General features: G+C 45.1%; 3 protein-coding genes and 1 pseudogene across 3 annotated transcripts; 1 reads left to right on the top strand and 3 right to left on the bottom strand.

Annotated features, from left to right (window-relative positions):
* Nucleotides 1-10349: 10349 nt before the first annotated feature.
* On the top strand, nt 10350-18751 carry LOC124680006 (annotated as a pseudogene).
* Nucleotides 18752-24398: 5647 nt separating this feature from the next.
* Nucleotides 24399-25046, bottom strand: LOC124680023. Its single transcript, XM_047215294.1, has one exon. It carries the CDS (start codon nt 25044-25046, stop codon nt 24399-24401), a length of 648 nt encoding a protein of 215 aa, XP_047071250.1.
* Nucleotides 25047-36985: 11939 nt separating this feature from the next.
* LOC124680039 lies at nt 36986-37696 on the bottom strand. The gene has a single exon (XM_047215295.1). It carries the CDS (start codon nt 37694-37696, stop codon nt 36986-36988), a length of 711 nt encoding a protein of 236 aa, XP_047071251.1.
* Nucleotides 37697-59582: 21886 nt separating this feature from the next.
* LOC124680055 lies at nt 59583-60275 on the bottom strand. Its single transcript, XM_047215296.1, has one exon. It carries the CDS (start codon nt 60273-60275, stop codon nt 59583-59585), a length of 693 nt encoding a protein of 230 aa, XP_047071252.1.
* Between the last annotated feature and the right edge of the window lie 11814 nt (nt 60276-72089).

Raw genomic sequence — 72089 nt, forward strand, 5'->3', positions numbered from 1 at the left:
GCTGTAGAGCTCCGTTTAAAAATCTATTCCTACCCGTGTATTGCCCCTTGTATCAGCGCCATGGCCCACTTGTCATTCGATATACCGAAGCCCCACTCGTGCGTGTTTTGGTCGTGGATACAGCGATGCTTACGGTCAAACAAAGATGGATGGTCTCGACGTGTCTTTGCGGGCTCTACGTGGCCCCACTAGTCAGAAGATAACGGTCAACCGTCGGGCAACCGGCCGTTATAGCATCTGTGATGGTTTCAGACAAGATCTTGGGGAAAACTGAGGAAAAACTAAGAAGCTGGGAAAAACTGAGCACAACTAAGAAACCGAGGGCACGAAAATAGAAATCCCAATTATCTATATACTACCTCTACCTCTGTTTTGATGAATAATGCGTTTACTTTAAAAATAATTTTGACCGAAAAAATTGAGCAACAAAATCTTGATTATATTTTATTCCCTCCGTTAGGGATTATAAGACTGTAACTTTCTAAAATCGTCAGACATTATAAGGCCTCCCTCATGGAGGAGGTGCTTTGGCACATATGTACGTACATATGAATCTATTATGAAAAAATAACAAAAAGGAAATTTCAAGATAAATTTGATATGTACATTCAGACATTCTAGGATCGCACAGAAGTTTTCGAAGAAAACAAACATTTTATGCGCCGTATGTAGAAAAGGCATAGGACACACAAAATATTTTTTTCCGAAAACTTGTGTACGAATATTAAATGTCTAGACGTACATGCACAATTTTATTTTAGAATTTTTTATATTTTGAAATATGTTTTCACACAACGGTTTATATTCACCCGTGAGCCGAAATGAATATCCGCTCTGTTACTCCCCACGCACCCTTCACCCCCCTAGTGGATCGCCTTTTTTAACACTGTAAAATAGAAAAGAAAATGATAGAAAATTCAAAAAATAAAATGTTTTCAGATTCTTGTATGTTATGCAACCTACTATTAGGGAAAATTAACAAATTTGGATTTTCACTTTTTTTGTAAAAAATGTTTGAAAAATGGTAAAACCGCATTAACTTTTGCATACGATGTCGGAAAAAAACGTATAATATATCAAAATCATCGTGGGAAAAAGTTACATCCGAATTCACTGGCCGCTGCTGCTGCGGTGGCGTGGGCGTGGCGGATTCGCGGTGGTGTGCTGAGATGGGGTAGGGTGCGCGGCGGCGTGTGGCTAGATGATGTAGGATGGGAGAAGAAGAGATCAACGAGACGAAGAGAAGGTGTGTTGCGAATCGCGTTGGTGTGCAGTGTAGCCGGGTCGGATTAAATACACGCAGACACTGCAGCGCATTGCACGCTAGAAGAGAGGGACGAGAAACGGCCGTGTCAGAACTTGTTAGCACGGTGTGCGTAGACGGAGAGGGAGAGATTAGTTAGGAGAAGAATAGTTTAGAGAGAGAATTACCACAAAATTAATTTGGTCAGCGTGGCGACAAAACTAATTTCGCGAAGGTATAAGGGTCCACGATAATGGTGCAAATGTAGAACAGTGTAGCGCATTGCACGGTAAAGGAGATGGAGCGAGAAACGACCGTGTCACAGTTTGAATAAAGTTAATTTTCAGTTGACTTAAAATCAGTCACTCCCCTATTTAAATATTTGAGACCCTTACACGCGTGCTTTTTAGAGCAACTATAACAGATCCCACAAAAAGACAAACCCTTATATTAACCACCTTTTATGGTTTCCTCCTCAAATAAAAACTCGCATCCGTTGCCCCCTAAGAACCCTTGGCGCGCTGAACATTCAGCTCTGCCGATCCCCATTCCGCCGCCGTCTCCCCCGATGATTTTGGACGCCCCCTTCTTTTCCTCGCCGCCTTCCGCTCCCATTCTGCCGCCCGCTACGTCGATTTCGCCGCAGGCGTCGCAGATCCATGGTTAGGAGGATCCAAGCAAAGTAGTGGCCGCCATGGAAGTCACACGAAGCTCCATGTCAAGGGCTCCGGAGCGGTAGGAGCTCCGAATCAGTTGTGTCAATAGAGAAGTCGCCGCCCCTCCCTTGATTTATCATCACTCGGAATCGCATGCAACGGCCATCTATTCCCTATGACCGGAAGGTATATTTCTTGCTTTCTTTATTTTTAGTCGATTAGTTCGGATTTATTATAGTATTTGATCAGGTATTTTGGAGATGAATTCGTTCGTTAAGCCTGAGCACGCAATGTTTTTTTCCCGAAGACTTGGATATTGAAGATTTGCTCTTCGATGATGATGTCGAGCAAATAATTAGTGTGCCGTGTATTGTTTAAAACATTTATATATTTAGTTTATATTGCTCTCATATTTATTACTAAATGACTCTTCCACATGTACTCTACCTGCCAATGGCAGCGCACGGGCGCATGCAGTGATTATAGAAGGTAGGAGTATACCAGATGTTGTTTAATTAAGTACATACTCATTGTGCGTCGTTGAAGGGTAAAAAGAGCAGAGACCACTTACCCCAGCGCCGCCGTGTACACCTCAGGCTGTGTACGTACACTGCACAATGCACAGCTGAATCCTATTCCTATCGGATCAATCCACGTGGTCCTTCTTCTTATGTTCTTTCCAGGAGAAAGAGATTAAATGTCGTAACAACTAGTTCATCTGTTTTATATTCATTGACCCAAATTATATATATACTACCTCTGTTTTGATGAATAATGCGTTTACTTTAAAAATAATTTTGACCGAAAAAATTGAGCAACAAAATCTTGATTATATTTTATTCTCTCAGTTAGGGATTATAAAACTGTAACTTTCTAAAATCGTCAGACATTATAAGGCCTCCCTCATGGAGGAGGTGCTTTGGCACATATGTATATATGAATCTATTATGAAAAAATAACAAAAAGGAAATTCCAAAATAAAATTTGATGTGTACATTCAGACATTCTAGGATCGCACAGAAGTTTTCGAGGAAAACAAATATTTTATGCGTCGTATGTAGAAAAGGTATAGGACACAAAAAATATTTTTTCCCGAAAACTTGTGTACGAATATTAAATGTCTCGACGTACATGCACAATTTTATTTTAGATTTTTTTATAATTTGAAATATGTTTTCACACAGCGGTTTATATTCACCCGTGAGCCGAAATGAATATCCGCTCTCTTACTCCCCACGCACCCTTCACCCCCCACCCCCGTGGATCGCCTTTTTTAACACTGTAAAATTGAAAAGATAATGATAGAAAATTCAAAAAATAAAATGTTTTCAGATTCTTGTATGTTATGCAAACTACTATTAGGGAAAATTAACAAATTTGAATTTTCACTTTTTTTGCAAAAAATGTTCGAAAAATGGTAAAACCGCATTAACTTTTGCGTATGATGTCGAAAAAACGTATAATATATCAAAATCATCGTGGGAAAAAGGTACATCCGAATTCACCGGCCGCTGCTGCTGCGGCGGCAGCGTGGGCGTGGCAGATTCGCGGCGGTGTGCTGAGATGGGGTAGGGTGCGCGGCGGTGTGTGGCTAGATGGTGTAGGATGGGAGAAGAAGAGATCAACGAGACGAAGAGAAGGTGTGTTGCGAATCGCGTTCCTGTGCAGTGTAGCCGGGTCGGATTAAATACACGTAGACACTGCAGCGCATTGCACGCTAAAAGAGAGGGACGAGAAACAGCCGTGTCAGTGGTTGTTAGCACGGTGTGCGTAGAGGGAGAGGGAGAGATTAGTTAGGAGAAGAATAGTTTAGAAAGAGAATTACCACAGAATTAATTTGGTCAGCGTGACGACAAAACTAATTTCGCGAAGGTATAAGGGTCCACGATAATGGTGCAAATGTAGAACAGTGTAGCACATTGCATGGTAAAGGAGATGCAACCTACTATTAGGGGAAATTAACAAATTTGAATTTTCACTTTTTTTGCAAAAAAGGTTTGAAAAATGGTAAAACCCCATTAAGTTTTGCATACGATGTCGAAAAGAACGTATAATATATCAACATCGTGGGAAAAACTTACATCCGAATTCACCGGCCGCTGCTGCTGCTGCGGCGGCGGCGTGGGCGTGGTGGATTCGCGGCGGTGTGCTGAGATGGGTTAGGGTGCACGGCGGCGTGTGGCTAGATGGTGTAGGATGGGAGAAGAAAAAATCAACGAGACGAAGAGAAGGTGTGTTGCGAATCGAGTTGCTGTGCAGTGTAGCCGGGTCGGATTAAATACACGCAGACACTGCAGCGCATTGCTCGCTAAAAGAGAGGGACGAGAAACGGCCGTGTCAGAGGTTGTTAGCACGGTGTGCGTAGAGGGAGAGGGAGAGATTAGTTAGGAGAAGAATAGTTTAGAGAGAGAATTACCACATAATTAATTTGGTCACTGTGGCGAGAAAACTAATTTCGCAAAGGTATAAGGGTCCACGATAATGGTGCAAATGTAGAACAGTGTAGCGCATTGCACGGTAAATGACATGGAGCAAAAAACAGCCGTGTCAGAGTTTGTTAGCATGGTGTGCATAGAGAGGGAGAGATAGATTAGTTACTAGAATTAATTTGGTCTGTGTCTAGCGACAAACGGCTTTCGCGAGGATATAAGGGTCCACGATAATGGTGCAAATGTAGAACAATGTAACTAATATTTGAAGCGGTCTTGCTAGTTCCTTGTTCAGCCGAGAATTAAGACTTAATCCTTAGTTCGACTTTCAGACCATCGGATTATATATATGCGCTGTGATTTGTGCTAACCATGAATTGCAATTTAGCTACATTGTAAGTTCCTCACTTACATATAGAATTATAATTAAAAAAAATACCCAGCTGTGAATCATGTTGCAATATTTTACAACATGTTGAAATATTTTACAACATGGGATATAACTGAGATTCATTTACCTCTTCCGTCTAAAAACCGCTGGAATTCGCTTGCAACATAGATTCTGTTGCAACTGAGATTCGATGAAATACTATGAATTAAGTTAATTTTCAGTTGACTTAAAATCAGTCACTCCCCTATTTAAATATTTGAGACCCTTACACGCGTGCTTTTTAGAGCAACTATAACAGATCCCAAAAAAAGACAAACCCTTATAATAACCACCTTTTATGGTTTCCTCCTCAAATAAAAACTCGCATCCGTTGCCCCATTCTGCCGCCGTCTCCCCCGATGATTTTGGATGCCCCCTTCTTTTTCGCGCCGCCTTCCGCTCCCATTCTGCCGCCCGTCACGGTGATTTCGCCGCAGGCGTCGCAGATCCGTGGTTAGGCGGATCCAAGCAAAATAGTGGCCGCCATGGAAGTCACACGAAGCTCCATGTCAAGGGCTCCGGAGTTGTAAGAGCTTCGAATCAGTTGTGTCAATAGAGAAGTCGCCGCCCCTCCCTTGATTCATCATCACTCGGAATCGCGTGCAACGGCCGTCTATTCCCTACGACGGGAGGTATATTTCTTGCTTTCTTTGTTTTTAGTCGATTAGTTCGGATTTGGCATAGGATTTGATCAGGTATTTTGGAGATGAATTCGTTCGTTGAGCCTGAGCACGCAATGTTTTTTTCCCGAAGACTTGGATATTGAAGATTTGCTCTTCGATGATGATGTCGAGCAAATAATTAGTGTGCCGTGTATTGTTTAAAACATTTATATATTTAGTTTATGTTGCTCTCATATTTATTACTAAATGACTCTTCCACATATACTCTACCTGCCAATGGCAGCGCACGGGCACAAGCAGTAATTATAGAAGGTAGGAGTATACCAGATGTTGTTTAATTAAGTACATACTCATTGTGCGTCGTTGAAGGGTAAAAAGAGCAGAGGCCACTTATCCCAGTGCCGCCATGTACACCTCAGGCTGTGTACGTAGACTGCACAGTGCACAGCTGAATCCTATTCCTATCAGATCAATCCACGTGGTCCTTCTTCTTATGTTCCTTCCACGAGAAAGAGATTAAATGTCGTAACAACTAGTTCATCTGTTTTATATTCACTGACCCAAATTATCTATATAATACCTCTTTTTTGATGAATAATGCGTTTACTTTAAAACTAATTTTCACCGAAAAAATTGAGCAACAAAATCTTAATTATATTTTATTCCCTCCGTTAGGGATTATAAGACTGTAACTTTCTAAAATCGTCATACATTATAAGGCCTCCCTCATGGAGGAGGTGCTTTGGCACATATGTACATATGAATCTATTTTGAAAAAATAACAAAAAGGAAATTCCAAGATAAAATTTGATGTGTACATTCAGACATTCTAGGATCGCACAGAAGTTTTCGAGGAAAACAAACATTTTATGCGCCGTATGTAGAAAACGCATAGGACACAAAAAAAAAATTTCCTGAAAACTTGTGTACGAATATTAAATGTCTAGACGTACATGCACAATTTTATTTTAGATTTTTTTATATTTTGAAATATGTTTTCACACAACGGTTTATATTCACCCGTGAGCCGAAATGAATATCCGCTCTCTTACTCCCCACGCACCCTTCCCCCCTCGTGGATCGCCTTTTTTAACACTGTAAAATAGAAATGAAAATGATAGAAAATTCAAAAAATAAAATGTTTTCAGATTCTTGTATGTTATGCAACCTACTATTAGGGAAAATTAACAAATTTGAATTTAAAACCGCATTAACTTTTGCATACGATGTCGAAAAAAACGTATAATATATCAAAATCATCGTGGGAAAAAGTTACATCCGAATTCATCGGCCGCTGCTACTGCTGCGGTGGCGTGGGCGTGGTGGATTCGCGGCGGTGTGCTGAGATGGGGTAGGGTGCGCGGCGGCGTGTGGCTAGATGATGTAGGATGGGAGAAGAAGAGATCAACGAGACGAAGAGAAGGTGCGTTGGGAATCGTGTTGCTGTGCAGTGTAGCCAGGTCGGATTAAATACACGCAGACACTGCAGCGCATTGCACGCTAAAAGAGAGAGACGAGAAACGGCCGTGTTAGAGATTGTTAGCACGGTGTGCGTAGAGGGAGAGGGAGAGATTAGTTAGGAGAAGAATAGTTTAGAGAGAGAATTACCACAGAATTAATTTGGTCAGCGTGGCGACAAAACTAATTTCGCGAAGGTATAAGGGTCCACGATAATGGTGCAAATGTAGAACAGTGTAGCGCGTTGCACGGTAAAGGAGATGCAACCTACTATTAGGGAAAATTAACAAATTTAAATTTTCACTTTTTTTGCAAAAAAGGTTTGAAAAATGGTAAAACCGCATTAACTTTTGCATACGATGTCGAAAAAAGACGTATAATATATCAAAATCATCGTGGGAAAAAGTTACATCCGAATTCACCGGCCGCTGCTGCTGCTGCTGCGGCGGCGGCGTGGGCATGGCGGATTTGCGGTGGTGTGCTGAGATGGGGTAGGGTGCGCGGCGGCTTGTGGCTAGATGGTGTAGGATGGGAGAAGAAGAGATCAACGAGATGAAGAGAAGGTGTGTTGCGAATCGCGCTGCTGTGCAGTGTAGCCGGGTCAGATTAAATACACGCAAACACTGCAGCGCATTGCACGCTAAAAGAGAGGGACGAGAAACGGCCGTGTCAGAGGTTGTTAGCACGGTGTGCGTAGAGGGAGTGGGAGAGATTAGTTAGGAGAAGAATAGTTTAGAGAGATAATTACCACAGAATTAATTTGGTCAGCGTGGCGACAAAACTAATTTCACGAAGGTATAAGGGTCCACGATAATGGTGCAAATGTAGAATAGTGTAGCGCATTGCACGGTAAAGGAGATGGAGCGAGAAATGATTCGCGTCAGAGTTTGTTAGCATGGTGTGCATAGAGAGGGAGAGATAGATAAGTTAGTAGAATTAATTTGGTCTGTGTCTAGCGACAAACTTCTTTCGCGAGGTTATAAGGGTCCACGATAATGGTGCAAATGTAGAACAGTGTAGCTAATATTTGAAGCGGTTTTGCTAGTTCCTTGTTCAACCGAGAATTAAGACTTAATCCTTAGTTCGACTTTCAGACCATCGGATTATATATATGCGCTGTTCGTGCTAACCATGAATTGCAATTTAGCTACATTGTAAGTTCCTCACTTACATATAGAATTACAATTAAAAAAATTTACCCAGCTGTGAATCATGTTGCAATATTTTACAACATGTTGCAATATTTTACAACATGGGATATAACTGAGATCCGTTTACCTCTTCTGTCTAAAAACCGCTGAAATTCGCTTGCAACATAGATTCTGTTGCAACTGAGATTCGATGACATACTATGAATTAAGTTAATTTTCAGTTGACTTAAAATCAGTCATTCCCCTATTTAAATATTTGAGACCCTTACACGCATGCTTTTTAGAGCAACTATAACAGATCCCACACAAAAAAAACCCTTATAATAACCACCTTTTATGGTTTCCTCCTCAAATAAAAACTCGCATCCTTCACCAGGGTTTACCCGGTTAGCCAAATTTTAGATTCTCAAAATTCCAAATAAAAATACGAAAGCATGAAGATTTTAGTTTTTGTTATAAATTGCGGATTATATATTTTTTTAAAAAAAATTAAAATTAATAATTGCATCCTGCTTAAAGATTACTATTAATTTTACCCAATTTTTAGATTTGCAAATGTTTAGGTTTTAGGTTTGGCAAAAAACAAATTTAAAAATTAAGAATAATACAAATTAAAAAGTTAATGTTTATTTATTTATTCAAGATTATTATTACATCATTACTTTTGTTTATTAAAATAATTATTTGAAATTCAAACAATAAAGAAATGTGACATCGACCAACATATGTTAATAGGATTGATACATGCGCGCGAAGCACTTAGATGCAGGACGGGATGGAACTCGGAAGTTAAACGTGCTAGTGCTAGAGTAGTGAGAGGATGAGTGACCGAGCGGAAAGTTTGACCACGAGTAAGTAATTTGACTAGAGATTAGTGTAGTTAGAGATAGAGACTAAACTATGCAAATAACTGAAATAACAGAAATTCTGAAAAAAATAGAAAAAAAAAATGGAGTCGAAAAGAATTCGAAAAATTTACCTAGGGAGACATTTTCGCCCCGACGGACGGAACGAACGCGGATGGACCTTTAGTCCCGGTTCGTAGGCAACCGGGACTAAAGAGTGGGCCTTTAGTCTCGACCCTTTAGTCTCGGTTGCACAACCGAGACTAAAGCCCGTTATGAACCGGGACAAAAGACCTTTTTTTGTACTAGTGCACACGTGACACGATCCAAGCTAGAGCGCGCACACACGGATGCATCATGCATGTAAGCATGTTAGCCATGGAAATGGAACGCTGAATTTTTACGAACGCCGATTGTCTGTAAATTAAATGATCAAGACTCCTCTTCCTCTATCCCCTCGTATTTACAAAGCAAGTTCAAGCGAGCTAGGAAGATCAAGTTGGATGGCATTCACAGTGATACGTTTTGAGCGTTTTCGGGAGCAACGAAAATGATAAGCCTTTTTTGCATTTCAAAAAAAAAAAAGCCTTTTTTGGATAAAGGGACAAGGGCATTACCTATCCATGTCAAAATATCGTAGTCCGGATGGAAGAGGAGTGCCGGATCAGCTGTCTCGCTGCTATCCGACCCCCCTAAAATTTAAGATCAAGGTTGTTCGCCCATTATGTCATACCATCACTCACGCAACATCCTTGTTATGTTTACAACATCTATTTTTGTTGGTGTGTCAAAACCATGCAAAATTCATGACGTTACTTTTATGACACCAGTATCATCATAAAATTATGTTGGTTGCAACAAATTCTCAAGAAAGAGCACCACACGCTTCATCATGGACACCAATTCTTGCATCATGAACACAACATTTGCAGCATACAATTAGATTCATCGGAACATGAGGCTTGTGTATTTGCAACAAGTATCGCTGGCCATCCTTCAGGCCAGGATTGACGTGCCTAACAAAGCACGTTGCAAAAAAGCCATTCCCATGTCCGGGTCATGCCCAAGCCTGACCCATCAAAGGAAAAGCCCGCCGGGCCAGCCTCTTCCCCATTTCACATATTTGTGAGGCCAAGGCTAGGCCCGGCCTAGGCCCCTAGCTATCGGGCCTAAAAATCATGTCCAGGCCCAACCTGGGCATATGGTCTGGTTGACCCAAGCCCAGGTCAGGCCAACTGGGACACGGACTTCCCATGCCCAGGTATAGCAACAAGACAAATGAACCTGCAACATGTCAAAATATTATATGCAACATAAAGAATCCCAAATTAACTATCTTCGCTTGGAGCACACTGAACGCCTGATCTAGCTCGCAGAATTCCTGTCGGGTTTGGCTTTAGCGATGCCCGACCCGTTTCCCTCAGCCACACTCTCTTTGTTCTTGGACTAAAATTTTGTTCCATATTACTCTATATTTTAGAACTCCGCCTATGTTGTCTCAACATAGCCGGTCCCAAGCCCGGGTAAAGGAGGAGGGTTGTGATAGGCGGGGCGAGCCAACGTAAAAAACCCAGCCACTCTTATGGAGATGAAACCCAAAGGAACCTCGTTGGGGCGTAACCCTCTTAGCGACGCGCCACATCGGAACCCGGGTGTGGTGTCAAATGGGCAAGGGCCGGGCCGTCACCCCCTTGGTGGCGCGCCGTATCTTGATCTCGGATACGGTGATAAGTGAGCAAGGGTCGGGTCGCCGCATCCTTAGTGGCGCGCTGCACCGACGCCCCGGTGTAGTGAAAAATGAGCAAGGGTCTCCACATTTGACTCGACGAGTGCGGAGGGTAAGGAAGTTAGCCGAGCCTAGGAGGATACGCTTAGGTAGTTGGAACGTAGGGTCCCTGACGGGTAAGTTACATGAGTTACTTGATACGGCATTGAGGAGGCGTGTTGATGTCCTATGTGTCCAAGAGACCAAGTGGAAGGGACAAAAGGCGGAGGAGGTGGAGGATACCGGTTTCAAGTTGTGGTACACGGGGACAACTTCAAACAAAAATGTAGTAGGCATCTTGGTCAATAAAAGCCTCAGGGATGGAGTTGTGGACGTCAAGAGGCAAGGGGACCGGATGATCCTTGTCAAGCTGGTTGTTGGGGACTTAGTCCTCAATGTCATCAGCGCGTATGCCCCACAAGTAGGCCACAATGAGAGCACCAAGAGGGAGTTCTGGGAAGGCCTGGAAGACTTGGTTAGGAGGGTACCTATTGGTGAGAAGCTCTTCATAGGAGGAGACCTCAATGGCCATGTGGGTCATCTAACACAGGTTTTGAAAGGGTGCATGGGGGCTTTGGCTATGGCATTAGGAACCAAGAAGGAGAAGACGCCCTGAGCTTTGCTCTAGCCTATGACATGGTCGTAGCTAACACCCTCTTTAAGAAGAGAGAATCCCATCTAGTGACGTTCAGTAGTGGTCTACACTCTAGCCAGATTGATTTTGTCCTCTCTAGACGAGAAGACAGACGCGCCTGCATTGATTGTAAGGTGATACCTGGAGAGAGTGTTGTCCCTCAACATAAGTTGGTGGTTGCTGACTATCGCTTTAGGATCTGTGTCCAGTGGGGTAAGCGCGCCAAAGTCGCTAGAACAAAGTGGTGGAAGCTCAAGGGTAAGGCATCCCAGGCTTTCAGGGAGAGGGTTATTAAGGAGGGCCCTTGGGAGGAAGGAGGCGATGCAAACATGATGTGGACGAGTATGGCGACCTGCTTGCGGAAGGTTGATGTCTACGGGAGCTTCTATTCTTGTAGACAGTGTTGGGCCTCCAAGAGCAGAGGTTTGTAGAACAGCAGCAAGTTTCCCTTAAGTGGATCACCCAAGGTTTATCGATCTCAGGGAGGAAGAGGTCAAAGATATCCCTCTCATGCAACCCTGCAACCACAAAGCAAGAAGTCTCTTGTGTCCCCAACACACCTAATAGGTGCACTAGTTCGACGAAGAGATAGTGAAATACAGGTGGTATGAATAAGTAGTAGCAACGGCACCAGAAAAGTGCTTTGCCCAGGACGAGTAACAAGCGGTAGTAACGCAGCGAGTAGTAACGCAGTAAAACGAGTAAACAAGCAGCGATAGCGATATTTAGGAACAAGGCCTAGGGATTAGACTTTCACTAGTGGACACTCTCAACTTTGATCACATAACAGAATAGATAAATGCATACTCTACACTCTTGTTGGATGATGAACACATTGCGTAGGATTACACGAACCCTCAATGCCGGAGTTAACAAGCTCCACAATTCAATGTTCATATTTAAATAACCTTAGAGTGCAAGAAAGATCAATACGACTAAACCAAGTACTAACATAGCATGCACACTGTCACCTTCACGCCACGTAGGAGGAATAGATCACATCAATACTATCATAGTGACAATTAACTCCATAATCTACAAGAGATCATGATCATAGCATATGCCAAGTACTAACACGGATGCACACACTGTCACCATTACACCGTGCAGGAGGAATAAACTACTTTAATAACATCACTAGAGTAGCACACAGATAAATTGTGATACAAAACACATTGCAATCATAAAGAGATATAAATAAGCACTTCACTATGCCATTCATAACAGTGAATAAGTATTCTGTGAAATATAGCCTAAGAGACCCACACGGTGCACACAATGTCACCTTTACACACGTGGGACAAGGAGTCTCCGGAGATCACATAAGTAAAACCCACTTGACTAGCATAATGACATCTAGATTACAAGCATCATCATATGAATCTCAATCATGTAAGGCAGCTCATGAGATTATTGTATTGAAGTACATAGGAGAGAGATGAACCACATAGCTACCGGTACAGCCCCGAGCCTCGATGAAGAAATACTCCCTCCTCATGGGAGACAGCAGCGTTGATGAAGATGGCGGTGGAGATGGCAGCGGTGTCGATGGAGAAGCCTTCCGGGGGCACTTCCCCGCTCCGGCAGGGTGCCGGAACAGAGACTCCTGTCCCCCAGATCTTGGCTTCGCGATGGCGGCGGCTCTGGAAGGTTTTCCGTATCGTGGTTCTTCGCAATAGGGTTTTTGCGACGGAGGCTTTAAATAGGTGGAAGGGCAGCCTCGGAGGGGGCCTGGGGCCACCACACCATAGGGCGGCGCGCCCCCCCCTCTGGCCACGCCAGGGTGTGGTGTGGGGCCCCCAGGGCTTCCCTCTGGCGGCTCTCGGGTGTTCTGGATGGTTCCGGGAAAAATAGGAACCTGGGCGTTGATTTCGTCCGATTTCGAGAATATTTCGTTACTAGGATTTCTGAAACCAAAAACAGCAGAAAACAGGAACTGGCACTTCGGCATCTTGTTAATAGGTTAGTTCCAGAAAATGCACGAATATGACATAAAGTGTGCATAAAACATGTAGATATCATCAATAATATGGCATGGAACATAAGAAATTATCGATACGTCGGAGACGTATCAAGCATCCCCAAGCTTAGTTCTGCTCGTCCCGAGCAGGTAAAACGATAACAAAGATAATTTCTGAAGTGACATGCCATCATAACCTTGATCATACTATTTGTAAACATATGTAGTGAATGCAGCGATCAAAACAATGGTAATGTCATGAGTAAACAAGTGAATCATAAAGCAAAGACTTTTCATGAATAGTACTTCAAGACAAGCATCAATAAGTCTTGCATAAGAGTTAACTCATAAAGCAATAAATCAAAGTAAAGGTATTGAAGCAACACAAAGGAAGATTAAGTTTCAGCGGTTGCTTTCAACTTGTAACATGTATATCTCATGGATAATTGTCAACATAGAGTAATATAACAAGTGCAATATGCAAGTATGTAGGAATCAATGCACAGTTCACACAAGTGTTTGCTTCTTGAGGTGGAGAGAAATAGGTGAACTGACTCAACATAAAAGTAAAGAGAATGGTCCTTCAAAGAGGAAAGCATCGATTGCTATATTTTTGCTAGAGCTTTTATTTTGAAAACATGAAACAATTTTGTCAACGGTACTAATAAAGCATATGAGTTATGTAAATTATATCTTACAAGTTGCAAGCCTCATGCATAGTATACTAATAGTGCCCGCACCTTGTCCTAATTAGCTTGGACTACCGGATCATTGCAATACACATGTTTTAACCAAGTGTCACAATGGGGTACCTCCATGCCGCCCGTACAAAGGTCTAAGGAGAAAGCTCGCATTTTGGATTTCTCGCTTTTGATTATTCTCAACTTAGACATCCATACCGGGACAACATGGACAACAGATAATGGACTCCTCTTTAATGCATAAGCATGTGGCAACAATTATTATTCTCATATGAGATTGAGGATATATGTCCAAAACTGAAACTTCCACCATGATTCATGGCTTTAGTTAGCGGCCCAATGTTCTTCTCTAACAATATGCATGCTCCAACCATTAAGGTGGTAGATCTCTCTTACTTCAGACAAGACGGACATGCATAGCAACTCACATGATATTCAACAAAGAATAGTTGATGGCGTCCCCAGAAACATGGTTATCGCACAACAAGCAACTTTTTGACACAAAGCAACTTAATAAGAGATAAAGTGCATAAGTACATATTCAATACCACAATAGTTTTTAAGCTATTTGTCCCATGAGCTATATATTGTAAAGGCGAATGATGGAATTTTAAAGGTAGCACTCAAGCAATTTACTTTGGAATGGCGGAGAAATACCATGTAGTAGGTAGGTATGGTGGACACAAATGGCATAGTGGTTGGCTCAAGGATTTTGGATGCATGAGAAGTATTCCCTCTCGATACAAGGTTTAGGCTAGCAAGGTTATTTGAAACAAACACAAGGATGAACCGGTGCAGCAAAACTCACATAAAAGACATATTGTAAACATTATAAGACTCCATACCGTCTTCCTTGTTGTTCAAAACTCAATACTAGATGTTATCTAGACTCTAGAGAAACCAAATATGCAAACCAAATTAGCAAGCTCTAAGTATTTCTTCATTAATGGGTGCAAAGTATATGATGCAAGAGCTTAAACATGAGCACAACAATTGCCAAGTATCAAATTATCCAAGACATTTTAGAATTACTACATGCAGCATTTTCCAATTCCAACCATATAACAATTTAACGAAGAAGAAACTTCGCCATGAATACTATGAGTAAAGCCTAAGGACATACTTGTCCATATGCTACAGCGGAGCGTGTCTCTCTCCCATAAAGTGAATGCTAGGATCAATTTTATTCAAACAAAACAAAAACAAAAACAAACCGACGCTCCAAGCAAAGTACATAAGATGTAACAGAATAAAAATATAGTTTCAGGGGAGGAACCTGATAATGTTGTCGATGAAGAAGGGGATGCCTTGGGCATCCCCAAGATTAGACGCTTGAGTCTTCTTAGAATATGCAGGGGTGAACCACCGGGGCATCCCCAAGCTTAGAGCTTTCACTCTCCTTGATCATATTGCATCATACTCCTCTCTTGATCCTTGAAAACTTCCTCCACACCAAACTCGAAACAACTCATTAGAGGGTTAGTGCACAATAAAAATTCACATGTTCAGAGGTGACACAATCATTCTTAACACTTCTGGACATTGCATAAAGCTACTGGACATTAATGGATCAAAGAAATTCATCCAACATAGCAAAAGAGGCAATGCGAAATAAAAGGCAGAATCTGTCAAAACAGAACAGTCCGTAAAGATGGATTTTATTAGGCCACCAGACTTGCTCAAATGAAAATGCCCAAATTGAATGAAAGTTGCGTGCATATCTGAGGATCATGCACGTAAATTGGCTTAATTTTCTGAGCTACCTACAGGGAGGTAGACCCAGATTCGTGACAGCAAAGAAATCTGGAACTGCGCAGTAATCCAAATCTAGTATCAACCTTTCTATCAAAGACTTTACTTGGCACAACAAAACACAAAACTAAGATAAGAAGAGGTTGCTACAGTAGTAAACAATTTCCAAGACACAAATATAAAACAAAGTACTGTAGCAAAATAACACATGGGTTATCTCCCAAGAAGTTCTTTCTTTTTAGCCATTAAGATGGGCTCAGCAGTTTTAATGATGCACTCGCAAGAAATAGTAGTTGAAGCAAAAGAGAGCATCAAGAGGCAAATTCAAAACAAATTTAAGCCTAACATGCTTCCTATGCATAGGAATCTTGTAAATAAACAAGTTCATGAAGAGCAAAGTAACAAGCATAGGAAGATAGAATAAGTGTAGCTTCAAAAATTTCAGCACATAGAGAGGCATTTTAGTAACATGAAAATTTCTACAACCATATTTTCCTCTCTCATAATAACTTTCAGTAGCATCATGAGCAAACTCAACAATATAACTATCACATAAAGCATTCTTATCATGAGTCTCATGCATAAAATTATTACTCTCCACATAGGCATAATCAATTTTATTAGTTGTAGTGGGAGCAAATTCAACAAAGTAGCTATCATTATTATTCTCATCAAGTGTAGGAGGCATAGTATAATCACAATAAAATTTACTCTCCATAATAGGTTGTACCAAAAGACCACTATTATAATCATCATAAATAGGAGGCAAAGTATCATCAAATAAAATTTTCTCCTCAATGCTTGGGGGACTAAAAAGATCATGAAAACCAGCTTCCCCAAGCTTAGAACTTTCTATATCATTATCAACAATGGTGTTCAAAGCGTTCATACTAATATTACTACCAGCATGCAAATAAGATTCCATAGGTTTTTTAATTTTCGCATCAAACAATCCATGTTTTAAATCAGGAAATAGAATAAGAAGCTCATTGTTGTCCATTATGCCAAACTAGTGTAAACAAGAAACAAAAAGATGCAATTGCAGAGTCTAAAGGAAATAGCTTCGAGCACAATCACAATGGCGCCAGAAAAGTACTATTACCTGGAACCGGAGTATGAGTGCCTTTTTACCTTTCCTCCCCGGCAACGGCGCCACAAAAGTTCTTGATGTCTACGGGAGCTTCTATTCTTGTAGACAGTGTTGGGCCTCCAAGAGCAGAGGTTTGTAGAATAGCAGCAAGTTTCCCTTAAGTGGATCACCCAAGGTTTATCGATCTCAGGGAGGAAGAGGTCAAAGATATCCCTCTCATGCAACCCTGCAACCACAAAGCAAGAAGTCTCTTGTGTCCCCAACACACCTAATAGGTGCACTAGTTCGACGAAGAGATAGTGAAATACAGGTGGTATGAATAAGTAGTAGCAACGGCACCGAAAAGTGCTCTGCCCGGGACAAGTAACAAGCAGTAGTAACGCAGCAGTAGTAACGCAATAGAAACAAGTAAACAAGCAGCGATAGCGATATTTAGGAACAAGGCCTAGGGATTAGACTTTCACTAGTGGACACTCTCAACTTTGATCACATAACGAATAGATAAATGCATACTCTACACTCTTGTTGGATGATGAACACATTGCGTAGGATTACACGAACCCTCAATGCCGGAGTTAACAAGCTCCACAATTCAATGTTCATATTTAAATAACCTTAGAGTGCAAGAAAGATCAATACGACTAAACCAAGTACTAACATAGCATGCACACTGTCACCTTCACGCCACGTAGGAGGAATAGATCACATCAATACTATCATAGTGACAATTAACTCCATAATCTACAAGAGATCATGATCATAGCATATGCCAAGTACTAACACGGATGCACACACCGTCACCATTACACCGTGCGGGAGGAATAAACTACTTTAATAACATCACTAGAGTAGCACACGGATAAATTGTGATACAAAACACATTGCAATCATAAAGAGATATAAATAAGCACTTCACTATGCCATTCATAACGGTGAATAAGTATTCTGTGAAATATAGCCTAAGAGACCCACACGGTGCACACACCGTCACCTTTACACACGTGGGACAAGGAGTCTCCGGAGATCACATAAGTAAAACCCACTTGACTAGCATAATGACATCTAGATTACAAGCATCATCATATGAATCTCAATCATGTAAGGCAGCTCATGAGATTATTGTATTGAAGTACATAGGAGAGAGATGAACCACATAGCTACCGGTACAGCCCCGAGCCTCGATGAAGAACTACTCCCTCCTCATGGGAGACATCAGCGTTGATGAAGATGGCGGTGGAGATGGCAGCGGTGTCGATGGAGAAGCCTTCCGGGGGCACTTCCCCGCTCCGGCAGGGTGCCGGAACAGAGACTCCTGTCCCCCAGATCTTGGCTTCGCGATGGCGGCGGCTCTGGAAGGTTTTCCGTATCGTGGTTCTTCGCAATAGGGTTTTTGCGACGGAGGCTTTAAATAGGCGGAAGGGCAGCCTCGGAGGGGGCCTGGGGCCACCACACCATAGGGCGGCGCGGCCCCCCCTCTGGCCGCGCCAGGGTGTGGTGTGGGGCCCCCAGGACTTCCCTCTGGCGGCTCTCGGGTGTTCTGGATGGTTCCGGGAAAAATAGGAACCTGGGCGTTGATTTCGTCCGATTCCGAGAATATTTCGTTACTAGGATTTCTGAAACCAAAAACAGCAGAAAACGAGAACCGGCACTTTGGCATCTTGTTAATAGGTTAGTTCCAGAAAATGCACGAATATGACATAAAGTGTGCATAAAACATGTAGATATCATCAATAATATGGCATGGAACATAAGAAATTATCGATACGTCGGAGACGTATCAAAGGTCGCTGTAGAGGAGTTTGGAGTGACTAAGGGAAGTAGAAGGGAAGCTAGGGATACCTGGTGGTGGAACGATGAGGTCCAGAAGGTTATTAGGGAGAAGAAGGACTGTTTCAAGTGCCTATATCTTGACAGGAGTGCAGCTAACATGGAGAAGTACAAGGTGGCGAAGAAGGCTGCAAAGCGGGCGGTGAGTGAAACAAGGGGTCGGGTGTATGAGGACCTCTACCAACGTTTAAACACGAAGGAAGGTGAAAGGGACATCTATAAGATGGCCAAGTTTAGGGAGAGGAATACGAGGGATGTCAACGAAGTCAAATGCATCAAGGACGGAGAGGATCAGCTTCTTGTGAAGGATGAGGCGATCAAACGAAGATGGCGGGAGTACTTTGACAATCTTTACAATGGAGAGGTTGAGAGCTCTACCATTGAGCTAGACGACTCCTTTGATGATACCAGCATGTGCTTTGTGCGACGTATCCAGGAGTCTGAGGTTAAGGAGGCGTTAAGGAGGATGAAATGAGGCAAGGCGATGGGTCCTGATGGTATCCCCATCAAGGCGTGGAGAGGCCTTGGAGACATAGCGATAGTATGGCTAACTAAGTTTTTCAACCTCATTTTTCGGTCAAACAAGATGCCTGAAGAATAGAGGCGGAGTATTTTAGTACCAATCTTCAAGAACAAGGGGGATGTTCAAAGTTGTACTAATTACCGTGGAATCAAGCTGATGAGCCATACTATGAAGCTATGGGAGAGAGTCATTGAGCACCGCTTAAGAAGGTTGACAAGCGTGACCAAAAACCAATTTGGTTTCATGCCCGGGAGGTCTACCATGGAAGCCATCTTCTTGGTACGACAGCTGATGGAGAGATACAGGGAGCAAAAGAAGGACCTTCATATGGTGTTCATTGATTTGGAGAAGGCCTATGATAAGATACCTTGGAATGTCATGTGGTGGGCCTTGGAGAAACACAAAGTCCCAATAAGGTACATTACTCTCATCAAGGATATGTATGATAATGTTGTGACAAGTGTTCGAACAAGTGATGGCGACACTGATGACTTTCCAATTAGAATAGGGCTACACCAAGGGCCAGCTTTGAGCCCTTATCTTTTTTGATTTGGTGATGGATGAGGTCACAAGGGATATACAAGGAGATATCCCATGGTGTATGCTCTTTGCGGATGATGTGGTGCTAGTCGATGATAGCCGGACGAGGGTTAATAGAAAGTTAGAGTTGTGGAGGCGAACTCTAGAATCGAAACGTTTTAGGCTTAGTAGAACTAAAACTGAATACATGAGGTGCAGTTTCAGTTCTACTAGGCACGAGGAGGGAGAGGTTAGCCTTGATGGGCAGGTGGTACCGGAGAGAGACACTTTTCCATATATGGGGTCCATGTTGCAGAAGGATGGCGATATCGATGAAGATGTGGGCCACCGAATCAAGGCTGGTTGGATAAAGTGGCGCCAAACTTGTGGCATACTCTGTGACAAGAGAGTGCCGCAAAAGCTAAAAGACAGGTTTTATAGGACAGCTATCCGACCTGCGATGTTGTATGGCGCGGAGTGTTGGCCAACGAAGAGACGACATATCCAACAGTTAAGTGTAGCAGAGATGCGCATGTTGAGATGGATATGTGGCCACACAAGAAAGGATCGGGTACGGAATGACGATATACGGGAGAGAGTTGAGGTAGCACCGATTGAAGAGAAGCTGGTCCAACATCGTCTCAAATGGTTTGGGCATATCCAACGGAGACCTCCGGAAGCGCCAGTGCATAGCGGACGGATAAAGCGTGCTGAGAATGTTAAGAGGGGTCGTGGTAGACCAAACTTGACATGGGAGGAGTATGTTAAGAGAGACCTGAAGGTTTGGAATATCGACAAATATTTAGCCATGGACAGGGGTGCGTGGAAGTTGTACGAAGTAGTGCTACCCTCTCTATTGGATGCTAGTAATTTTAGTATATCTTGGATTGGTTAGGACATGTATAATGGTTATATCTTAGCATTGTCACCTAGGATAATTGATGATGTGGAGTAGCGAGAAATAGGAAGAAGAGGCTAGTCTTCTCTTAGCTAAGAGATCATATCGTAGCAAGAATCTGTCTCACCACATATTTAGGGATGTCTCATTACTAGAGATAAGACTAAAAAATAACCCATTGTACATCATGTTTTCTTGTTATATCTATATTATGTGGCGAAAATAAGATAAAACAGTCTTATCAACCATTATTTACAAGTCAAAGCAGTAAATATTAAATGACTTGCTAATTAGTTAATTTTACTGAAATGTAGACTTAGACCCGAATGCAGATTTACCAAGTTCGGGTTTAGTTTTAACTGCAAAAGTAGGGGATATTTTATAATATATCACACTTTTTTTTGATTCTCTATTATTTGCCATGTGACCATCACATGTCAGTGACAATGACAGGTGGTGGTCATGTGGTAAATAATAGAGAATACAAAAAAAGTGTGGTATATTATAAAATTCCCCCAAAAGTAGGTGGTTTAGCTTTAACCGTAGAGGTTAGGCAAAACGGCTGCCGGGCAGGACCCACCAAACAACAGCCAATGCCACGGATTAATTATCCCACACGAGCCACCGCCGCCGCCTTCTTCTCCCACACATGCCGCCGTCGCGTTCTTCTTCCACGCCGCCGGCCGTTCAGCCTTATGGCGATTGGCGGGCGAAATCCGGAGGCCGCGCGGCGCGGCGCAGCGTTCAGAATACGGACTTGGGAACGTCCAGGGCGATGCGCGCGCGGGCAGCGGCATGAATCGGCGAGCGAGCGCGGGTGGATTACCTGACCCCGGGCGAACTCGATCGGCGCCTGGAGCAAACAAGGATCCTTGCCTGCCGAATCGAGGTAATTAAGGAGCCCCGTGAGCCGCTCTTCTCCCTCCTCCTCCTAGCTCCAGATCCCCTCATTGTTTCTGCCTGTCTGCGCCTCCTCCCAGTTTGCGCTGCTTATTCTGCTCCCCATACCGTCTTGTGTCCCTGCCAGGCGAAGACGGCGTACACTCGGGATTGAATAGGAGCCACCTCGTCCAGATCACTACGAGTCTTCTTATTCTCTCTCTATTGATTTCGTTCTTCCTTCTGCTCTAGATAGTCATTAATTTGGTGGCTTAGGTCCCATGGTTGCTACTCCAGTCGCGTGGCGTTAATTGTCCGGTGATCATTTGCGTGGTTAAGGGGAACATGATAGGAGGAGATTTACGTACAATGGTAGGATTGTTTTAGTTGGACAGTGCGCTGCTGCCTTATCCGTAAGATGTTTCGTTGGGTGGATAGTGAAATTCTTTTGACAGTAAGTGGTTAGTTCCAAGATTAAATTATCTCTTACCTGAATTCTTAATTGTCTATTGACTCGTCACTGGTTTGTAATGTATGTCTTTGATTGGTTGCATCTGGAAACGAGTAGATACCAATTCTTGTTCTTTACAGTTGATGACTCCCACTACATATCTATGTGGCAACTGTACGCACCTTGCTTGTATCAGTCTTCTGGAAATTAGTTTAGTTGTTGTATGTCTATTCAGTTGCTTTTCGGATACGACAACCACGCGAATGGTTTTCTTGATCTTAATAGTGAGATCAGGTAGAATTTTATCTTGTTCTTTTGACACTAGTGCAAATTATATGCAGGTACATTGGGTCTGGATTCAATACCCACAGTCTGCACTCTGCAGACCAGATGTGACGTCTATTCTTGAGAGCTCAGTTGAAAGTTTAGCATCTTATCTGACCCTTGTTCATAATCTAATTGTTAGTTTGTTCTTTACGTTCAAACATGTATCTGAGGAATGTCAGGATGTTAATGTTATTAGTCTGAAGACCAATGCGTGGAGAACTGACGTAGACCAGATGTGGTGTCCATTTTTGAGAGCTCAGTTGAAAGTTTAGCATCTTATCTGATCCTTGTTCATAGTATGATTGTTAGTTTGTTCTTTACGTTCACACATATATCTGAGGAATGTCAGGGCTGTTAATGTTATTAGTCTAAAGACCAATGCCTGGAGAACTGACGTAGATTGGAAATTTAGAACCTCCAAACTTAGCCCAATAATAAATGATTGATGGAGACTGTAGACGAGTGTTCTAAGTTAAGCATCTTATGGCTTGATTTCTGGGAACTATTTTGTAGGAGTATTAGTTTGTGAGTGAGAGGCTGGCACTTGGGCTTAATTTCCTGGTGCTAGTAGGCCTTAGGCTGGAAGAGTGCGATTCATTTGTTTAACCTTATCTATAGGATTCGTAAAGAGCACAACTAGTTTTCTCTTTTTCTTAAATAACTAGTTTAAATAAAAAAGGGGTTTGTCCTGACTAGCAGAGGGGCTAACTGGACCAGTAGACTAGCTTGACTGGACAGACCGAGTCAGTATGACTTGGGGCCTGAGTCATGTAAGTACGACTCTAGCACTGAGACCAACTGGTATGTATTCATCATGCAACCTTTGCAGGTGCACTACTAATAGGCAATTGCTGATACCTTCCATGAACAAGCATATTCCTTAATTTTCTGACAATTGAACTCTCTGTTTTGTTCTTAGTTTTTCGTCTTGCTTTCCTGCATGCAAAGGTCCCCATTATGCCTCACGCCTCATACTGATAGTCAACCCATGCATCCCTGCAAAATTATTTGCTTAGCAGTTAGCACGGTAAATTGATGAATAGCGATTATTGTATGGAACTAATAATCCCAGTTATTTTCCAGCTTGTGGCTGAGGGAGTTGATCCAAAACATCGAACATTTTCCTACTCGTACACTATTTCCCTATCAATTTTCTTGATGGATCAGCTCATCTTATCTCATTGATTTCCTAACTGTGTTTTCTCAGCTCAAGGTTTAAGAAGCATAGAAGGTCGGAAACCATAACCAAGAAAACAAGCCATGCACATCCCGTGTCATGGAGTCAGGTTCACCTGAAAAAATGCCCAGACAGGGTTTGAAGACGACTTGGTGCAGAGGAAGTATTCGAGGGAAATATAAACATGGCAGCAATAAATTCATTTGGTCCAGCAGGAGCAGCAGCTTCAGCCTTCGCAAACATGGCAGCAACAGCTGCCTAATGCCTGGTGGCTGACGGCTTTGTTGTTCCAGTACCCCAGTATGGTCTAAGGTGCCATTTTCTGGAGTCTGAGATAGAGATAAACTTGTAAAATTCTCTTGATTTTTCTGTACATGCCAACGTATCCTGTAGGGTTAGTTTCTTTTCCTCTTTTAGCTTACATGCTCATGTAAGTATGTAATCATATGATCTTTCTGAACAATTGCTTTCCTGCCATCATTCTGTTCGTCGGTGCTGTGGAAAATTAACAATAGTGTTGGGACGGAAAAATAATTCTAGAAACATTGTTCTTAACGCTGCCATGTAAGTCCCTGTTAATTTTAGAATGACTGTATTGGTTGATTCCGAGGCTGGGGTTTCTCCCCTTTACGAAAAAGAATGTAAACCCTGTTGCTCAGTTCCGTGGACAGGATGATGGTGCAATTCTTGATCTTCTAGGCGACTGAAAAGTTTTAAAATTCTCCTGTTTTCATTAGGATATGTTTTTTCCCTTTCTGAGAAAGAATACTACTCTCTGGCCCCATTTAATTGATGCGGAGGTAAACTGGACATGGCACATTTGAATGTATGGGTTGCAACAATTAATTCGAGCCGGAGGTACTATGCAAGTTACGTTTGCAAGGAAGAAACCATGTAGTTTCAACTAGTATATGTTATTTCACATTTGAAGATGTATACATATCATGTACTGTACAAAACTTTGTGGTGATTGACAGGTCCTACAAAAATGGGGTGCCCCGGTAGAGCTCTATGAGCTAAGAATGTTCAGAAGCGAAATTCTGTTTTGGATCAATCTCCTCTACAGAAGTTCCACTCCAGACTCAAGATCACTGACACTGCACTCCAGTGCCCTCATTTGCTCCTCTTTGCACACGAACTTGCTCTTGTGGAATGTCTTGGAGACAAGAGAACACTTGGGCATCTCAAATTGCTTCGACAGGAGCCTGCATGTGGATTCGAGTAGTGAGATGGTAATCTCTCTCGCCTCAGCCATTAGCATCAGCATCTTGCAGTCGTTGTCAGAAACGGTGTTCTTGCTGATCTTCTTGAACTGCTTTTGCGCCTTCTTGGCTAGCCGGATGTATGCCTTGACTTGGGCATATGCATCTTCTCCTCTGCTGAGAGCCAACAGAAGCTCCTGAACACTCATCTTCAGCTCCATGAAGCTCTCGTGCATGGCGTTGGAGAGGTCAAGCAAGATGAGTGACCTTCCGAGCTCCGCCTCCACCACCTTCCTTTGCAGGCTGACTTGGCTGCTGGGCGTGCACATCATCTCCTCGATGGAGCTGTAGATACCTTCAAGACTCCTCAAACCATCGCATGATGTATCGATGGTCGCCGATGGTGAAGAGATTGTTGTGCTCAGGCTCTGGAGCTGTTGCTCGACTTTGGGCTTGTTTGATCGTGGGCTCGAAGGCGCGCTTGAAGATCTTTGATGGTAAGCCATGCTTGGAGATTGAAGCTTTGATGCTTTTCTTCTTCTGTATGTAGTTGGAGGAGAATGGTTGTCAAGACTCAAGACGAGCTGCAGTTTGTTGATGCTCAACCTTTGGGGTTTTCCCTATATTTATATGGAGACTAGAAGCTGAAGCAATGGCATGATGCACAGAGCAGTTGACTGCGAGAATATCATCGCTAACCTCCATCTGATCTGGATTATCGTGTTAAGTGATTTGTTGGAGTAGAGCCAGCCAAGGTCCTTTCAGGCAAACGCTGTTGCTTATGTGTTTTTGGTTAGGGCAGTAGGTGTTAATCAGTGAGCTTATTTGCCTGGCATGTCCCAGCTATTGGTGGCACAGCACACTGCACGAGTGTATAGTTTAATTTTGGGTCACTAGTTTGGTTCTCTGCTGGTTCTTCGACATTAGGATATGTTCTAGTGCTTATGTAGCAGCATCAGCGTTGGAAATAAAATACAAGAGGAATTGCTTCGATGAAAACTTCACTATGAAAAACGAAGGGGGCAACGGATATTATGAACTTGTTCTTTGGTGGTGTAGGTTCTCGGACTCTACATACTACTTATAATCACTAGGTTGATATTTGAGAAGGTAGCCTGTAGTTAGTTATATGGACAAGAAGGCAGCAGGGATCTCCATCTGCCCTGATGATTGCATTGCCACTGCATGCACAGACAAATTCAGTAACACATTGCTAACCAACATAGCTGGGTTGTCATGCTGGTTGCGTGGCCAGCAGAGAAAGGTGCACGCTCAAGTGCATGTTGATGCATTGTTGGGTTCTGATGAACGTGGCCAGAACAAACAAAATAGCAAGTGCATGGAAATTTCGTCAGTGTTGAGCCATGTTTCAGAGATTCGAAGCAAGATCTGCTATTTGTACCCAACTGCTAAAAACCGAGGTTTCAGAAATATCTGTTCAAATGACCCAATTTGTTGGGTGGCACGTCTAAGGTTGCTTCCTCCGTTCCTCTTCGTTGTTGCGGTAAATTAAAACACATAAGTGTCCGTATAACTAAGTCTTGTATTTTTCTGCAGACTAGGATTCATCATGGGGAAGGGGATTGTGAGAAGCTGCAGGTTCCAATTTCCCAAGATCAGGGAACTATAGTGTCACTAGAGGAATGGCGACGTACGCCGACGGCCAAATGTCGGGGCCATCGGCGTATGGCCCGGCACGGCCAGCCAGCCGTCTGACCCTCGGCGTAGCAAAGTCTACGCCGAGGGCAGCCCTCGGCATATATTTGGCCCTAGGCGTAGGCCACCCTCGGCGTAGACTATTTTTCAAATTTGTCTAATTTTGTAAAAATCATAACTAACTCATATGATGTCACAAAAATGCGTATAAGGTATCAAAATGTTCAGAAAGACATCTTTATGTCAAAATCATGCATATTTAAATCATGTACAGTACCATGTTAACATAGTAACAATTTAAACACTTTTTTATATGTCCTCGGGTTCCTGTTTTGGCCAAATGACAATTTAAACGAAGTCAGAAAATCCCGCGGAGCCGCATGGTATCATTTTATGTGTCCTAGTAACCACTCCAAAAGACGGAATTGGGATACGGCAGTTATTTTGGAAAACCCATCACAAACAGGGCTATCAAGTCCGGAGTTCTATGGCTTTTAGGGGAAATGAGTAGAAAACGGCCCCTGACACCGCATAGTTTGTCGGAACGAGGCCATATTTGGCACGTGCGTGGCCCCTGGGATGGGAAGCAAGGCCCCGGAAGCGGATTTCCAATCCGACCCATGGGCGATGGTTTTTTCATTTTCGGGGTACCAAAACGGTTTTTTTTTGTGAAGCAGCTACATGGGGCGTATTTTTTTATTGCGCGAGACCTCCGCGTAGTAGTAGGACACCGCCTGCACACCACATATCACATGCCATATGTGCGCGCTAGCTATCTGGGAATCCCTACGGCTTCCTGCGGTGTCCCGCCGAATCCGCTGGAAACTGCCGGATTTGAACTAGGGGTACACTTTCCGTCGCTCAATAAATTCCGCGAAAAATGTTTTTAGGTCTACGACACATCACTTTATATTCTAAATTTTTTCCGTTTAGCGTGATGGTGAACGGGTGCACCAGCGCGCCCGGTACGGCCATACCGCATCACCGTGGGGCCGTTTTGGCCGGATGGCAATTTAAACTAAGTTAGAAAATCCCCTGGAGCCACATGGCGTCATTTAATCCGTCCTAGTAACCACTCCAAAAATTATAATTAGGATACAATAGTTATTTTGGAAAAACCCTCACAAACAGTGCTATCACGTCCGGAGTTATATGGCTTTTTTGGGCAAATAAGTAGGAAACGACCTGTGACACCGCATAGTTTGTCGGATCGAGGCCATATTTGGCACGTGTGTGGTACCTAGGATGGGAAGAAAGACCCCGGGAGCGGATTTCCAATCCGACCCATGTGAGATAGTTTTTTCATTTTCGGGGCGCCAAAACGGGTTTTTTTTTGTGAAGCAGCTACATGGGGCGCATTTTAGTATTGCGCGAGACCTCCGCGTAGTGGTAGGACACCGCCTTCACACCACATATCACATGCCATATGTTTTTATGTCTATGATATATCATTTTATGTGCTAAATGTTTTCCGTTTAACGTGATGGTGAACAGGTGCACCAGCGCGCCTGGTACGGCCATATCGCATCTCCATGGGGGCCCATTTTTCGATTTAAAGATATTAATTATTCAATATTAAATAAAAAAACCAAAAATAAAATCATTTTATTGTTATTTGAATTCAATATTATTAATCATTGTTACTTATATATTCATTATTGTTTACTTAAGTAATTGTTGGAATTCATAAATAATGAGTTGTGACATCACGGTCCAAGGGCTAATAGGGTTGATAGGCTATTATTATCAGCAAGGTGTCAATTTTTTAAGGGAAGCTCATTCGAATGGAACCAAGAAGTTAAGCGTGCTGAGGGTGGAGTAGTGTGAGGATGGGTGACCGACTGGGAAGTTTAACCATGATTGTAATTTGACCTAAGATTAAGTGTACTTAGAGTTAAAAGTGTATGAGTGAAAGATAAACAAGTAAAAAAAGAAAAAAATAAAAAAAATTGTTAAAAAAATAAAAATTTTAAGAATTTTAAAACTCTATGCCGAGGGCTTTGCCGTCGGCATACTAAAAAATTTATTTTTTTTTCGAATTTCTTTTTTGAATTTTTCTTCGGAAAAAAGAAAATTTAAATTTGTAAAATTTGTGTACCGATGGTTACACCGAAGACCGGGCTACGCCGACGGTAATATTGTCTATGCCGAGGGACCTAAACGCCGACGCCATACGCCGAGGACCAGGCGTGGCTACACCAAGAGCAGCTGGCCGTCGGCGTATGCGTCCATTCCTGTAGTGTGTACAGAGGATCTATATGTGTGCATGCTTATATCACAGAATCACAGAAATGTCCCGTAATGTACACTATAACCTCTGTTACTAAATATAAGGTATTTTGGGAGTTTGATTTAAACTTTTTAAAAATATTATATTTAGCGGGTGTGCTATTTCTTAGTCGACTTGACTTAGAATTTGTTATATCTCAGTCACCCCCAAAAAGTTCAACCACGGTGAAGAAAAAGTGCAACTTGTTTCAGTTGCATGCATTTTTCTATGGTGCAACTATAACTAATTGCAATTGTCTCAGATGAATGGGACTTAAGAAAATCTCAATCGAACTAAGATATAGGCAAATTAAGAAATAGCGCCTTAGATTTCTAAAACTTTTGTTTGAGAAACAGCTAAGGCTCCCGAAACCCTAGCCGCCTCCCGCCGCCGCCACCGGTGGCGCCGCCGGGCAAAGACCACGGGGCGTGGCGGCGGCCTTTCCTCATGGCGCACAACGGACGACGGCCGGGATCTTCCCTCGACGCTGAGGCGGCGGCCCCTGACTCCCGTGTGGATGACTCAGCGGCGGCGGTCGGACGCGGATGGCGGGGCGCCAGCAGCCAGACTTGATCTATGCTATGGCTCCCCCACCTTCCGTCGGCGCCATCCCCTCCGCCTATCGCCGGTGCGTGGTGATGATCTCGGGATTCTCCCGCGGCACGAGGTCGCCCGGGGCAGCAGCCTTGGGTTCGATGGTGGAGGCGGCTCTCTTCTTCGCCGGAGATGGCCGATCTGCGGATGGTGGTGCCGGGTCTTTTCGATCTGTCACCGCATACCGGCGGTGAGGTGGAGAGGCATGGAAGCCGACGACAGATTTCGCCGGTCGACGGCTGGCGTTCGGCTGTGGCTGTGACCATGGCGTGTGCGGTGTCTCCGGACAACGCGGTCTGCGCTTGGTGTCTCCGGCGGCAGATGTGGCCAGCCTGGGATGGTCGCCGGCGCGAGGGCCCGACCTGAATAAAGGCGGCGGTCCTAGGGTCTCTCTTAGGCGAAGATGAAGACTGACCTGAGGTTTGCTCTTCTCGATCTGGATCGAGTGTTGAGTTCCGGAAGGCTCCGCCGACGAATGTAACAATGCTTTTTTCCTGGAGTTTGCTGGATCGGTGGTATTCGGTCGTGCGCACCCATGCTTTTATTTCGTCCGTTTGGTTCTGGAGGGAGCGGCGCGAAGCTCTTTTTCTGTGTTGACATCAAGTGACTATGGATCCATGATGAAAGTCGGAAGAAGAAAATTCCATGAAGGCCGGATGGGAGGACTAGCTAAGGGAGGTTCAAGTCTCCGCGCTGATGAGGGACTTGCTTGGTGTTCCGGGCTTCACAGCAGCGGTATGAAAGTGGGGGTGACAACACAAGTGAAGTTCAGAGTCCTACCTTTCAGGATGAAAACCCAAGGTCTGGCATTAACTGGTTGTGTCTCGCAATGACCTTGTTGAAGGCATTGTTTTAAGAGCGGAGACTATCTTCAGGATGAAAATCTAAGATCTTTGATCGAACGGCGACGGTGTTAGAGCACTGTTTCCTTCTTGAATGCGACGTTTTTGGAGAGTCTGTATTTCAGGTATTGTCTTGGTGGTGGATGTATTGCTGTTGTTAGGTCCGAGATACTGTAGCGGGACCTTTATTTCTTAGTTTTTTTTTTCTTTTTTTTGGCTGTGTGCATCCGTACTGTCATTAGGGTGATGCGTTGTTGCAGAGTCTGGATGTAATTGGTATCTTTTGATATTAATATATTTCCTTTGTCGAGAAAAATAGGCAAATTAACCCTATTATCTAGAATAACGGATAGCATTCCAATCAGCCATGCATGCCAGAAATAATAACGACACAAGTACAATACCGCAGTTCGATTCACGCAGTGACACGTATCTCCCGAAACAGTTGCTAGGAAGCAGAGAAAGGCAGAACACAGTAAGCAAAATGTCCAATAATTTAGCATCCTCACTGGATTGAGCGCACATCGGATCAGGTCTGCAACAAGAACGTACTGTATTTGATAAAATAGTTTGTTTAGAAATCATGCACGATCGAGAAAGGAAGCTCATAGAAATCATGCCATATCTGCGCACACGCATGGCAGCTAAGCCTAGCATGGCGCGCCAGGACTCCCAGGAGGGATCCATGTGTCCAGCTGCAGCGCAACCATTCGCTGTAGATCGTCGTTGTTGCGCGCGGGCGCTCGTGTACATGCCGTGGCCACTAGAACTATGGGCCTGGTTGATTGATTGTATCTTTTCTGTTACTCCCGGGGGCATATGTTTAGGGTATCGTCAGCGGCCCGATTTATTACGGACATGAAAAATGATCGGTTGTATCTATGTGGATCAGACTATCGCGGCATACATCCTTCTGACCTCTATGATGTGTTTGGTGAGGTTGATGAAGGTGACGGTAGTGACCTTCTTCTCATGGCACCGCTTCTCGTCCCTCTTGGTCAGAGCCTCTTGTGTCTCGGTCATCATCGTATTCAAGGTCTCGCTCCATGAAAGGGCTGAAGCATCGTGCTTTAGATCGGTCTTGGTGGACTTGAGGGCCCTTGGCTCAGATGGAAGGGCATTTTGGCATGGGGCTTCGTCTTCGCCATCAACGGCCACCGCCAAGCTCCGCCATTCTGGACGCTGATCTTGTAGGCTAAATAGCATTTACGGAGGTGCCTACACGGTTGGAGGAAATGACCAAGGAGTTTATTACCGAACATTGGTGACTGCATAACCGCAGCATTTTGCCTCCTATGGTGTAGTTTGCCTACACTTATAGATTACGATCTTGTGTATTTTCTTTTCGGTGCGTTTTGGATCTTGGACGATTGTGTGCATTTTTTTTTTCGATAAAGGACGCTTTCATTACTTTTAAAAGTATTACACCCGGCCTCTGCGCATAACAAGATGCACACAGCCGCACACTCACAAAGTGTCAAAGTAGCACACACACAAGGTACAAAAACCAAACTCTGAAGGACTATAACATGGAAGGACAACTAAGGCTCAGAGGACTCTATCCGTAGATTACGCCGCCATCCATGTTGGGAAAAAATATCCTTCGCCACCTCCTCCAATCGTGTAGAGGCCTCCATAAAGAGGTCTTGGCTCTCTGGCTTCTGAAGCAAGGACCACGAACGGAGCAAAGCTGTGAATCGGTAGATAACCTGCAAACAAGAAGAATTAGTATCATGGAAAATCTTGTCATTTCTACATAGCCAAAGCGACCAAATAATGGCAATCGCCCCCACCCTAATAAAAGTTTTATACCTACGATCCACCCCATTGAGCCAAGCACCAAAAATATTGGCAACACTCTGAGGAGGATACAAGGTCGAACCTATTTGGGTTATTGACCATATAGATCTCGCAAATTAACAGTTGAAAAAAAGATGGTTAATTGTCTCATCATGATGATAAAAGACACACTTTTTACTACTTTGCCAATTACGCTTTACAAGATTATCCTTTGTAAGAATTATCCCCTACGAAGAGACCAAGCAAATATCTTTGTTTTTAGTGGTATCTTCATAGACCAGATTTTTTTATTAGTAAATACTGGCGTATCTGATTGGATTAACGCTTTATACATTGAATCTATCGAGAATTTTCCACTCTCATTAAGATTCCATCTAACCACATCGGATCCCTGCGTCAACTGAACCCTTTCGAGACGTTGCAGCAGAGTATTCCAGGAATCTAGCCTGGGGCCTAGAAGATCCCTTCTGAATGCCATATTAACCGGAGAATCTCGCATCACCGTTGCAATGGTATCAGATTTGTGGCGAACAATACTGTATAAAGCTGGATACTGTTCCCGAAGGGTGGTATTACCCAACCACTTATCCTCACAAAACCGTATCTGAGATCCATCCTTGATCGAGAAAGATGTGTATGGGAAAAAGAATTTCTTTATCGCCATTAGACCAGCCCAAAAGTGTGAGTCTCCAGGTCTCCAAACCACCTGGGACAAAGCCTTTGAGCCTACATACTTTCTCTTTAGAATCGTTTGCCATATACCTTCTTCTGAAAGAAGTTTAAATAACCATTTTCCAAGTAGGGCTCGATTTTTGATCTCAAGATCATGGATACCGAGCCCCCCTGGTCTTTTGGTCGACAAACTACATTCCATTTAGCCAGACGATATTTCTTGTTTTCACCATCTCCTTGCCAAAAGAATCTAGATCGGAAATAATCCAATTGGTGCAAGACCCCTTTAGGCAATTGGAAGAAGGAAATTATATACAGTACCATATTGCTTAGCACTGAATTAATGAGAACCAACCTTCCGCCAAGAGACAGGAGTTTCCCTTTCCAACTTGATAGGCGTTTCTGAAGTCTTTCCTCGTATCGTTTCCACTCAGCTATAGTAAGTCTCCGATAATGAATCGGAATACCCAAGTAGTTAATTGGAAACTGGCCAATCCCGCATCCGAATAGATCGGCATACGAGGAAGCCTCGTCGTGAGCTTCACCGAAGCAGAACAATTCACTTTTATGAAAATTGATTTTAAGACCAGAAAGCTTCTCAAAAGCTGATAGTATCAACTTAAGATTCGTCGCTTTCTCAAGGTCATGTTCCATAAATAAAATTGTATCATCGGCATATTGAAGTATGGAGAGGCCACCATCAACGATATGTGGAACTACTCATTCAATAAGACCATCTGCTTTAGCGCGTTCAATAATAATTGCAAGCATATCCGCCACTATGTTAAACAACATGGGTGACAATGGATCTCTGATGACGCGTGAAACACACGTTCGTTGGGAACCCCAAGAGGAAGGTATGATGCGTACAGCAGCAAGTTTTCCCTCAGTAAGAAACCAAGGTTATCGAACCAGTAGGAGATGAAGGTCACGTGAAGGTTGTTGGTGAAGGAGTGTAGTGCGACGCAACACCAGGGATTCCGGCGCCAACGTGGAACCTGCACAACACAATCAAAATACTTTGCCCCAACTTAACAGTGAGGTTGTCAATCTCACCGGCTTGCTGTAAACAAAGGATTAAACGTATGGTGTGGAGAATGATATTTGCTTGCAAAGAACAACAGAGAACAATGATTGCAGTGGGTTGTATTTCAGATGTAAAAGAATGGACCGGGGTCCACAGTTCACTAGTGGTGTCTCTCCAATAAGATAAATAGCATGTTGGGTGAACAAATTACAGTTGGGCAATTGACAAATAGAGAGGGCATAACAATGCACATACATATCATGATGACTATTATGAGATTTACTTATGGCATTACGACAAAGAACATAGACCGCTATCCAGCATGCATTTATGACTAAAAAGTCCACCTTCGGGTTAGCATCCGCACCCCTTCCATTATTAAGTTGTAAACAACAGACAATTGCATTAAGTACTGTGCGTAATGTAAACAATACAAATATCCTTAGACAAAACATTGATGTTTTATCCCTAGTGGCAACAGCACATCCACAACCTTAGAACTTTCTGTCACTGCCCCAGATTCAATGGAGGCATGAACCCACTATCGAGCATAAATACTCCCTCTTGGAGTCACAAGTATCAACTTAGCTAGAGCCTCTACTAGCAACGGAGAGCATGCAAGATCATAAACAACACATATGATAGATCGATAATCAACTTGACATAGTATTCCATATTCATCGGATCCCAACAAACACAACATGTAGCATTACAAATAGATGATCTTGATCATGATAGGCAGCTCACAAGATCTAAACATGATATCACAAGAGGAGAAGACAACCATCTAGCTACTGCTATGGACCCATAGTCCAAGGATGAACTACTCACGCATCAGTCCGGAGGCGAGCATGGTGATGTAGAGCCCTCCGGTGATGATTCCCCTCTCCGGCAGGGTGCCGGAGGCGATCTTCAGAACCCCCCGAGATGACCGTGGGCTTTTATTTCGTCCAATTCCGAGAATATTTCCTGTGTAGGATTTCTGAAACCAAAAACAGCAGAAAACAAGAACTGACGCTTCGGCATCTTGTTAATAGGTTAGTACAGGAAAATGCATCAAAATGATGTAAAGTGTATATAAAACATGTGAGTATTGTCATATAACTAGCATGGAACATAAGAAATTATAGATACGTTTGAGACGTATCAATCTCCTTGCCGCAATCCCTTTTTTGTCTGAAAGTAATTGCCGACATCATCATTGACTTTAACGGCAACACTTCCACCAAAAATGAAATTGTGAATTAAGGAACGCCACTCTTGTGAAAAACCTTTCATCCGGAGAGTTTGTTGTAAAAATGACCATTTTACCTTATCATATGATTTTTCAAAGTCAATCTTTAATATAACTCCATTCAAGTTTTTCCTATGAAGCTCATGCACTGTTTCATGCAAAGTGACCACCCCATCGAGGATGTTCCTTCCGTGCATAAAAGCCGTCTGAGACGGGCGCACTACATGATCAGCAACCGAGTTAAGTCTTAAAGTTGCGGTTTTTGTAAAAATATTGAAGCTAACATTTAGGAGACCGATAGGCCGATATTGTTGAATCCTCTCGGCCTCCAAAACCTTAGGTAATAAGATTATCTCACCGAAATTTAGACGAAACAACTCTAGTTGATCTTCGTGCAATGCAGAAAATAAAGCTAAAAGGTCGGACTTAATAATCTCCCAGAAGTTTTGATAGAACTCTGCTGGGAAACCATCATGACCTGGTGCTTTATTATGCTCCATTTGGAAAACCGCCTTCTTGACCTCCTCCTCAGAATAAGGGGCTGTCAGAAAGGCATTTTCTTCTGAGGATACTTGGGGAATATCCTGGATCATGGATTCATCCATAGTGAAAGTTCCTTCATCCGGATCCCCAAATAGGTCCTTATAACAATTAGTGATGTAAATTTTGAGTTGTTCATGCCCCACAATCGTCCCCTCATCCTGAACCAGAGAGTGAATAAGTTTCTTCCTATGTCTGCCATTAGCGACAGAATGGAAGTACCTTGTATTCGAATCTCCTTCTAAGATAAATTGGACTTTAGATCGTTGATATCATTTAAGCTCCTCCTCTCTCAACATAGAAGCCATCTGCGCATTATATTGATTCTTAAGATCAATTTCTTGCGGTGAAAGCAACCGTGTCTCGGCAAGGGCTTCGAGATCATCGATCAAGTATGTAAGGCGAAGTTTCTCAGCTTTAAGAATGCCTGCTACATGTCTTGCCCATCCTCCAAGGTGTTTCCGCATGGCGCGGAGTTTATTATTCCACCTTTGGATAGGACTAGAACCAGCAACAGGTCGCTCCCATACTCGCTTAACCATATCCGAAAAGCCATCACGTTGCAACCAGCCTAATTCAAATTTGAATTTGCGTTTACATTGTGTTCTATGCTTGCCAGTTGATAAAAGTATGGGTGCATGATCCGACAAACCTTCAATACGAGGAAGAGCCCGTACAGTGACCATAGGATATTTTGATTCCCAATTATGGTCCATAAGTACGCGATCTAATTTCTCATATGTAGGTTCAGGAAGATTATTCGCCCAAGTGAACTGTCTCCCAACCATTTCTATCTCTTTCAAATCCAAACTGTCGATGACAACATTGAATAGAAAAGGCCAATGGTTATCGAAACGGCCCCTACTTTTCTCATGAGAAAACCTTAGCAAATTGAAATCCCCCCTATGATGATAGGATATGGGCGCCAGGTTAACCTATTCACGAAGAAAAGCAGCCTTGTGCTCGACCTGGGCAGCACCATAAACAGTGACAAGACTCCAAATGAAATTGTCGCATTTAATTTATGCAGAGACCAGGTGTAATGCTTAATTAAGTTTTAAGTAATAAAGCATCCTTTATCAAAAAAATCTTCAATATGTTAACGATACTATTCTTTATATAGAGAACTTGGAGAAAGCCATGAACACGGATTTTTTATGTATCTTTGAACAATTATCCGGACTTAATCATGTAAAAAAAAATTGGAAGTCAAAAGAGGAAGAGGATCAGTACAAATAAATTTTGGTTGTGAAACTGGTTCCTTCCTTTCTAATACCTATGTGTCCCAATCTGTTTTAGAAAATTAGTTAATAAATACTGGGATCCACTTTGATTGAAAGTTGGGTTGTTACTCTCATATGAAGAATGACTTGTGCTTATTAGTTATATTCTTATCAATCTTCCGATGTTTATGGTACCTTTTCTAGAGATACCTACTAAATGTTAGATTTTTATAAGTCAAGTTTCTTTTGGCAAAGTGATCAACTTGGAACAAAATATCAGTTTCTGAATGGAATATCATTCTCCAACCAAATGAACAAGCTAGAGAGCCTAGGGGTTCAGGTTCCAGAAATGAAAAATAAGTTGTATACTTGTATGTCATCTTTGCTCGGTTTGGCAAAGGCTGTGTTCAGTGAAGTTGTATATCACCAGCAAGAAAGAAACCCCGTAGTTTCAATTAGTATATGTTTTCACACATTTGAAGCTGTATACATATCATCTACAGTACAAAAATTAGTGGTGATTGACCTGTCCTATAAAAGTCGGATGTCAATCGCAGTGAACCGGTAGAGCATAGGTGCTCGGCGTATCTACAAGCTAAGAATATTCAGAAGCGAAACTCTGTTGTGAATCAATCTCCTGTACAGAAATTCCACTCCGGTCTGAAGATCACCGATGCTGCTCTCCAGTGCCCGCAATTTCTCCTCTTGGCAAACGAATTTTGTCTTCTGGAATGTCTTGGAGACAAGGGAGCACTTTGGCATCTCAATTTGCTTCGACAGAGTCCCGCAAGTGGATTCGAGTAGTGAGATGGTGACCTCTCTCGCTTCAGCCATTTGCATCATCACCCTGCAGTCCTCGTCGTCAGAAACAGTCTTCTTGCTGATCTTCTTGAACTGTTTTTGTGCCTTCTTCATTAGACGGATGTACGACTTGACTTGAGCACATGCATCTTCTCCTCTCCTGAGAGCTAAGAGGAGCTCCTGAACACTCATCTTCAGCTCCATGAAGCTCTCCTGCATGGCGTTGCAGATATCAAGCACGACGAGTGACCGTCCAAGCTCTGCCTCCACAGCATTCCTTTGCTGGGTTTGGCAGAGGATGACTTGGTTGCCGGGAGTGCGTATCATCTTGTCGATGCAGCTGTAGATGACTTCAAGCTTCTTCAAACTATTGCATGTTGTATCGATGTCAACGGTTGCTGAGATTGTTGCGCTCAGACTCTGGAGCTGCTGCTCAACTTCCGAATTGTTCGAGCGAGGGCTCGAAGGCGCGCTTGCAGATCTTTGATGGCAAGCCATGCTTGGAGATTGAAGCTTTGATGCTATTTTCTTCTGTATGTTAATGGAAGAGGATGGTTGGAAAGACGAGCTTGGTTTGTTGGTGCCTCGGGTCTGGGGCTCTCCCTGTATTTATATCGCAGAGGCTGAAGCAATGCGTGATGAACAGAGCTGTCGACAGGAAGAATCTCATCCGCTAATCTCCATTTGATCTGGATTATTGTGCTAAGTGATCCGTTCGAACAGGAGCCACCCGGAGTTATTGGTTGTCCGTGTTTGGTTAGCACAGCAGGGCTCAATGAGTGGGATTATGTACCTGGCATGTCTCGGCTACTGGTGGCACAATACACTGCACGAATGTTATGTTTGATTCCGGATCATGGAAGATTACAGAAACGAAATGGAAGATGTAGTAAACGAAGGGGATCAAAGGATATATGAACTGGTGCTTGGTGCAGTTTATACTTCTGACTCTGCCAACCAATCAGGAGGTTGGGAATTGGGATATTTGAACGCAGCAGGAATCACCATCTGCTCACGATTGCATGGCCACCTGCAGCCACAGACAATGCTGATGTCCTTCTACGCCTCCTGTCTATTTCAGAAACACATTGCTACTTAACCAACATGGCTCTGGGTTGTCATGTTGGATGCGTGGCCATCAGAGTAAGGTGCACGCTCAAGTGTAGGTTGATCGATTGCTGGGTTCATATGAACGTGGCCAGAACTGACAAAAGAGCAGAAGTGCATGTCTGATCGAACGACTCAATTCATTGGACAACCCCATCGAAGGTTGCTTCCTCGTTGTTGCGGTCAACCTATGATTAGCAGCCTCAATGGATTGACACACACATCGTATCAGGCCAGCGACAAGAGCGTATGTGACGAATAGTTTGTTTAGAATCCGAGAAGATCCCCAAGGATCTTCCGCTCCACTTAACAAATCCTAAACATGTAGTACGGACGAGAAATGCATCTCATACGGATCATGCCATATCCGTTAGCGCACGCATGGCAGCTTCGCCCGGAGACGTCCATGTGTCCAGCACCAGCGCAACCGCTCGCGGTTGGAACGCTCAGGCCATCTCCAACGGGCCGACGCAATTTCGGACGATCCGAGTTTGTGTCGGCCCGTGGATGCCATGCAGTACAGGGTGACCGTTTGCGTCAGGGTATCTCCAGCGGTGCGGATATTTTTTTTTAGCGGAGACAACATCAACCTCGTTAATGGCGTTTTACGTCCCGTCGAGGACTGCCGCCGGCGATTAACTGTTCCCGCCTGACGACGGTCGTTCCGGCGCGCTCAATACATTCGCAAGTTTCGCCGGCGTTTCTCGCGCGCGGGAAATGACCTGCGCGGCAACGCCATTTCCCGCCCCGCCGTGGCTATATATGGTGGACACCGGCGGGGTGACAGGCACACCTCAAGCTATAGCATCCATCCATGGCCGACCGCTACAGTTCTTGGGAACACGTTGTTCAGATGTGCCGCCACCTCCACCCGGATGAGGACGAGGAGGTAGTCGCCGCCGGCGTTGAGACCGAGCAGCTGGACCGGGAGGCGGCGGAGGCGGAGGTTGCGGAGGCGGAGGCGGTAGAGCGCGTGGAAGGGCGCCTCGCGGCGACCAGGGTGGAGATCGCCAATGCCATGCCCGATCTCGTCGACGCCAGGGTGGAGCTCGCGGAGGCGCGGGCGGCCATGGCGGCCCCTCCAGCGGACGCCGTCATCCACGACATCGCGGACGACGACCCCCCCCCTCCCCCGTGCCCGTATGCTTCGAGTGCGCCGACGACCAGTTCGTTCTGGTCGCGTCCTTTGAGTCCCTGGCTGGGGACGCCCAGCGCCGTCAGGCTTGGTTCGCGGTGGAGGAAGCCCACAGCTATGCGATCGCCATGGCTCGGGGGTTAATGTGCTCCGACCTAGACTCGCTCCAGCGTAGGGGCCCTTCTCCCGCGCGGTTCGAGCAGGAGAACCGGGAGCTGGCGGGCGCCATCGTCGCCAGGGATGAAGCGGTGGCGGCGGCGGCTAGGGACAGGGCCCGCTTCCTCGCCCAGCTGGCGGGGTTGCATGCGGCGGCCCGGGCGAAGGAGGAGGCGGCGGCGGCGGTGTCCCAGGCGGCGGCGGAGGAGGCGGTGGCCCAGGCGGCAGCGACCCAGGCGGCGGCGGAGGCGGAGGCCAACTCTATCGCCAGGGCAGTCATGTGGGACTCCTCTCTGGCCGAGGCCCTCGAAAGCCGCAGGCGCCAGGAGGAGATGTCCGTTCGCAGCCGTGCGCGGCGCACGGAGTGCACGAAGCGCTCCCGCTTCGACGACGGCGCCAGCCCTTTCGGTGGCTAGTAGTAGGCCGCGCGACTGCGAGTAACCGAGGCCGGTGTAGGCCGCGTAATGGCGAGTAGGTACCGCCGTCGTAGTTTTAGGTTAACTCGACTAACCATCTCTTGTAAAGATGGTCCTTTTGGCCAATCAATAGTAATGAACAAATATTATGGTTACCAAGTCACTACCGACCGGCCCCGGATGCAACGAACGCGGACACTTTCCGCGACCGCGCAGCGTCCGCGGAGACGCAAACCTGGCGCATATTTGGGCCAGATTTGTGACGCCGTGGACGGCCCAGTCACTATGCGTCACCCTGCTGGAGGAGGCCCAGACGCATTTTCGATCACGGCGGTCGCAAACGGACGCTCAGCGCGTCGCGCCGCTGGAGATGCCCTCATAGTAATGTAGGTACATCGTCGTCATTGCGCGCCCGGCCACGGAAGCCATTGTCCGTTGGGAACCCCAAGAGGAAGGTGTGATGCGCACAGCAGCAAGTTTTCCCTCAGTAAGAAACCAAGGTTATCGAACCAGTAGGATCCAAGAAGCACGTTGAAGGTTGTTGGTGGCGGAGTGTAGTGCGGCGCAACACCAGGGATTCCAGCGCCAACGTGGAACCTGCACAACACAATCACGAGTACTTTGCCCCAACGTAACGGTGAGGTTGTCAATCTCACCGGCTTGTCGTAAACAAAGGATTAGACGTATTGTGTGGAAGATGATGATTGTTTGCGAAGAACAGGTAAAGAACAATTGCGAGTAGATTGTATTTCAGATGTAAAGAATAGGACCGGGGTCCACGAGTTCACTAGTGGTGTCTCTCCCATAAGATAAGCGAGATGTTGGGTGAACAAATTACAGTTGGGCAATTGACAAATAAAGAAGGCATAACAATGCACATACATATATCATGATGAGTACTATGAGATTTAATCAGGGCATTACGACAAAGTACATAGACCGCTATCCGGCATGCATCTATGCCTAAAAAGTCCACCTTCGAGGTTATCATCCGAACCTCTTCCGGTATTAAGTTGCAAACAACGAGACAATTGCATTAAGTATGGTGCGTAATGTAATCAACACAAATATCCTTAGACAAAGCATCGATGTTTTATCCCTAGTGGCAACGAGCACATCCACAACCTTAGAACTTTCTCGTCACTCGTCCCAAATTTAATGGAGGCATGAACCCACTATCGAGCATAAATACTCCCTCTTGGAGTCACAAGTATCAACTTGGCCGGAGCCTCTACTAGCAACGGAGAGCATGCAAGAACATAAATAACATATATGATAGATTGATAATCAACTTGACATAGTATTCAATATTCATCGGATCCCAACAAACACAACATGAAGGATTATAGATAGATGATCTTGATCATGATAGGCAGCTCACAAGATCTAACATGATAGCACAATGAGGAGAAGACAACCATCTAGCTACTGCTATGGACCCATAGTCCAGGGGTGAACTACTCACACATCGATCCGGAGGCAATCATGGCGATGAAGAGACCTCCGGGAGATGATTCCCATCTCCGGCAGGGTGCCGGAGGCGATCTCCTGAATCCCCCGAGATGGGATTGGCGGCGGCGGCGTCTCTAGAAGGTTTTCCGTATCGCGGCTCTCGGTACTGGGGGTTTCGCGACGAAGACTTTAAGTAGGCGGAAGGGCAGGTCAAGGGGCGTCACGAGGGGCCCACACAACAGGGCCGCGCGGCCAGGGTCCAGGCCGCGCCGCCCTGGCGTGTCGCCACCTCGTGGCCCCACTTCGTTTCCTCTTCGGACTTCTGGAGGCTTCGTGGAAAAATAGGCCCCTGGGCGTTGATTTCGTCCAATTCCGAGAATATTTCCTTACTAGGATTTCTGAACCAAAAACAACAGAAAACAACAACTGACTCTTCGGCATCTCGTCAATAGGTTAGTGCCGGAAAATGCATAATAATGACATATACTGTGTATAAAACATGTGAGTATCATCATAAAAGTAGCATGGAACATAAGAAATTATAGATATGTTTGGGACGTATCAAGCATCCCCAAGCTTAGTTCCTACTCGCCCTCGAGTAGGTAAACGATAACAAAGATAATTTCTGAAGTGACATGCTATCATAATCTTGATCATACTATTGTAAAGCATATGAGATGAATGCAGCGATTCGAAGCAACGATGAAGATAATGAGTAAACAAATGAATCATATAGCAAAGACTTTTCACGAATAATACTTTCAAGACAAGCATCAATAAGACTTGCATAAGAGTTACTCATAAAGCAATAGATTCAAAGTAAATGCATTGAAGCAACACAAAGGAAGATATAAGTTTCAGCGGTTGCTTTCAACTTCAACATATATATCTCATGGATAATTGTCAACACAAAGTAATATAACAAGTGCAATAAGTAAACATGTAAGAATCAATGCACGGTTGACACAAATGTTTGCTTCTGGGATAGAAAGAATAGGTAAACTGACTCAACAATAAAGTAGAAGATAGGCCCTTCGCAGAGGAAGCATTGATTACTATATTTGTGCTAGAGCTTTTCATTTTGAAAACAAGAAACAATTTTGTCAACGGTAGTAATAAAGCATATGAGTTATGTATAAGCTATCCTATAAGTCGCAAGCCTCATGCATAGTATACCAATAGTGCTTGCACCTTGTCCTAATTAGCTTGGATTAACACGGATTATCATTGCATAGCATATGTTTCAACCAAGTGTCACAAAGGGGTACCTCTATGCCGCTTTGTACGAAGGTCTAAGGAGAAAGCTCGCATTGGATTTCTCGCTTTTGATTATTCTCAACTTAGACATCCATACCGGGACAACATAGACAACAGATAATGGACTCCTCTTTAATGCATAAGCATTCAACAATAGTTAATATTCTCATAAGAGATTGAGGATTAATTGTCCAAACTGAAACTTCCACCATGAATCATGGCTTTAGTTAGCGGCCCAATGTTCTTCTCTAACAGTATGCATACTCAAACCATTTGATCATGAAAATCGCCCTTACTTCAGACAAGACGAACATGCATAGCAACTCACATGATATTCAACAAAGGTAAAAGAGTTTATGGCGTCCCCAGAAACATAGTTACCGCTCAACAAGCAACTTATTAAGAAATAAGACACATAAGTACATATTCTTCACCACAATAGTTTTTAAGCTATTTTTCCCATGAGCTATATGTTGCAAAGACAAAGAATAGAATTTTAAAGGTAGCACTCAAGTAATGTACTTTGGAATGGCGGAGAAATACCATGTGGTAGGTAGGTATGGTGGACACAAATGGCATGGTTATTGGCTCAAGGATTTGGATGCATGAGAAGAATTCCTCTCAATACAAGGCTAGGCTAGCAAGGTTGTTTGAAGCAAACTCAAGTATAAAAGGTGCAGCAAAGCTCACATATGAACATATTGTAACTATTATAAGACTTCACATTGTCTCCTTGTTGTTCAAACACCTCAACCAGAAAATATCTAGACTCTAGAGATCAATCATGCAAACCAAATTTTAACAAGCTCTATGTAGTTATTCATTAATGGGTACAAGGTACATGATGCAAGAGCTTAAACATGATCTATATGAGCACAAAAATTGCCAAGTATCAAATTATTCAAGACATTATACCATTTACCACATGCGGCATTTTCCGTTTCCAACCATATAACAATGAATGAAGTAGTCCAACTTTCGCAATGAACATTAAAGATAAAGCTAAGAACACATGTGTTCATACGAAACAGCGGAGCGTGTCTCTCTCCCAAACAAAGAATGCTAGGATCCGATTTATTCAAACAAAAACAAAAAATAAAACAAACAGACGCTCCAAGTAAAGCACATAAGATGTGACGGAATAAAAATATAGTTTCACTAGAGGAACCTGATAAGTTGTCGATGAAGAAGGAATGCCTTGAGCATCCCCAAGCTTAGACGCTTGAGTCTTCTTAAAATATGCATGGATGAACCACGGGGACATCCCCAAGCTTTGACTTTTCACTCTTCTTGATCATATTGTATCATCCTCCTCTCTTGACCCTTGAAAACTTCCTCCACACCAAACTAAAAACAAACTCATTAGAGGGTCAGTGCATAATTCATATATTCAGAGGTGACATAATCATCCTTAACACTTCTGGACATTGCACAAAGCTACTTAAAGTTAATGGAACAAAGAAATCCATCAAACATAGCAAAACGAGGCAATGCGAAATAAAAGGCAGAATCTGTCAAAAACGAACAGTTCGTAAAGACGAATTTTAAGAGGCACCAGACTTGCTCAGATGAAAATTCCCAAATTGAATGAAAGTTGCGTACATATCTGAGGATCACGCACGTAAATTGGCAGATTTTTTTAAATTTTCTACAGAGACTACTGCTCAAATTCGTGATAGCAAGAAATCTGTTCCTGCGCAGTAATCCAAATCTAGTATTGACTTTACTATCAAAACTTTACTTGGCACAACAATGCAATAAAATAAAGATAAGGAGAGGTTGCTACAGTAGTAACAACTTCCAAGACTCAAATATAAAATAAAGGTGCAGAAGTAAAATAATGGGTTGTCTCCCATAAGCGCTTTTTTTAACGCCTTTCAGCTAGGCGCAGAAAGTGTGAATCAAGTAACATCAAGAGGCGAAGCATCAACATCAATAGGTATCTTAGATGCTCCCCCATCCGTAGTGGTGCTAAGGGCTTTGTCAATTTTAGGCCTATAATAGTTTTTTTGGCTTAGGCACTTTAGAGACATACATAAACTTTTGCTCCTTACCCACATAAGCTTTCTCCTTAAACTTAAGAGAAGAAAAAGTTGAACCCAAGGTTCCCATAGCTTCTTCAAATTCACTAATCCTATGGGTTCGATTATCATGAGTAGCACAAGTTTCTAAAACAGCAATTCTCTCATTAATTCCACCTAGAGATTTATCAAGTTTATCAGTGCTATTAAGTAATATTCCCAATTTAGTCTCAATACTTGGAAGATCTTTCTCTATGGCCTCCAACTTTTTCATGGCATCTTCAAGAGATATTTCAATTTTAGCTTCATTAACAGGTGGTATTCTAACTAGACTCTCAATAATGCAACTAGCTTCTAAAGCCGGAGTGCCTAGGAAATTACCTCCCGCAAGAGTATCAAGAACATACCTATTCCAGCTAGAGATACCAACATAAATGTTCCTAAGTAGTATAATAGTGGAGTGTTTCTTAATGCACCTATGATGAGCATCACTAATTCTATACCAAGCATCTTTAAAACTTTCTCCCCCTTGTTGCTTAAAGGAACGAACTTCAACTTCCGGATTACTCATTTTTTAGCAGTAGTAAATAGAGCAAACTAAATAAAGTAAATGCAAGTAACTAATTTTTTTGTGTTTTCAATATGGAGAACAAGACAGTAAATAAAGTAAAACTAGCAACTAATTTTTTTGTGTTTTTAATATAGAGAGCAAACAAAGCAGTAAATAAAGTAAAGCAAGACAAAAACAAAGTAAAGAGATTGGATGTGGAAGACTCCCCTTGCAGTGTGTCTTGATCTCCCCGGCAACGGCGCCAGAAATTTAGCTGCTGGCGTGTAGTTGACGTGGGAGTTAGAAATCTCTGTGGTGTAATTTTCCTTCACGTCCCCGGCAACGGCGCCAGAAAACAGTCTTGATGCGCGTAGTTGACACGTCCGTTGGGAATCCCCAAGAGGAAGGTGTGATGCGCACAGCAGCAAGTTTTCCCTCAGTAAGAAACCAAGGTTATCGAACCAGTAGGAGCCAAGAAGCACGTTGAAGGTTGTTGGTGGCGGAGTGTAGTGCGGCGCAACACCAGGGGTTCCGGCGCCAACGTGGAACCTGCACAACACAATCACAGTACTTTGCCCCAACGTAACAGTGAGGTTGTCAATCTCACCGGCTTAAAGTAAACAAAGGATTAAACGTATTGTGCGGAAGATGATGATTGTTTGCGAAGAACAGTAAAGAACAATTGCAGTAGATTGTATTTCAGATGTAAAGAATAGGACCGGGGTCCACAGTTCACTAGTGGTGTCTCTCCCATAAGATAAGCAGATGTTGGGTGAACAAATTACGGTTGGGCAATTGACAAATAAAGAAGGCATAACAATGCACATACATATATCATGATGAGTACTATGAGATTTAATCGGGGCATTACGACAAAGTACATAGACCGCTATCCAAGCATGCATCTATGCCTAAAAAGTCCACCTTCGAAGTTATCATCCGAACCCCTTCCAGTATTAAGTTGCAAACAACGGACAATTGCATTAAGTATGGTGTGTAATGTAATCAACACAAATATCCTTAGACAAAGCATCGATGTTTTATCCCTAGTGGCAACAACACATCTACAACCTTAGAACTTTCTGTCACTGTCCCAGATTTAATGGAGGCATGAACCCACTATCGAGCATAAATACTCCCTCTTGGAGTCACAAGTATCAACTTGGCCGAGCCTCTACTAGCAACGGAGAGCATGCAAGAACATAAATAACATATATGATAGATTGATAATCAACTTGACATAGTATTCAATATTCATCGGATCCCAACAAACACAACATGAAGGATTACGAGATAGATGATCTTGATCATGATAGGCAGCTCACAAGATCTAACATGATAGCACAATGAGGAGAAGACAACCATCTAGCTACTGCTATGGACCCATAGTCCAGGGGTGAACTACTCACACATCGATCCGGAGGCGATCATGACGATGAAGAGACCTCCGGGAGATGATTCCCCTCTCCGGCAGGGTGCCGGAGGCGATCTCCTGAATCCCCCGAGATGGGATTGGCGGCGGCGGCGTCTGCGGAAGGTTTTCCGTATCGTGGCTCTCGCATCGGGGGTTTCGCGACGAAGACTTTAAGTAGGCGGAAGGGCAGGTCAAGGGGCGTCACGAGGGGCCCACACAACAGGGCCGCGTGGCCAGGGTCCAGGCCGCGCCGCCCTGGCGTGTCGCCACCTCGTGGCCCCACTTCGTTTCCTCTTCGGACTTCTGGAAGCTTCGTGGAAAAATAGGCCCCTGGGCGTTGATTTCGTCCAATTCCGAGAATATTTCCTTACTAGGATTTCTGAAACCAAAAACAGCGAGAAAACAGAATCGGCTCTTCGGCATCTCGTCAATAGGTTAGTGCCGGAAAATGCATAATAACGACATATAATGTGTATAAAACATGTGAGTATCATCATAAAAGTAGCATGGAACATAAGAAATTAAAGATACATTTGGGACGTATCAGGCAGCCATGCCGACATGACAAGTTGACACGTGCAGGGGTACGACGAGCATCCGGGGTATGTTAGAGCATCTCCACCGGCAGCTCCCAAATAGGCGCCGGCAGGGGTGCCGGCACCTCCGTTTAGGGGACGCCGGCACTGCATCCTATATTTGGGGGAGCTGTTCCCACACCGGCGCCCGCAAACAGACGGCCCCGATATAAGTTTTTTTTTACGCAAACTACATATTATACTTAAAATTTCATTTTAATGTTGTTTATGATCGAGGAATGAATAATATTTTCGGATAAATCCGAGTAAAACATTATTCACTCCTCAATCCCGAATGACATATGCAACATGCTTCATCTTTAGCCTACTACCTACTGGCCACTGTTGGATATATGCCCAAGAGGTAATAATAAAATGGTTATTATAATATATCTTTTTGTTTATGATAATGTTTACATACCATGCTATAATTTTATTAACCGAAACATTGATACATGTGTGTTATGTGAACAACAAAGAGTCCCTAGTAAGCCTCTTGTATAACTAGCTTGTTGATTAACAGATGATCATAGTTTCGTGATCATGAACATTGGATGTTTATTAATAACAAGATTATGTCATTATATGAATGATGTAATGGACACACCCAATTAAGCATAGCATAAGATCACGTCATTAAGTTATTTGCTATAAGCTTTCAATACATAGTTACCTAGTCCTTTCGACCATGAGATCATGTAAATCACTTATACCGGAAAGGTACTTTGATTTCATCAAACGCCACTGCGTAAATGGGTGGTTATAAAGGTGGGATTAAGTATCCGGAAAGTATGAGTTGATGCATATGGATCAACAGTGGGATTTGTCCATCCCGATGACGAATAGATATACTCTAGGCCCTCTCGGTGGAATGTCGTCTAAATAGCTTGCAAGCATATGAATGGTTCATAAGAGACCACATACCACGGTACGAGTAAAGAGTACTTGTCATGAGACAAGGTTGAACGAGGTATAGAGATACCGATGATCAAACCTCGGACAAGTAAAATATCGCGTGACAAAGGGAATCGGTATCGTATGTAAATGGTTCAGTTGATCACTAAAGTCATCGTTGAATATGTGGGAGCCATTATGGATCTCCAGATCCCACTATTGGTTATTGGTCGGAGAGAGGTCTCAATCATGTCTACATAATTCGCGAACCGTAGGGTGACACACTTAAGGTTTGATGTCGTTTAAGTAGATATGGAATATGGAATGGAGTTCGAAGTTTTGTTCGGAGTCTCGGATGGGATCCAGAACATCACGAGGAGGTCCGGAATGGTCCGGAAAATAAGATTCATATATAGGAAGTCATATTCCAAGTTTGGAAATGATCCGGTGAATTTATGGAAGGTGGTTTCTAGAATTATCCGGAATAAATCACTATGGAAGGAGGAGTCCCGGAGGGACTCCACAAACCCTAAACAGCCAACCAAGTGGGAGGGTGGAGTCCATGGTGGATTCCACCTCCTTGGCCGGCCAAGAAAAGAGGGAAGGGGAGAGTCCCTGTCCCTCTAGGTTTCGTCCATAAGGCAGTTTTACGTTGGGGTCTTATTCAAAGACTTTGGGCAAACCCTTGGGGTTCCACCTATATAATGAGGAGGAGAGGGAGAGGGGCAGCCCATGGCTTGGCCGCACCACCCCTGCCCCCTTGAGGCCGGCGCCCATAGCCCCCTCTCCCCAAACCCTAGCCTCCCCTCCTCCACATACAAACTCCCGCAGCGCATAGGCGAAGCCCTGCCGGAGTTCTCCACCACCACCGCCACCACGTCGTCGTGCTGCCGGGATTCCGAGGAGGATATACTACTTCCGCTGCCCGCTGGAACGGGGAGAAGGACGTCGTCTTCATCAACACCGAATGTGTGACCGAGTACGGAGGTGCTGCCCGATTGTGGCACCGTCAAGATCTTCTACACGCTTTTGAAAGCGGCAAGTGATCGTCTACCGTAGCAATGAGAGCCTCCTCTTGTAGGCTTTGGAAATCTTCAAGGTTTAGTCTCGTTCATCTCCTCGTTGCTACCGTCTTCTAGATTGCATCTTGGCTTGGATTGCGTTCTCGCGGTAGGAATTTTTTTGTTTTCTATGCTACGAATCCCTACAGTGGTATCAGAGCCGTGTCTATGCATAGATGGTTGCACGAGTAGAACACAATTGTTTTGTGGGCGTTGATGCTTATGTTGTCTTTAGTTTGAGTACTTTGCATCTTTGTGGCATAGTGGGATGAAGCGGCTCGGGCTAACTTTACATGACCGCGTTCATGAGATTTGCTCCACGCTCGACATGCAACTTGTATTGCATAAGTGGCTTTGCGGGTGTCTGTCTCTCCTACTATAGTGAAGATTCAATTTAATCTTCTATTGACAACACTAGTATCACCGTTGTGGTTCATGTTCGTAGGTAGATTAGATCTCACTCGAAAACCCTAAACCACGTAAAATATGCAAACCAAATTAGAGACGTCTAACTTGTTTTTTCAGGGTTTGGTGATGTGATATGGCCATAATGTGATGATGAATATGTATGAGATGATCATTATTGTATTGTAGCAACCGGAAGGAGCCTTATGGTTGTCTTTAAATTTCATGTTGAGTAGTATTTCAAAGTAGTTGTAATAGTTGCTACATGAGGTGAACAACCATGAAGACGGCGCCATGGACCTTGACGCTACGCCGACGATGATGGAGATCATTCCTGTTGATGATGGAGATCATGTCCGTGCTTTCGAGATGAAGATCGAAGGCGCAAAGACTAAAGGGCCATATCATATCACATATGAATTGCATGTGATGTTAATCCTTTATGCATCTTATTTTGCTTAGAACGCGACGGTAGCATTATAAGATGATCCCTCACATTAATATCAAGATAATAAAGTGTTATCCCCTCGTATGCACCGTTGCACAGTTCGTCGTTTCGAAGCATCTCGTGATGATCGGATGTGATAGACTCAACGTTCACATACAACGGGTGTAAGCCATGTTGCACACGCGGAATACTAGGGTTTGCTTGACGAGCCTAGCATGTACGGACATGGCCTCGGGACAACGGAAACCGAAAGGTTGAACACAAGTCATATGGATGATATGATCAACATGTTGATGTTCACCATTGAAGCTACATCATCTCACGTGATGATCGGTTTTGGTGTAGTGGATTTGGATCGTGTACCACTTAACAACTATGAGGGATGTTGTATTAAGTGGGAGTTCATTAGTAATTAGATTAAAACATGAACTAATTATCGTAAACATAGTCTGAGTAGTATTTTGAATTAATTTTGTAGTATTGGCATCCGTTTTCTACCATGCGCTAGTCTTGTAATTGAGATAGAAATACTGTTAAAATCTGACAAGAAACTTTACGGATTGGTACCGTACCGTATTGTTAAAGAATCAAGAAATGATTAAGTCCTATTGCAAACTTTTAGTAAACCTCACATTGTTGATTCAGAGAGCTATGGTTTCAATTAGTACCTAAAGTTATCTTGTCTCCGTGAAACTTGAAGTTCAAATCTGTTTGAAAAGTAAGGAGCTGAAAATTTAGTTTTCAGAAATAATCAAGGTATGAGATATATATGATATCTAAGACCTTATTGCAAGATGATAGAATATAATTTGGTGAGACTACATAAACTCATAAGTTTTATGGGAATGTACGAAGGTTGAAGACGCAAGTCGTCCCAATCCTCCAACTATTGGGGCACTAACAATATTCGTATATCCATGAAGTGATCGTCCTTAGTATGCACCGTTGCTAAGACTCGTCATTTTGAAGCATCACGTGATGATCGGGTGTTATAGATTCTACATGTGCATACAATGGGTGCAAGCCAGATTTGCACATGCGAATACTGAGGTTATACTTTACGAGCCTAGCATGTACAGACATGGCCTCGAAAAGTCTTCATGATATGATAATATTATGAGTGAAATTGTTCATCATATTAAAAGGTTACTAATAGTGAAATCCGGAACACTTGTCATATGATGATCAACTTCAAAGTAAGAACCTCAAGGTTATTGGTATTTGACCAACAAACCTAGAAGTTATTGATGTTGATGTGTTTTTCTGAATAATGAGGAAAGCTAAAAGAGAAACTACAAAAAGATTATTGGCAGAAAGAAAGAAAAGACTAGAAAGTCTAGCTCAGGTGTATATAAATGATATACATGGTATGAATGTATTCCTTGTTTGGTCACACAATGAAATTCTTCGGTATTAGTACCATATTGGTTGGTATGAAGTGTCATACAAAACAACGCAATACAAGAATACAATGGCCTAAGTGATCGATAAGGAATATGATAGGAATGCACGTACGGAACAAAAATAAAGTGTTATTATGTTCATCGTTGGCATTCTATCTAGCCCTTAGAATTTATAATAAAGAACTTAATGATTGTTATTTTGCTCTGGTCAAATGAAAAACAATGAGTTGTTCAAATTATGACATTACTCCATGTACGATGGATAAGTTATTATAAATCTTAATAGTGAAACACACATACATAACACTGACGCTAAAATGCCATAAGGCAATTGATTTGAATTCCACTTATTTGTGGAACCGCCATTTAGGTCATGTTAGAAAGGAACGCATGAAGGAACTCTATGCAAATGGATTTTTGGAGTCATTTGATTTTTTGAATCGTTTGACGCTTGCAAATCTTTTCTAAAGAGAATGACTAAATACCGTTCATAGGCCAAGAGTTGAACGTGCAACTAACTTAGTGAAAAAATACATGATGATGTATGTGATTCACTGGGCATAGTTGTGTGCGGGAGATTCTTCTACTTCATGAAATCTTCCAACGATGAATTGAGTATATATGTGTGGATATATTCAATAAGGAAGAAGTTTGAAACATTTGAATAGATTCAAATAAATTTCAGCATGAAGTGGAAATCATCGTAATAGAAAAATCAAATATCTATGATTGGATCATGGTGGAAATATTTGAATTACGAGTTTTAGTGAACATCTAAGAGAATTATGAAATTGTTCTACAACTCATGTTTCTTGGAGTATCATAGTGATGATGAAGTATCCGAGAGATGTATCCAAACCTTGTTGGGTCAATGATGAGATAAAATATTAATGCCATTATATTTTTTGGATTATGCTTTAGAGAGTACCGCTTTTACACTAAATAGAGCATCATCATGATCCGTTGAAATGACACCATACAGGTTATGGCATGGGTATAAACCCTAATAGTCCTTTCTTTAAATTTTGGTATGCATAGCATATGTAAATAAGTTTACAACCAAAATCGGATAAATATCTTTGTTGTTATCCCAGAATTGGGAATTCTTCCCACTATGAAGTAAAAGACAAAAGTGTTTGTTAATGTTACTTGCTTATTTCCAAGAAATAGTTTTCTAGCGAAGTATTTGAGTGGGAGGACAATAGAACTTGATAAGGTTTATGAACCTGAGCATAATGATCAGAGTAGCGCAACATTGGAATTGGTTCCGGAAGCGGCCACAACGATCATGGCTCCCATGACTACAAAGTGTTTTAGCCAGGGAGATCGAAGTACATATTGAACCTTGTAGGTATGGTTTACTTTGTGATCAAATAAATGATTTGTGGACAAAGGATTGATTTTGAACAATGATAAACCAACTACAAACAAAGAAGTTATGATGGGCCCTGACTCCGTTAAAATGGCTATACGCCATGAAATTCAAGATAGATGAATACTTTTTGAAAGTAAATGGATCTATAAAATTGATGGACTTGGATGAAATATCCTTGAAGAAGCTCGACTTGTCGAAAAGTTGTTTACGACAAAGTTCAAAGAGTTGACTACGATAAGATTAGATCTTCTGTAGCAATGCTTATAGTCTATGTGGATTATTCTAGTAAATCGCTACATATTTCATTTATGAGGTATGCTAGTAGGATGGCAAAATACATTACTTAACAGAAGTGTGTAGTAAAAGTGTATACAAGATACAACCATGAGTTTTGCTAGTCCGTGGAATACTAGATAGGTATACGAACTTCAATTGGGTGAAGTAAGTATCGCGGAGTTGGAATCTTCACCGGATGAAATAGTCAAAGAGTTTTTGAATTCATCAGAGACGATGAAGAGGCTTGCATTTGCAAGAAATTAAGTGGGAGCGCTGAGACATATTTATAATACTTATGTATATGACATATAGTTGGTTATAAATGATGTAATTATATACTTGATTAAAAAGGTTTCATTGAGAATTAAATTCAATGAAAGGATATGGACTGAAACAAATTTTGTGTCAAGATCTATGAAGATAGATTGAAACACATAATAAGTTTAAGTCAAAGTACATAGAATGGATATTGAAATAGTTCAATATAGAAGTATTAAGAAAATGTTCTTGTCATGTGAAGTTTTAACAAGACTTGAGTGTATCTGACACTCAATGAGTAAAAACACATGAATGATTATAGATCACGAATAATATGTACACAATCAGATGTCCTGTGCTCTAAAGTGTTATGAGCATGTACCAGAATGATTCATATGATGATAATTGGACGACAGTAAGAATATCCTTGAGTACTTTAGAAGAACTAAGGATATATATATATATATATATATATATATATATATATATATATATATATATATATATATGTTTTTGTATGGGGAAATGACAAACAAATCGGCTGTAAGGTGTTGCACCGATATTTGTTTTGTCACATATGAAAATAAAATTTCAATCTCAAATTAGACTAAGCGTTGTTTAAAAGGTAGCACAATGAGCTAGAAGTTGTCTATGCTAGATTTAGAAGAGTTCAAAATATTGTGACGGATTCTACAAAAGAAGGCAGAGTATGTCATTGTTTTGACAATGACGAGAGGATGTTAAGTCAAGAGGTTCTTTGAGAACTTGGTGTAGTTCCGACAGAGTCGGAACTTTGAAGCTATATTGTGTGTGACAATATTAGTGACATATTTCAGACCGCGGAATTAAGGTTCCACCAGAAGACCAAACATATTTAATGCCGACTCATTTGGAAATGAGTGATGCGTTGAGACGCAAATAAATTACAAAATACATACATTTCTGAGCGTGTCAGATCCATTGACTAAAACCTCTCTCGTGAGCAAAACATGATAAAGCACCGGAAGGCCAAGGTGTTATATCTTTACAAATGTAAACTATATTATTGACTCTAGTGCAAGTGGGAGACTGTTGGAGATATGCCCAAGAGGCAATAATAAAATGGTTATTATAATATATCTTTGTGTTTATGATAATGTTTACATACCATGCTATAATTGTATTAACCGAAACATTGATACATGTGTGTTATGTGAACAACAAAGAGTCCCTAGTAAGCCTCTTGTATAACTAGCTTGTTGATTAACAGATGATCATAGTTTCGTGATCATGAACATTGGATGTTTATTAATAACAAGATTATGTCATTATATGAATGATGTAATGGACACACCCAATTAAGCATAGCATAAGATCACGTCATTAAGTTATTTGCTATAAGCTTTCAATACATAGTTACCTAGTCCTTTCGACCATGAGATCATGTAAATCACTTATACCGGAAAGGTACTTTGATTACATCAAACGCCACTTGCATAAATGGGTGGTTATAAAGGTGGGATTAAGTATCCGGAAAGTATGAGTTGAGGCATATGGATCAACGATGGGATTTGTCCATCCCGATGACGGATAGATATACTCTAGGCCCTCTCGGTGGAATGTCGTCTAAATAGCTTGCAAGCATATGAATGGTTCATAAGAGACCACATACCACGGTACGAGTAAAGAGTAGTTGTCATGAGACGAGGTTGAACGAGGTATAGAGATACCGATGATCAAACCTCGGACAAGTAAAATATCGCGTGACAAAGGGAATCGGTATCGTATGTAAATGGTTCGATCGATCACTAAAGTCATCGTTGAATATGTGGGAGCCATTATGGATCTCCGGATCCCACTATTGGTTATTGGACGGAGAGAGTCTCAATCATGTCTACATAATTCGCGAACCGTAGGGTGACACACTTAAGGTTTGATGTCGTTTAAGTAGATATGGAATATGGAATGGAGTTCGAAGTTTTGTTCGGAGTCTCGGATGGGATCCAGAACATCACGAGGAGGTCCGGAATGGTCTGGAAAATAAGATTCATATATAGGAAGTCATATTCCAAGTTTGGAAATGATCCGGTGAATTTATGGAAGGTGGTTTCTAGAATTATCCGGAATAAATCACTATGGAAGGAGGAGTCCCGGAGGGACTCCACAAACCCTAACCAGCCAACCAAGTGGGAGGGTGGAGTCCATGGTGGATTCCACCTCCTTGGCCGGCCAAGAAAAGAGGGAAGGGGAGAGTCCCTGTCCCTCTAGGTTTCGTCCATAAGGCAGTTTTTCTGTTGGGGTCTTATTCGAAGACTTTGGGCAAGCCCTTGGGGTTCCACCTATATAATGAGGAGGAGAGGGAGAGGGGCAGCCCATGGCTTGGCCGCACCACCCCTGCCCCCTTGAGGCCGGCGCCCATAGCCCCCTCTCCCCAAACCCTAGCCTCCCCTCCTCCACATACAAACTCCCGCAGCGCATAGGCGAAGCCCTGCCGGAGTTCTCCACCACCACCGCCACCACGTCATCGTGCTGCCGGGATTCCGAGGAGGATCTACTACTTCCGCTGCCCGCTGGAACGGGGAGAAGGACGTCGTCTTCATCAACACCGAACGTGTGACCGAGTACGGAGGTGCTGCCCGATTGTGGCACCGTCAAGATCTTCTACACGCTTTTGAAAGCGGCAAGTGATCGTCTACCGCAGCAACGAGAGCCTCCTCTTGTAGGCTTTGGAAATCTTCAAGGGTTAGTCTCGTTCATCTCCTCGTTGCTACCGTCTTCTAGATTTCATCTTGGCTTGGATTGCGTTCTCGCGGTAGGAATTTTTTTGTTTTCTATGCTACGAATCTCTACAGCTACTTGGATCTATGGAGGTGGACGATCGCCCACTGCTCTCTCCGGTGGTCTCTCCCATGCTCTCTCCGCTGCTCCTCCGTCGATAATCCCCTGCTCTCTCCGCCACGAACGTCAAGTAGGCGTCTCTATCCGCGGCCACCGCTCCAGGTCCTCCCGCCGCCGACAGTGATCCAACTCCTGCCTCTGTAGGCGAAGCTGCAACTCCGCCAAACGCCGCTGCTCGTAGACTTCCTCCTGAATCCGCGTCTCCTCCCGCTGCAACCGCCGCAGCGCAAGCTCCTCCCACCCCTTCTGCCGTCGCGCCTCCCACCGGCGCTCGCTCGCCGCCTCCCGCCGCGCCTCCTCGGTCACCCACAGCCGCCGCTCCGCCTCCTGGCCCTGCCTCTCGTCCGCAACGTGGGCATCCACGGTCGCCGCTACCACCGCCTCCTCCCACGCCTCGTACTCTGCGAGCTGCGGGTCCGCTTCCACGACTTCTAGGGACGTCTCTACCACTGCCTCGTCCCACGAATCGAACATTGTGCTATTTTTCTAGGGTTTTTGCACTATCGAGGCAGGGGAGGAGGGATAATATAGACCGCCGGCGAGGCGGGAAACCTCCCGCGCGGTGTCACAGCGGGATAATTTCCCGCGCAGCGTCGTGGCGGTAAAATATCCTGCGCGGCGCCCTGGCATCACATACAGGCGGCTCCCACGCCCAAAATTTTCAGCCTCGCGAGGCGCCGGCGCGCCCGATTCGCGCCCTTGGCGAAGGGGCCGGCACGAAGTTGCCGGCGCTTCTATTGGGCTCGGAAAATCGCCGGCGCCGTGTGGGGCGCGCCGGTGTGAGCCCATTTTAGCTCCCGGCCCCCAAAAAGCTATCGGGGGCGCCGGTGGAGATGCTCTTACATTCTCTGGCCCGAGCAACTGTATTAGCCCATGTAGGGCGCGATAAAGTTGCTCGGGCTTGGGCATGCGAGCAGTCTCATCCGAGCATTCGTCTTTCCTGCTGTAAATAATCTTAAAGCTCGTGTCCCCCAAACTATCCCCCAAACGGCGTTGGATCGAGCATTTGGAAGACGTGTTTCGTTCGTGTCGCGTCTGGGGGACGCGAACACCCCCAATAAATATAAGTGCACGAAAATAAAGGTTTTCATTCAAATTTAATTATATATTATAAAATTTGAATGAAAATGGCTAGATTTCTTCTAAATCCTAGCCTACTAGCCGCCCGGCGGTGCTTTCGACGGCCCCGCCCCATCGTCTCCCCTCCGCCGCCTGCGCGCGCCGCCTTTCCATGCGTAGGGCGGTGAACAGACACCACTGCTCCAGCAACACGTCCTCGCCCACCCTCCCCGTGCCACCTGGAGGGAGAGGTCGACAGCGCGACAAATCAACGCATTTTCGCGGGCACGAGCGTCATCCAGGAGCTTCTTCTCCGACTCGAAGGACTCGACGAGCGCTCGTTGCTGATCCGCCGCCTCGTCAGGGTGCAGCCCATCATCGTCGGGCCACTCGAAGTCGTCGTTGTCGTCCTCCTGCTCCGCCTCTTCCTCCCCCGCCTCCTGCTCCTCCTCCTCCTCCAGTTGTGCCTCCAGTTGCGCCGCCAACGCATCCGCTCGCGCCCCCCAGGCCGCCTCTGTAGCGGCCAGCGCCGCCTGCCGCTGCTGATGCTCCTTCGCCGCCTGTCGCTGCTGACGCTCCACCGCCTCCCGCCGCCGTTGCTAGATCGCCTCCCGCCGTTCACGGTACTGGAGCTCCCGCTCCATGTGCTCGCGATGCCGCTCTGCACACTACCGCTCGGCCATCTCCTCCGTCCAGCGCGCCGCGCCTCTTCCGCCGTGGCAGCGTCGAACGCCGCAATGGTGTCCGCCAGCGTCGCCTCCTCCCACTCCGCGTTCTCTCCCCAGCTTTGGGGTCTCCCGCCGCCGCCTCCCGCTGCTGACGCTCCCGCTGCTCGATTGCCTCCGCCGATGCCTCCGCTCTGCACGCCACCTCTCCGCCCAGCGCCGCCGCGACTCTTCCTCCGCGGCGACGTCGATGTTGAATTGCGTTGCTTCCGGTGGTGGAGGGGGTGGTGGAGACGGTGGTGGAGGAAACTGGCCGGCGCCGGGGCGGCTCATCATTGCGCAGTGGTGTTCGAGCGACGAGGGTTGTGCTTGCGGCGGAGAAAGGGGTGCCGGCGGCTGTGGTGGCTGCCATTGAGCCGGGGGGGAGGGGCATTTATAGACGCCGGCGGGAAGATAGCGCGAGAAGAGGCCAGAAGCGGCGGGAAGAAAGCGCGGTGGCGTGCGAACGCCGGCAACGCGTGGAGGCTGCGCAACACCGACGAGACGTCTCGCCTGCCCCTCATTCGCCATTAAGGCAAAGCTGCAACGCTTCACTACGCGCCAATAACTTCCGTCGCGAGGTAAGCGACGGTTAGGTTCAAACTTGAATGTGCCGCTGACGCGTCGGTCCCGCCACGCCTCGCCTCGCTTTTCGTTGTGTCCGGCGTGCCCGGAGCGTCCCCTGTGTACCGGGGACGGGCTCGGGGCGCCGGACACCGTATTGGACCGCGCCGGACAAAAAGAGACTTTGAGAGTCGCGGCTGGAAACTTTTTTTGTTCGGCGCACCCCAAATCCTTTTGGGATACGGTTTGGGAGACGCGGATGGAGATGCTCTTAGCTTTCCTGATGCATCATAGGCGGCAAAATGGGATTGTCAGAAGCTGCACGTTCCAACTTTCTCCAACTTCAGAACTTCCCAAACGTGCTTAACACTGGCAGCTATTGGTATCAAAACTTCCCAAATGCAGTACTTCCTATTATCATTGAAATGTGTGTGAGGAAGGTTCTTTGCTGGGTTGTTTATTGAGTATTATTGGTTGCATGTGTGTTGGCTTGAATCTTTCTAGTCAATCAGCAGTGGGTGTTCCCCTTGCAAATCATTGTGCTAACCACATGGTTAGAGCTTGAGGGTTGGAACTGGCATGTTTTAGCAAGTCAGAGCTTGCTGCAAGTTAGAGCAAGTGAGAGTGAGGAGTAGTAATTTATGTGTGAATTGTGAAAACCAAGTCATTTAGATTAGCATCCCCTGGGAACATTCGACCTTGTGCAGAAACTGATGAAGATCCAACGGCAGAAAACATCTTGGGAGAGCGATCCGACTACCTCGAATGCATAGGTCTTGAGAGAGCTCCTAGGATGGTCACTTGTAATTTCTCTAATTTGAGTCTTGCATATGTTATAAATTCACAAAATGAAATTAACAAAACGCCTTTTCTTTACTTTTCATTTCACTGAGTGTACATGATGCAAAACTGTTAGGTTGATTGACTGATCCTTTAAAAGGTGGATGACAACCGCAGGGTACTAGAGCTCAAGGTAATTACAAGCTAAGAGTGTTCAGGAGGGAAACTCTGTTTTGGATCAATCTCCTGTACAGAAGTTCCACTCCGATCTCAAGATCACCGATGCTGCTCTCTAGTGCCCGCAGTTTCTCCTCTTCGCACATGAATTTACTCCTCTGGAATGTCTTGGGCATCTCGACTTGTTTTGACAGGACTCTGCATGTGGATTCAAGCAGAGAGATGGTCATCTCTCTCGCTTCTGCCATAAGCATCACCACCCTACAGTCCTTGTCAGAAACACTCTTCTTGCTGATCTTCTTGAACTGTTTCTGTGCCTTCTTGGATAGCCGGATGTACGCCTTGACTTGAGCACATGCATCTTCTCCTCTACTGAGAGCCAAGAGGAGCTCTTGAACAGTCATCTTCAGCTCCATGAAACTCTCGAGCATGGCGTTGCAGAGGTCGAGCAAGACGACTGACCGTCCAAGCTCTGCCTCCACTGCATTCCTTTGCTGAGTTTGGCAAAGGCTGACTTGGTTGCTGGGCGTGCATATCATCTCCTCGATGGAGCTGTACATGCCTTCAAGTCTCCTCAAACCATCGCATGACGTATCGATGGTCGCCGATGGCGAAGTGATGGCTATGCTCAGGCTCTGGAGCTGCTGCTCGATTTCAGGCTTGTTTGAGCGCGGGCTGGAAGGTGCGCTTGAAGATCTTTGATGGTAAGCCATGCTTGGAGACTGGAGCTTTGATTCTTTTGTTCTTCTGTATGTAGATGGAGGAGAATGGTTGGCAAGACGAGTTGGAGCTTGTTGATGCCCAAGCCTTGGGGTTCTCCCTGTATTTATATCGGAGTGGCTGAAGCAATAGTAGGATGAACAGAGCAGTCGACAGCGAGAATCTCATCCAACTAATCTCCATATGATCTGGATTATTTTGTAAGTGATATGCTTTTCGGTGTTTGGTTAGCACAGCAAACCTCAATGAGTGGGATTATATGGCTGGCATGTCTCAGTTGTTGGTTACAGGGCACACTGCACGAGTGTTTAGGTTGATTTTGGATCAGGCAAGTTTACAGAGCGTGATGCAGGTTTTGATGGTCATCCTCATGAAAGACAAGCATCTATGTGCATGTTCAGTGAATAGTAAGTTTCAGTTCTCTGGCTGAGATATTTGTGTGAAATGTGAACTGACATTGTCAGGAAAGTATGCTGTTTATTGGGGTAGAAGGAAGTGCCAAAAACAAACAACTACTGCAGTGGTTACCTGAAGGAAATCAATTTGTTTGATTCTTGATTGTATCTGGTGTTTGAAATGAACTGAAGATGAATTTGACGAACGGAGCGAAGGATACTGCTGTTTGGTGAAGTTGAGATTTTAGAATACTGCCTGAGGCGAGCAAAATGGGCAACATTGCTGCAGGAATCTCCATCCGCTTATGATTGCATGACCACCCGCAGGCACAGACAATGCTGATGTCCATGGCTAGTTGTCCAAATTCAGTAACGCATGGCTAACCAACATAGCTGGGTTGTCATGTTGGTTGCGCTGCCAGCATGCAGAGGTTGATGCACGCTCGGGTGATGGTTGATGCGTTGCCGGGTTCAGATGAACGTGGCCTGGTCAGACAAGATAGCAGAAGTTCATGGAAATTTCGTCAGTGTTGAGCCATGTTCCTGCGATCCGAAGCAGGATCCGCCATTTATATTCATCTGCCAAAAACGCAAGGTTCAGACGTCTCTGATCAAATTACTCAATTCATAGTACGGCACATCGAAGGTTTGCTTCATCTTTGTTGCCGCCGCTCTGATAAATCGAAACACACTATATGCATATCTGCAGACAGTATTCGTCGTGCTGCTAATGATGCAAGATTGTCTGGAATTTTTTGTGTGGCATCCAAGGGAAAGCAGATTGTGAGAAACTTCAGGTTTCAATTCGCTGTAGCTTCCAAGATCATGGAACTATAATGTACAGAGGACCTCCGATATGTGTGCATATGTTTATATCCCAGAAATATCCCGTAATTTGTACTAGCATACCAGTCAGTCTGTCGTCAGGCTGATGCATGCATCCTAATTCGTAGAAATAAAACAACACTGAGTATAGTGCCGCAATTCGGTTCACGTAGTGACACGTATCACCTTAGGCTGAGGTAGGTGCTAGGAAGAACACATAAGACAGCAAACAAAATCTGCTATGGTTAGCAGCCTCGCTGGATTGACACACACATCGTATCAGGCCAGCAACTAGCTAGAACGTATTATCTGACAAGAAGTTTGTTTAGAACCCGAGATGATCCCCAAAGATCGCCCTCTCCATTTAACAAACACCAAACATGCATATGTGCCGACGCAATTTTTGTCAACCACGAGACATTCCTGGGATAAACTATATAGGCGCTCCCTGATTAGTACGGACGAGAGAGGAATCTCTTTCATGCCATACCTCGTCCTTGGTATCACTCATGGTGTCATGGATCACATAACGATGAAACATGAATCAACCATCTAATAAAAGCAAATAAAGTGAAGTGTATTTGCATTAATATGATATTCTGATATCAAGTTGTTGCACCTGGACAAAATATATTTGAAGGAAGTGCGAGCTTAATGGAAGATGACCGTTGGAGAGGGCTCCTGCGACGGAAAGGGCGACGCGGCGGGCGATTCTGCGGCCTGCCCCCTCGCCGAGCGACGGCGAGCTCCCTCCGGCCGGTCCCCGTCGGTGGCAGCGGCGCACCGGGGTGGGTCGCGGTTCTGGGCTCTGGCAGGGGAGAGTTCAGACGATGAGGAGGACGTTCAGGTGCAGCTGGAGGTGCCGGAGTCGCCCGTGCCCTCCAGATCTGGTCCCTCTCCGGCGTGCTTTGGGGACTATCTCGACTCCGCGTGGACCAGGGTGGGTAACGCGAAGCTGCGAGGAGGACGTCGCCGAGCTTGGGCGCCGGGTGGGCGCGGCTCGCGGTCTCGGGCGGTGGCCGGATCTACGGCGGCTTGTCCGCTTGGGCAGCTTGGAGGCAGGGAGGTGACCTGGGATCCCCAGATCCGGTCGCGCTCCGTGGAGTTCTCCGGTGTGGCTCCAGGGGCGGCTACTCGTCCGCCGGCGTTTGACGGCAAGGAGAAGGCGGCGCCGCCTGAGCCGTCCGTTGCCAGTGGGGGAGAGACAGGGCCGGTGGCCGCCAGCGTGGTGGGCCCGAGACCGGTGGACCCCAGTGTCCCCACTCCCACTGTTTCTGGCTGTGGGCCAGTGCGGGGGCCCGCGGGTGCTGCTCCCCTCGCAGTGGGTTGTGGGTAGACCGTGCCTCTGGCCTTTCAAAGGCCCAACCCAGCTCCCCAGCCCAGCCCAGGTGGGGACGTCGGATCCGCGCCACTACTTAAGTGGCGTTGGATCCCCGTGGGAACCCTAGATCTCACACTCAGTCACGCCGCCACTCTCTCAGACGTGCGCGCCTGGCTCAGATCCACTAGATCCACCGGCCAAATCCCTCGCCGCCTCTCCTCCGCCTCGGCCGTCGGGTCGCCGCCGGTGAGTATGGAGCGTGGGCGTGGTGATTCGAGGGTGGGGAGCAACAAGAGAAGCTTCGACGAGTTCAATTCCGAGGAGGGCCGTGGCTACGAGCGGGAGGTGCGCGAACGGAGAAGCTTTGCGGAAGAGAGCCGCCGCCGCGACCGCGACCGCGACTGGGCCCGCGACCGTGCCCGCGAGCCAGAGTGGCGGCGGGACGGTGGCCGATGGCGGGAGGAAGAGGAGCGTCCTGCAGCGGGGTCGTCAGGTGCTCGCGACCAACACAAGAAGAAGTGGGGAATCAACAGACAAGGGGCCCATCCGCCCAAGGCCAAATCGGTGTCGCACTCGACGCCCCAGGCCCCTCCGGCTCCGACCCCGCCGCCGGTAGCCTCCTCTGACGCGGCGGAGGTGGTGCCGGCCGCCAAGAAGGCGAATATCAAGTGCTACAACTGCAGCAGAGATGGACACTACCAGTCGGGCTGCCACTTCCCGGCGCACTGCGGCGTCTGTGATCTGGATGGGCACACCACGGGTATGTGTCCCAAGAACCCCAAGAAGGCCTCCTTGCAGTGGTACGGTTATGCGATCGATGGCGTTGGATTCCACTGCCTGGAGGTGGAGGAGGAGGCGCTGCCGGTGGGACCGGGCGAGGGCTCTGCCCACACGGCCCTGGTCATTGCTGTGGAGAACACCATGACCTGTGATCTCCTAACGCAAGACCTAAAGGCTCTCGTGGAAGACAACTGGGACTGGAGGGTCAGACGCATCAGTGATACTGACTTTGCGGTGGTGTTCCCAACCAAGGCGAGCCTCAATCTTTGCAAGAACCTCTGCAAGAACGCTGGGGGCATCGCCCTCCCAGTCAGCAAGATCTCGGTGCTGTTTGCCGACGCCACTGCGACTCCTCAAGCCTCCCTGGCCCTCACCAAGATCTGGGTCCACCTCTCCGGAGTCCCTGAGGTGCTTCGTTCCGTGGACCTTCTGCTGGAGGGCACCAAGATGCTGGGTCGCCCGCGCGTGGTGGATGAAGACTCTCTGGCGGCCCTAGATGGTCCGGTGAGGATGCTGTTTCACTGTCATGCCCCGGACAAAATCCCTTCCTCGATCCTGCTGTTCGTCAATATGCAAGGGTTCCGCCTGGGCGTGTCTGTGGAGTATGCCAAGGCCAGCGCCAGTGACCCCAAACCTCCGCCACCAGGCCCGAGCAACGGAGAGGATGAGGAAGATGAAGAGGAGACTGAGGATCAGAGCCGCTCTGCGCCCCACTGGAAGAGGAGCAACATGAAGAGCAAGGACAAGGGGCCAATGTGTGATGTTACAAGCACAAAGGCTGGCGAAGCTGAGGCAGGCAAAGACGGGTCCGCGGACAAGAGCCCCCCCCGAAAGAACAGATACAGAAGCCCCTTCCTTTTCAGTCCTCGGTGGGTAGCAGCAGTGTCCCTCTCCCCTCGCTCAAGGATTACTCTGCCACGAAACCTGCTTCTGCCCCACCAAAGTCCAACTTGAAGCCGATCCCGTTCAACCAGTATGGATCTAACCTGACTGAATCGGAGCTGTTCCCTCCTGCAAAATCGTGCCTGTCCCCGGTCCCTCAGGCATCGGAGAAGGCGCAGACCTCCAGTGAATCCAAGTCAGAGGATCCCATCTCCCCTGACATCCTTAAGCGCCAGGGGATGTCGGCGGAGGACAAGCTGGAGGTGGGGTGGGAGAGCCCTGAGGACTGGGAGAACGACCAGGAGACGCTCGTGGAGAAGATTGCCAAGCTCAAGCGCAAACAGGATGGTGAAGTGGACAACCCGCCGTCACGCATCAAGAAGAAGCCGGGCGTCAAGGCCCCGCGTGCCGTGGTGACTTCCTCGCCAGTCACTGCGACACGCCGCAGTTCCAGGGGCAAGGGCGCGAACCCAGAGCATGTGCTGCTCTCGGCTTCCAAGCGTGCAGCTCAGAAAGACCAAGGTACGCCCTCCGCCACAGCGCCTACCGACCCTTTCTTGGTTCTCCCCTCGGTTTCAGATTCACATCTTTGGGGGGTTGCGCGGGATGCGGGTCTAGGGTTGGATGTTTCTGGTAGTTCGCCTTCCTCTCTTTTATCCTTGATCCGTGCCAAGGAGCTTGCCCAGGCCCGGCTCTCTGAAGCTGCTTTGAAAGCCAAATCGAAAGAGGAAGAAACACAGAAACTGAAGCAAAACCTAGCGGAAAGCGTGGCCAATCCTGCAAGTGTTGCTCAGGATTTACCTATGGAGGACCCATCTAACACGGGAGGGACTGACCCGGAGCGGATCACCCTCGCAGATATGGCCAAAGTCGCAAGATCCTCGAGGAGGAAGGAAAGGGAGCACTTCACGGGCCCTCGGCCCAATTTGAGGGACACACCAGCTCGCCAAGCACGGGCTTCTACCGGGGTGTCCAAATGAAAGCTCTAGGTTGGAATTTTCGGGGTTTTGGCCGGAGTGGTCGAAAAACCCAACTTAAGGAGTACATTAAGAAAGAAAGGATCGACATCATCTTCTTACAGGAAACTATGAGACAGGACTTCACTGATCAGGAATTGAGGAATCTGGTCGAAGGGGAGCAGTTTGTCTGGCATTGGGCTCCGGCTTCAGGTCGTTCTGGAGGCATGCTGATGGGGATCAGAGACAGCATGTTTGAGGTGGGTGCGCTGGCTCAGGGTGAGTTCTTCCTCAGCGCCAAGTTATACCACCGACCAAATAAGTTCAAGTGTGAATTTATTGGGGTCTACGGGCCAGCGGACCACGCGCGCTCTCCCTCTTTCCTCCAAGAGTTGGAAGGAAGGGTGGATAGCAGTGAGTTCCCAATCATGTTGATGGGCGACTTCAACCTGATTCGCGGAGCTCAGGATAAGAACAACAGCAATATCAGGCGGGCGTTGGTGAATCTTTTCAATGATGCTATTGCCGGGTGGGCTTTGTTGGAAGTTGTTAGAAGCTGGAGCAGCATATACTTGGACCAACAAACAATCAAACCCGGTCGGGAGCGTCCTTGATCGTGCTTTTGTCTCCCACGAGTGGGATCTGCGCTTCCCTTTGGCGCGTTTGACTGCGGAAACTCGTATTGGTTCGGATCATACGCCACTGATTCTCGACTCAGGGGAGAATGCACCTCGCAGGATTGCCAGGTTCACCTTTGAGAACAGTTGGCTTGCAGTCCCTGGGTTTGCGGAACAGGTGAAGTCGTGGTGGGGAGAATTACTAGCTACCAGGGTGAACCCCAGGGACCCGATCGACGTCTGGCATGGGCAAGCCAGTGGCCTAAGACAATGCTTGAAGGGCTGGAGCGCAAACCTGGGAAAGGAACGCAGGGTTATCAAGGCGGATATTTTAGCTCAGATCCAGAACCTGGACAGGATTGCTGATGAACAGGGCTTGGATGCAGAGGGCTGGGGCTTGAGATACCACCTGGAGGACCAGCTGATTCAGATTTTTAGTGATGAGGAGGAGTACTGGAGACAAAGGGGGAGACTGAGATGGACTCTTCAAGGGGACGCAAACAAGAAATACTTTCATGCAGTGGCAAATGGCAGAAGGCGCCGCTGTCATATCTCGAACTTGAAGACTGAAGAAGGGGTTATCTCTGATCAACAGATGATCACGCAACATGTGTATGATTTTTATCGAGCTTTGATGGGTTCAGAGGAACCAAAGCTGCTCTGTTTGCGGCAAGACTTCTGGGCGGCAGGGGGAAGGGTTACGGACCAGGAGAATGAGGAGCTGTTGCGTACTTTTACCATGGAGGAACTGGAGGAGGTGCTCAAGGACACCAAAACAGATACAGCTCCAGGCCCGGATGGCTTCTCGGTGAGCTTCTTCAAGCACTTCGGCCGGGACTCGGAGGGTTGGTCCTACGGATTGTGAACGGTTTTGCCCTGGGAACGGTAGATGTTGCCAGGCTAAACTATGGAGTTTTGTCACTCATACCCAAGGTTGTGGGAGCAGATTCTATGAAGCAGTACCGACCAATCGCGCTGATTAACGTGATATTTAAATTTGTGGCTAAGGCGTATGCCACCAGGCTTTCTCCTGTGGCGCACAGGATCGTTGCCCACACCCAGACGGCCTTCATCAAGGGCAGATACATTCATGATGGGGCTCTTGCTCTACATGAAATTTTGCATGAGATTTCAAGTAAGAATCTGCAGGCAATTGTGCTTAAGCTCGACTTTGAGAAGGCGTATGATAGGGTGAATTGGGATTTCCTGAAGGAAGTGCTCCTCAGGAAAGGCTTTAGTGGAGCGTATATGCACAGAATTATGCAGCTGGTGAGCGGTGGCCAGACTGCCATTTCGATTAATGGGGAGATTGGCCCGTTTTTTCGAAATAAACGGGGAGTCAGACAAGGGGACCCCATCTCCCCTCTGCTTTTTGACCTGGTTGCGGATGCATTAGATGAGATGCTGTCGAGGGCGAGTGACTCAGGTCATATTCAAGGGGTGGTTCCTCATCTGATTGAGGGGGGAGTGTCCCACCTCCGATATGCGGATGATACCGTTATCCTCATTCAAAACACACAGCTAGGCATCACAAACTTGAAATTCTTGCTTATACGCCGAGCTGCTTTCCGGCATGAAGATTAACTTCCATAAGAGCGAAGTCCTGGTGCTGGGGGCATCGGGTACCGAACAGGATAGAGTGGCCAATCTTTTGAGCTGTAGGCAGGGTACCCTACCCTTCAATTACCTAGGTTTTCCGATGTGTGGCCGTAGAATCACCATGGCTGAGATGGAGCCATTGGTAAACGCTGTTGCCCTCAAGATGGAACCTTGGCAGGGCAGATTCATGTCGTCGGCTGCCCGCTTAACGTTGATCAATGCTTGCCTGTCAAACCTTCCGATTTACTCAATGGGCCTATTCCTCCTCTCGGATGGCACACACGAAGGTTTTGACAGACACAGATGCAGATTCTTCTGGGAGGGACAAGGGAATAAGAGAAAATACCATATGGTGGCCTGGGAGGACATTTGTAAACCCAAGGCCCAGGGCGGGCTTGGTGTTATGAACACAAAGCTCATGAACCTCGCCCTTATGACAAAGTGGATTTGGAGATTGTTCACTGAAGATGACAGCAAACTTCTTTGGCTGCAGTTACTCAAGGCAAAATACCCCGTGGACCAATTTTTTTCTTCCTCCCCGGTGGGAGGATCGCCTTTTTGGCACAGCCTACACAAGCTTAAGGATATCTTTAAACAGGGGGCGAGATTCTCACCTGGCAGCAACTCAGATGTACGGTTCTGGACAGATCACTGGACAGGTGACGCGGCCCTCAGCGTGAGGTACGCGAGATTATTTCGAATCTGTGCTGACCCGGAGATCACAATTGTGCGTGCCTACGAGGGTGATGGGTGGCGCATCTTCTTTAGGCGCTCCTTTGGGGAAGAGGAAGTCGCTCTTTGGGTCCAACTGGTGCAGGAATTGGAGGAGGTGGTTCCGGCGGAAGGAAGAGACAAAGTTTCTTGGAATTTGGAAGGTTCAGGTCGTTTCTCAGTCAAATCCCTATACAACATGCTGTCACAAGGTCCTGCCTCTCCTTTCAGTAATGCGATTTGGAAGAACAGGTATCCCACGAAAATCAAAATCTTCATGTGGCAAATGTCTAGAGGCCGCCTGCCCTCGAACGACCAAATTCTCAAGCGCAGGGGTCCATCAGATGGGTTGTGTGCCCTATGTGGACTCCCTGAAAACGTTGACCATATCTTTTTCCGCTGTGTTCTTGCGAAATTCGTCTGGGCGGGGGTTAGGGACATGCTCGGAGTGACATGGGACCCCTCCTCTTTCAATGCCTGGGAGGGCTGCATTCATAATCTGAATTTCAAGTCCCAGCGGACTTTACGTGTGCTCTTTGCGGCCATTTGCTGGGCGCTTTGGAAAACGAGAAATAAATTTACCATCGAAGCAAAGTTCCCTAGTCAACCTGCGCACTGTTTTTTCCTGATCAGACTTAACTTGCAGCTGTGGCGCCCCCTTCAAAGGAGCAAGGACGAACCGATGATGGTCCAGCTGGAGGTGATGCTTAAGGATATCTTCGACCGGACATGCACTCCACCCCAGCCTCGTCGTTCATCCACTTAATCTTTAGCATCATCCTTGTTCGTCCCTTGAGTTGTAATTTGGCTCTGCCCTGGCCAGAGTGGCCTGAAACTGTCGCTTTATGTGTGTGGGGTGTGTTTTAAACTCTTGTATCCGTATTCGCCTCAGGGCTTTATTAATTTAAAGTCGGGCACTGCGTGCCTTCGGTCTAAAAAAAAAGTTGTTGCACCTTGCTTCCACAGGATATTATGGATCCAATGAGTGAAAACCTGCAAAAAAGAGGTATCTCTTGATTTGTACGAACAACGCACATGTTTTAGATAGCTCAAGCACAAACTCACAATGATTTAAACTTTATCTTTCTTATTATCCACACCATTCAACAAATTACTGAATAAATTTGTGGTATTAGTTCGAGCTGATAGATTGGCAAGATATAAACAAGTGTTGCATTATTTTCCTTTATCATAAAAATTAAATTCTCATCACCCTAACAATTCCTCTTTGCCAAGTTATCTTTAGGCAAAAGTACTTTTTGGTTGAGGAACCACATACAGATTATGATTTTCAGTGGTAGCTTTACTTTGCAAATAGAATTACGATGGTACCTACTGTGTCCATATATTAATTTGAAGGTACATTAACTTAATTGGATGTAGTCCATCTAAAGGTATCTGAATCGACAGAAAGTTCAATATCCATCAACCGCTGAACTAAATGAAGTCATCTCGTTCTTAGTTAAAGCCCTTCAAAAAAATTATATTTAGAGGGACGTAAGACATAACAGTGGCCACTGAAATTTCTTATCATTGTACAATATTATACAAAGTAGAATATTGATGTGAGATTGGCGAGTCTTCTAACCAAGTGTTCTCCCATAACCTAGTGACATGTTCCAATTCCTACTTGAAAAGAACCTCTAGAAAAGAGATGATGCATGACTTACTTTTGATTTTTTTTTTCCAATAGGAAAATCGGTTGGATTGGCTCTTGTGAAAGCTTTTTAGATTAGAAGTATTTGTTCTGCAATTGCTCTTGCCACACTCCTTCATCTAAATGTTAAATAACCACTTGATGGTTAAACATCTGTTTTTATGTCTACAACCTCCACGCCTAAACTCCTTGGTCCTTGGATCTGCTGCCAATATTTCGCTTAGTTAATGTTTGTTCCTATTAATTTTCCAAAAGAAAGTGATATAAGTAAGGCCAATATTTTTCGTACCCCTTTGGGTATTTCAAGAATGAAAGTGAAAAACATTGGCAAGATAGTAAGGACCGAGCAAATAAGAACCAGAAAGTTTCAGTCGGATAGAAATTTAGCCAGCCAACATATGCAAACTCTTTTTCAATTGGTATTTCACATGTTTCCACTCACCATTATTGAGTTTTCTAAAGTGGATTTGAACTCTTAGGTATCTAAATGTAGGGTCCAGGTCCACAACCAAATAATTCTTTGTATTGTTCTTCTACTTCTTCTGCTTGACCAAAGCATAAATTTCCCTATTATGAAATTAATCTTTAGGCAAGAGAGTTATTTAAACATATAAAGAATTATTTTCATATTCAAAAATTTCTCAAGTTTATTTTCCATGAAAATAATTGGGTTATCTGAAGAATAGAAACCCCTTGACATAGGCATCCCCAATGGGCCTGCCGAAGAAGGTACCAGGGTTTACTGAAGGCCCACGACCTGAAGGATAAGAAGATTCGGAAGCCCAAGATACTGTTAAGGAAAGCTAGAGTTGTAATAGGAAGTATTATTTGTAATCTTGCGGGACAAGTTAGAAACCCTCCCGGACTCTGTAAACTTGTGTATCACGAATCCCTCGGCTCCGCCTCCTATAAAGGGGGAGTCGAGGGACAAAGAAAGCATCGAATCATTGTCTCACAAACCTTAGCTTTTACATTGTCGAGTACTTTTCGGCTGAAACCTTCGAGATCTACTTGCCCTCTACGTCCAACGAAACCCTAGTCTACTACTCGTAGGCATTGACAAGTTAATACCTTGTCAATTGGCGCCGTCTGTGGGATTTAGAGGCGACAAGGAGCTGATCTCGATGGCACGTTCAAGATCGTCGACTTCATCGGTAGAAAGCAACATAATGGACAGAGGTAAACAGATCGAAACTGGTCTAGTCGATTTTGTTCCTCACCCGCCCTCCCGTTTGGATGCATATGCGGACTCCTATTTAAGCGATGATTCGAGTGACACCGACAGCTTCAGTTTCATCGACAAATCCATCACTGTTGGAAAGGTCTTCACCAATCTCTACGATGGTGTCACCAAACCCAGTAAGGTCCAGAATCCAAAATATCATCAGATTTACGCCATTGGAGAAGCAAGTCGCGACCAGGAGGAGACATCAGAGGCTTTCGACGAACTGGGAAATCCATATGTCAATCCCTCTGACCTAAGGCGAGGTCTGGGCAATAGATATGTCGGGCCTACACCACGTATTAGGGTTCAACTCCCACAAGCAGCATGGGATAGAGCCGCAAGAGCTATGGATGGTTCAGAACCAATGGCGACAACTGCTACGGCTGAAGAATTGCAGGCCTACCAATATAGGCTCGCTCGAGCTGGAAGAGAATTGGAAAAACAGACAGCTGCTTTGAACAGAAGAAGGGAGGCGGCTTCCGCATCAAGCAGGCGAAGAGCGGATTTAAGTCGACAATCAGGAACTTCGGGAGATAGCCACAGAGAAGCTCGAAGGAGAGCAAGATCTCGGCTGCAAATATACCTGAAGCTGAAAGAGAGACTTTAATTCAAAACCTCGATATGTCTTTTATGTCAATCGACACGAGGGGGAATATCATTCCAAAAACACCGGAAGCAGGATACATGGCAACGCAAGCTTTCATCCTAGCGTCCAGGCCACCCCCAGGGGATCCAAGAGAAGCGTTGTATAACATGGCCATGGCAGGGTGTGGAGCCATGGGAGCAGCGTTCGCAGCCACACCTCCCGAAGGAACTGCAAGACAAAATAGCCCAAGACC

Source organism: Lolium rigidum, chromosome 1 (assembly GCF_022539505.1).
Source record: "Lolium rigidum isolate FL_2022 chromosome 1, APGP_CSIRO_Lrig_0.1, whole genome shotgun sequence".
Taxonomy (NCBI): domain Eukaryota; kingdom Viridiplantae; phylum Streptophyta; class Magnoliopsida; order Poales; family Poaceae; genus Lolium; species Lolium rigidum.

Excerpts from the sequence above, each read along its gene's own strand:
- LOC124680039 (XM_047215295.1), bottom strand. The coding sequence starts at position 37,696 with ATGGCTTGCCATCAAAGATCTGCAAGCGCGCCTTCGAGCCCTCGCTCG.
- LOC124680055 (XM_047215296.1), bottom strand. The coding sequence starts at position 60,275 with ATGGCTTACCATCAAAGATCTTCAAGCGCACCTTCCAGCCCGCGCTCA.
- LOC124680023 (XM_047215294.1), bottom strand. The coding sequence starts at position 25,046 with ATGGCTTACCATCAAAGATCTTCAAGCGCGCCTTCGAGCCCACGATCA.